The sequence below is a fragment of the Urocitellus parryii genome, chromosome 6, assembly GCF_045843805.1.
Source record: "Urocitellus parryii isolate mUroPar1 chromosome 6, mUroPar1.hap1, whole genome shotgun sequence".
Lineage (NCBI taxonomy): Eukaryota > Metazoa > Chordata > Mammalia > Rodentia > Sciuridae > Urocitellus > Urocitellus parryii.
Genome location: NC_135536.1, coordinates 20,933,054 through 21,005,142, shown reverse-complemented (window position 1 = coordinate 21,005,142; position 72,089 = coordinate 20,933,054). Strand labels below are relative to the sequence as shown.

At 34.0% G+C, this 72,089-nt stretch overlaps 1 pseudogene; it reads left to right on the top strand.

Annotated features, from left to right (window-relative positions):
* The first annotated feature begins 26,858 nt into the window (after positions 1 to 26,858).
* On the top strand, positions 26,859 to 35,993 carry LOC113192444 (endosome-associated-trafficking regulator 1 pseudogene; annotated as a pseudogene).
* Positions 35,994 to 72,089: the final 36,096 nt, after the last annotated feature.

Below are 72,089 nucleotides of genomic sequence, written 5' to 3'. Positions count from 1 at the left end.
ATCTTTTTTTCCACATCAGACCTGTCTTTCCTGAAGCACAGAGAATTTCACTTCATTGGCTTTGGAGAATATCTATCTGGTTCAGCTATTGGATCCACAAACTACTAGCTTTTCAATTTTGTGCAACACAAACACACACACACACACACACACACACACACATATATAGTCTTTTTCTCATTTTTTCATCGATGAAGCAACAATTAAAATAAAATTCTGAATATATATGAGATAAAGTACTTGACTTGAAAATAGTTAATCTTTCACATAAATAGAAATTATGTACGAGTATTTATTTTCCTTTTGGTATTCAAAGTCATTTTTCAAGTTCTGATGAAATCAGAGAAACTCTCAAATGTATATATTAAAAATCATTTTCTTAATAATTTCAGAAAGTCACAGACTTTCTGAAGCCCAAGTCCGATAAAGACTGAATAAATCTATTACCGGTTTTACATATAATTTAGAACTCTTTATATTCAAAAGAGACTCTTAAATAAGGTAGCTTCATAAACACAATAAAGCTGCTCTTTTGCCAAAGTAGAACTACCATTTCTTAACCTTGGTATCCCCAGTAATTCTTTCTTATAAGGGGCCAAGGAGGTAAACTGGAGCTTAGTTGATGGCACGTTGCTGACTGATGTGTTCTCTAGAGGGCTTCAAATTCACTTACAGCATTTTGCTCATTGGGCACACATTTAATTTTCTTGGCACTGTATTCAATGATCTGTAGCTTTGAACTTAAATAGTAAATTTTTCAGGGACACTTCATCATGTGCTTTATACAGCAGAACACAAACTATAAATAGGGTAACTCTTCAGAAAGTGCTCTTAAAACTTAATTGCATAACCCAGTATGATTTTATATTATGTATTATTTAAATGTACTTTGTCTTATAAAATAATTACAGTTTACTCTCTAAATGTTAAAAAATTCATATAATTTCATTATTTTGTCTATGCTACCACTATACTTGGATAGGAGAAAGGAAAGGATATAGGAAAAAATATAAATGATACATCTATATGCAACCACTGCTACTTACTTGAATGTTACACTAAATTGCACAGGAAGGAAAAAAAATACTGCAAATTAATCTATAAGCCTTTACCTTTAAGATGTCCATAGTCATGAACTAAAGACCAGATCATTCCATACGAATTTTTAAGTCTGGCAATATTCTACATTATAGAGGCCATTGCAGATGGATATGCAGTGTAAGAGGAACATTCTCTAGTTAGCAATAAAATAGCAAAGGAGCACAGCCGCTTTAGCTAGGCACAGATTTTACTTAAGTCACATGGGAGGACTTTCATCCTTATATACTATTATGAGATAACCTTAATGAGCACAAGGAGATTAACCAACTTTTCCAAGTTTACAAGCTGATAAGTTTCAGAGCAGGATTTTAACATAAGCAGACTAAATATTGTAGATGATATGCTGCTGCTGCTGAAAAGTCCTCATTAATTGTACACATACACAGATTGAACTCATAATTTTACCATGTGCTTTTAAAGATAATGTAAGCCCATCTTCATGATATATGATGTGTGGGTTGCCCTTGTTATCTATTTGAACAATTAAAAACTACTGACATTTAGAAAGATGAGAGTAGCACACAGGATATCAGGGATGAATCTAGGATTTGAAATACTACATTCTACCATTTCTAATTTTTTTTCATTTTATCATTTTATTTACTCTTCTTTTTTTTTAAATCTACATCTCTAAAATCAGGATATATTTTATGATCACATTCAGTTAGAACACAAGGGTGACATACTTGTCATTGCCTGTCAGTGATTAAACTTGGTCATAGCCACTCTCAATGTCACCTCTCAACTGAGTTATGTACATTGTTAAAACTACAGATGTTGAGTGTAATTGACATTAAAAATATCTTCAAAGACATTGCATTATCCTGTGGTTCAGCACTAAAACTAAAAGCTATGGGTTAATTATTTACTTTCTTTTTCAATGGTGAACATAAAATAATGATGCTTTTTAAAATTTAGACATTTAGATTTGTCAAAATTGAATAGTTATGTTTGTACCCAAACCACAGAATAAGCATAATAATGTTGTTCATTCTTTAAATTTCTAAGACTTCCCACCAAATTAATATTATATACATGTATATATAATATTAATTAATATATATATATATATATATATATAATGCTGTGCAAGTACCATATATATATAAATGTTGTGCAAGTACATAGAAGTATAGTATTATTTAAAAGCAAACAGATATAATTAAACATAAAAGTGCTATATAAATTGTTAGGAATTATAGAGTAGGTATGCTCTTGATAAATGGATGAAATATTTTCTCTTTAAATATATTGTTTTTCCAGTGGTCATTTTTGGTTACTTATTAAAAATGTTGAGACAGAACCAAGCTGTGAGTGGATTTTGTTAATTATTCAAAGCCCTTCCCTTAACACACTTCAACCATTTCTTTATGTCAACATAATAAAATTAGGAAAAGAAAAGTGAACTGAGAAGAGTATGTTCTTTCTTTTCATGTGCCAGGGCACCTAGACACATAGCTAACATTTTAAGGAGAATAAATTGACCTTAAAAATTAAACTGAATAAGTAAAATCCTTCTCTGGAATTATTTTATGCAGCTTTTCAGCAACAAAAAAATTCCACATGTCATACACACACACGCACAAAACACTCAAAAATAATTACTAAATAGTTGCAGATCAAATGTTGTTTTCCTCTGCTTAGAAAATTTTATTTGCAACATTTCTTATTTTCATATTGCTTTAATGATACTGCCCAGTATTGATAATTAATCTAGATAATGACATTCCCAAATACGATGCCACATCTCTGGACCCTGAAGTGTGTCCAACATGCCATTAAAATCCTATTAAAGCTTTATTTAACAGCCTCAAATTAAAAATAAACATTGGTGGTACATAAGAGAGAATAATGATCACACTGACCTTGGGATGTTCTTTCTTGAAAGCTTCAGTACTGAAATAACGGTTATCTAAGGCTGGAAGATTTGGAGAAGGAAATCTAACTAGCAAAGACCTTCCATATCAGCCATTCCTTATTTATCTTTAGTAAATATAATTTAGGAAGTTCTGAAAGAGATGAGTTATCAGGAAAAAAAAACATATTCTGTTGTTTACATGTTTGTTGTTGTGAAGATGTCATGTGTATAAATGATGTAACACAAACATTACTACATAAAAGTGAATTTTGTGTACTTGCAGCCTTCTGGAATCTAGGTTGAACTGAGAAAAGGAAGAACTGTTTGGTGAAACAGTGAAATAATTTCCAAGATATTTCCATTTTTTGAAACTTAAAGAAACTTTGGAACAATGTTCAAGTTGTGTATAATGTTATAAGTTTATCTTCATCTTAGTGCATTTAACAAACTTCTATGATAGGCCACTAAGATTTTGTTTGTCTCTCTGAGAGGGTTAATCCTATGGAAAGAAGTAACTTCAAGTCATGAATGTCATGTGGAAATGAAATACGGATCCTCAACGGATTGGGATATGAATTCAGAGCACTGACTTCTATCGAATTATGTTTGTTTCCTATGTTCAACGGTGCAAAACCAAGTCTTTGAGATGAGGTGGTTGTCAGTTAGCCTACCAAATACTATTTGATTAAGCTCTGGAATACATCGAAACCCCAGCTTTCATCCTTCATGACTCCTAAGATCATACTGCAACATTAAATAAATGATTGACTCTTCCCAGCGCTGTCATGGAACACCATACAGCTTTGATGATTCAGTGATCATTGGGTACAGTAAAAAAGCTGGAGTAGGTGTTACACTGTGGAGCCAATTAACAGAGCAATAGGTATTCCTGCTGTGACAATCAAAGGTGGCACCCTCCAGGGAACTTCTGCCTATCTGAAGCATCAAGAGAAACTCTGGTTTTCAGGAAAAGAATACTAAAGAATGATAATAGTATCTGACAAAGGAATGTGAGACTCTCCATAACACATACAGGGAATTCAAATAAATACTTCAAAGTGGGTTGAGTTTTGCTAGGGATTATAGGTCCTGGTTAGCAGATGAATATTGCAGACCAGTAGATACAGTTCTCAGGAAACTTAAAAGCTTGCAAAGATGGTTCATGTTCATTTGAGGTATACACTTTTCTGCCTTGGTTGCTTTGTAATATTACAGGAACAAAGAGAAGAACTATAAAATATTCTCATTTGTTCTTTAAAAGTGAAGCCAGAGGTTTTGTTGGTTTTTTCCAAATCCAAAACCCATTCTTTTTTCAATTTTCCACCACCAATAAGGTCTAACAATACAGTGATTTAGATACGTTTTAAATGCCCAGTTCAGCAGCATTGCCCCTACTTTAGATAACAGTTACAAATCCTAACAGCTCAGAGCTCCCTTGCCCTCTTCCATTTATGCAGCCTTCCAAGCACATCAGAATGTTCTTCAGTGCTGACACAACCCAAGAACCATCATTTTGAGGTTCTGAATGGAGTTTCCATTATATACAACAGTTAGTTAAACCACTGGCCATTGATGATTAACCTTAAGGTACAGTCGCTCTCCCTTCCCCAGTAATCAATAGGTGGCATTGTAGGTCCCAATCCTATAACAAATGCTATGCCTTTCTGATGATCAGTTCCCATCTTAAAGTTATTTAGCCTCCTGTCTAGGCATGATCTAAATAGCATATAAAAGAAGATTCAAAAGACTTCAGGAATATTTTTGTTCTATGGACCATGGACAAAGACCAAATATTTAATCTCGTATCATAAAATTGAGGGAAAAGATAATGTCCTACTACAGGATGTTATACAGTAGGCATGACTAACATGGGCCTTCCAGCCACACTCTCTGAGGGCAAAAAGGAACTATTCACTAAGGCCTAAAGTCTTAGGCCTTGAAACTTGACAAGTTTATTTTCAACTTGTGTTAGAAAAGCGTGATTATAAGCAAAACCTAAAGAGAATATTCTGAGCATTGGAAATATGTCTTTCAGGGGAAAAATTTGAAAAGACAACTTTCTTCCTTATGAAATATGGGGATACTGGTCAAAAGAATACAGAGTAGAATCCATAGATACCATTTCAAGAGGATAATCAACAAGTAGTACCCTGGAGAGAGAGAGAGAGAGAGAGAGAGAGAGAGAGAGAGAGGGAGGGAGAAAGGGAGGAAGGAAAAAAGCAAGCAAGCAATTGGGATTATTTAAGAATATAAGGACTGAAAAGTTCTTGTCACATCAGATAAAGATCCTCTGGTAACTTTTTGATTAATTTTTGCTTGCCATTCTCACAGTTGTAGGGTTCAAAGACCGAAATCTGAGTTTCATGTCATAGACCTAATTTTTAATTTAACCGGAATGAACATCAGATAATATTTTATCAAAATTGTTAGATTAATTTTTGCTGATATATTTTGATGGTCAGTAACACAAGACAAACATACATAATGTGATGTAAAGCAAATCTACAAAATATTAGAGTTTATTCCAACAACATATAGATCTATACTCATAACCATATTTCTTTTGATATTTTAAATAGATCAAGGTATTTTTTAATTTTGTATTTTAAAAATCATGTTTATACTTATACCACACATTCCAAAAACTAATTACGAAATTGTCAAAAATTTTACAAATTGAATCATTAGGTTAAGACTGAAAATTGCAAGCTATTATTTAAAAGTATTTTTAAGCCAAATTATAAGAAACTGTAATGTAGAGTCTGAAATGTAACTTATCAAATAATTATTATAAAGTTATTAGGTTAATATTAGGCTTAGGAGAGTTATCTAAGAAGTGAGAATAAAAAATATAAAGTATTTTTTTAGATGTTAAAGGTATTTGAAAAAAATTTGCTTTTGATTTAAATATGTGTTTAATTCCTTACTGTCTAGATAATCTCAGCAATTTCTCTTTCTTATATGTTTATCTCCTTAAAATTTTCATTTTACTGTAAGAAGACAGTAGACAAGTGTAATGTTTCAATACATTCTTGTAAAATACTCCCTGCATAATTCATTGTTATTCTCAGAATCTGTTGGAGCAATTTAAAATGCCAGAAGAAATTTCTTAATGCCTCAGTGACTCCTAGTTATACAATCAAGTTGCACAAAAATAGAATCAAATAATAAAAAGGAAACACCTGCAATTAAGAAAGTTAACTTTTAAAATATCCAAAATATTAATCCCAGAAAAAAATGAGTTGGAGGAAAGTGATTATTATTTTTTTTTATAATTTCCTTTTTAGATACCTCAAGGTAATTTTGCCTTCTCTGAAAACACTTTGGTATGTATGACTCTTTGCTGTGAAGTGAAGCATTTAAAAAAAAAAGTAAAAAATTAAATTATTATTATTTATGACTTAATTAGATTTGTTTGTATCATGATCATAGAATTAAAAATAAAACTGAATTTTAATTTTCTATAGGTTTCATTACCTAATTTAATTCTTTTTTTAGTCACACGTGATAGGGAAATTGGGCCTTTGCTAATACAAACTATTTTCTCTCTGAATGTCATTTTTTATTTTATTCTGTTTTTCCTGTCAAAATTCCCTACTTCAGTAAGACTCAAATAATTCATATTGCATGTAATATAAGCATATAATTAAGGTGCAGGCCTCTCCACATTATTCCACCCACAGACACAGGCTGAACAACCAGAATTAGTAGGTGTTAAGAGGGTCTTTCTCTTTACCATAAGTTTTGGGAAGTCATATACCAAGTAAAGATATGAGAATTTGGGTCAGAATGAATACTCAATTCAGTTGAAAAAATTTAGAAGATATAAGATCCAAGGAACACTTCAATATAGTTTTGCTTAAAAATCCTCAGATTTATAGGGCATAACAAAACGAAAAGAACATAAAATTAAAAAAAAAATGAAAAGTCACCATTTAACAACTGAAGTGAAGGAAGTTAGCTGGAATATATTTTGATATACTTTAAGATAAAAGGAAAGTTTAATTTGAATTCAAATTTCATGGCTGGACTGAATGATATAACTAAAAAAACTATGCTTTTATTTATCTTGCATCATATAATTTAATAATATTTTATATGTGCATAGAAAAATGTGTTCAAAAGTTTTTCAAAATAATTCTCCATCTGTAATTTCACAAATATGTTCTTGGGTTGTGGAAATTTCAGGATTACCACTTTGCCCTTAAAGACTCATTTTAAATCAAGTGGTCAAGAGCTTTTGAAAGCACATGATGCGTTGTGATACATCTGGAATTCTAACAGAGGTCTTCTGAATCTTAGACCCAGACTCTTTTTGCAATAAAATAATAGAAGTAACATTCTGCACATTTATATTATTTAACAAAGAAATCAGAAAAAAAAGTAAAGTCTTTTCAGGATCCTTAGAGAATATTTTGTTCAGATTGTTTCAGGATGCAAATTAGTAGGTACATAAATAAATAAACAACCATGCCTAATGCTTTTTACCCTAGTTTTGGAAACCCAGCTTTGAATTCACTTTTGAAAATGTTTCTGCAATGGAAAGCTGTGGAGTTTTCTCTTTCATTTATTAGGAGCTGATTAGACAGATGTTAGGTGTTGTCAGGAAACTGACATGAAGTAGTGAATATTAATTGCCTGATATGTTCATGGAACTTTGGGCAGTTGATATTTGATGGCAATTATAATTTTAATTATTTCAGTTCATTAAAAATATAAATGCTTCCTTGCTAGGAAAAAGTGTAACTTTTATTAGCGTCAAATGTAGTCTTTTGAATACCTAAAATGCTGTCTTCCAACATGTTACTCATAGACACCTAGAAAAGAACATATATCCCCAGAGTTTCCGTCTTAAAAAACATGCTTAGGCCACATACTGCTGGACAGGGGGCAACATGGCTGCTCTTTGGCAGAGATATTTGCAGTGTCTGTAACATTCTTCATCCATAGAGAAACGAGGGCAGGTGCTAGTTGGTGCATGGTAGCAAGGGCATCTACTGAACCTTGGGAATGGCTAGTTATAAACAAAGAACCCTGTCAGTGGTTTTATTTTAATTATTTTATTTATGTATTCATTTATTTTTGATCAGTTCTAGGAAACACAAAGAAATAAACTTCAGAGAACATCACTTTTTGTCTCTCATTGGGTAGTTAACACATAGGGCAATTTTGTTTCATGTTTTTCAACTTATTAAAAAGAAAGTATATTTGTTGTGAATCATAGAGAACAAATCTCATGATCTCAATTGGTCAACTTCAAATAAACAGAGTGGTGTGCCCCTACATCAGGATATCAGGGGCATGGAGTTTGGAGGTTGGAAGATCTAATACTGAATATCTATCAGTTTCCATCTTATAAACCACTCCTATTAAGGTTGATTTCAAATTAACAACAGATCACCAAATGTGCCTTGGAATAAAATGTGTTCACTGAGTGAACACATGATATGTCATCAAAAGTTGTACAGTTTTTCTATCTCAAGGGCACTATTAATATTCAGTCTGGGACAGCAAATATAAATTATAATATACTCAAGGAAATGAGAATATAAATGCCACTACTCTAATAGAAGATAAGCATCTAGAAGTTAATTAAGAAACATTCCTTTAAAAACAAGACATTGGGATTCACTGTCATATTGAAGTAGAAACACTGCACCAGAATGTTTCTGAAAAGATCTTTTTATTTATTAAGGGAAAAGAGGTTCACAGCAAAACTGAGAGGAAAGCACAGAGATTTTCCATATATTACCTGCCAGCATATGGTGGTCTCCCCTATTATCAACATTTTCCACCAGTGGGGTACTTGTGTTAAAATTGATGGAAATTACAGACACATATTATTATCACCTTTTATATAAAAGTTCACTCTTGGTATTCTACATTCCATAGGTTTGGGAAAATTTAAAATGGCCTATACTCACTGTTACAGGACCATACCAGGTAATTCTGTGGCACTAAATTTCATCTGTGCTCCCTCTGCTTTCCTTTTTATCTATTCTCCTTCTGGCAACCACTGATGTTTTTAATGACTCTGTAGTTTTGTCTTTTGAATCATATAGCACACAAACCTCCAGATCGGCTTTTTTCACTTAATAATATGTCTTTAAGTCCCCAATGTCTTTTCATGGCTTGGTATCTGGCACTGAATCATACTCCATTGCCCAGATTTACCAGAGTTTTTTTTTTTTTCATGATTCTACTGAAAGGCATCTTGTTATCTTCCAACTTTTGTTAATTATAAATAAACTTGCTATAAACATCCACGTGCAGGTTTTTGAAGACACAGATATTTCAAGGTCTTTGGGTAAATATCAAGGAAAACAATTATTGGATCATAAGGTAAAAACTATGCTTACTTTGAAAGAAACTACCAAATCATCTTTCACAGTAGGGTGTACCATTTTATCCCATCGCCAAAGATAGGTTCTTGTTATTATATATTGCCTTCCATATTCTGCATTATCAGAGTTCTGGAATTTGAACATTCTAATAGATGTATAGTGACAATTTATTGTTGTAATAATTCACAGTTCACTGATGAGATAGGATGTAGAGCTTCTTACCATATACTTAACTGCCAACTGCATGTTTTCTTTTATGAGGTGTCTGTTAAGGTCCTTGTCTGTTTTTTTAATGAGGATTTATTTTCTTATTGTTGATTTTTAAGAGTTATTTGTATATTTTTGATAACATTCCTATATCAGATAAAGCTTTTGCAAGTATCCTCTCAGTTGGCAACCTGCTTGTCTTTTCCTTCTCCTGACACTATCTTTCACAGAGAAGAAAATTTTAATGAAATCCGGTTATTCTTTCTTTCATGGATTACATCTTTGGTGTTGTATCTAACAAATTATTAACAAACATAAGGCTATCCAGACTTTTTGTGGTATAATCTAAGAATTTGTATTTTACATTTTAGTCCGTGATTCATTGTGAGTTAACTTTTTGTGAAAGATGAAAGGTCTATGTTTAGCTTTATTTATTTATTTTTTGCATGTAGATACTCAGTTGTTCCAGTATCCTATGTTTTAAGGTTACTTTGCCCACTACGTTGTCTTTGCTTCTTTTTCAAATATCAGTTGACCCTTCTTACAAAGATCTATTTCTGGCCTTTTCCAATGACCTATCTATTATTTCACCATTTCCAGACATTTTTTTAAGATGGACACAATATATTAACATTATTTATTTTATTTATTTTATGTGGTGCTCGGGATTGACCCCAGTGCCTCCTATGTGTGAGGCAAGCACTCTACTGCTGAGCTATAACCCCAGCCCCTCCACACATTCTAGCTCATTGAAATTTTATAATAATTTTCATAATGAATAATGTCAGTCCTCCAATTTTGTTCTTCTTCATCATGGTGTTGGATCCTGGAACCTTTCTATAATCACTTATTTGTTCCAGCAGGGTTTTTTGTTTGTAGGTTTTTATTCTTTTGGATTTCCTACATGCATATATGATAATCATTTCATGTGTAAGCAGAGACTATTTTAGTTCTTCACTCCTAAGTGAGCACTTCAGCAAGGTGAATAGCAGAGGTGAGAGAGAACATCCTTGGCTTGTTATTAATGTGAGTGGGGAAGGTATGAGTTAGTTTCTCACCAGTATGTGTAGGATTTTTATAGACATCTTTTATCAAATTAAGTGAGTTCCCCCTCTATCTTTAGTTTATTGAGAATTTTAATATGAATGAATGTTAGGTTTCATCGCATTATTTTTATGTTTTTATTGAAATGATCATTTTACTCTTTATGCTGTTGATGTGATGAATTGCATTATTTGATTTTTAAATATCGAACCAGCCTTGTGCACCTGGATAAATCACACCTGAATATGCTGTAAAATTATTTATACATCATTGGATATAAATTACTAATATTTTACTGAGTATTTTTCATCTTTGTTCATCAGAGGAATTGGTCTGTAGTTTTCTTATAATGTCTTTGTCTGTTTTTAGCATTAGGGTAATGTGGATCTTATAAAATGAGTTGGGAAGAAGTCTCTCTGCTTCTATCTTTTGAATTGATATAATTTATTATCAAACATTTGGTAGCGTTCACCTGTGAATCCATTTGGGTTAGGCATATTCTGTTGTGGAAAACTATTAATTCTTGGCTTGATTTCCTTAACAGATACAGGTCTATTGAAGTTGCCAAGTTTTATGTGTGTGAGTTTTGACAGATTGTGTCCTTCAAGGATTAATCCATTACATCTAGATTATCAAATTTGTGAGTATAGAATTTTCAGAAAATTCCGTTGTTATTTTAACATCCACGAAATCTCTCATGATGCTCTATTTCAATTGTGATATCAGTAATTTGTACTTTTTCTCATATTCTCTTAGTCTGATTATAATATTATTGATTTTATTGATCTTAAAAAAAGAAAACACCTTTGGTTTCATTGATTGTTTCTTTTTTAATTTTCTGTTTTGGGCATCACTGATTTCTACTCTAACGTTTATTATTCATTTCCTTGTATTTATTTGTATTAATTTGTTCTTCTTTACCTGGTTTCCTAAGATATAATGTTGGTTGCTTTATTTTAGTTTTTTTCTGCACATGAAGTGTGTTTTATTTCCCTCTAACAATGGCTTTCACTGTACTCCATAAAGTTTGATGATATTTTTGTTTTCTTTAAGTTCAAAATACTTTTTAATTTTTTTTGAGATTTTCTCCTTTGATTTACAACACCATTTGGAAGTTTGTTTATGTTCAAATATTTGGAAATTTTCTAAATAACTTTCTATATTGATTAACTCCATTGTGTTTTGAGAGTAGAAAAACACATGCACATGTACACACACACACACACACACACACACACACATATATATATATATATATGATTTTTTTCTTAAAGTGTGTTTTATAGCCAAGCATGTGGTCTATATTGGTGAGTACTCCAAGTGAGATTGAGAAGACAAGTGTATTTTGCTACCATTGGATGAAGTAGTTTATTGATGTCCCTTTTATCTAGTTGATTGATGATACTGCCCCGCAACTATGTGCTAACTCAATTTCTGCCTCCTGCATCTATCCATTTTTGATAGAAGGATGTTGCAGTCTCTACTATAACAGTAGATTCATGCTTATATCCTTGAAGTCCTATCAGGATTGGGCTCACACATTTTAACACTCCATTGTCAGGTACATGAGGTTAAGGGTTATTCTTGCAGAATTGACCCCTTTTATCGTTATGTGGTGACTCTTGGTCATCCCTGACAACTTTCCTGACTTTGAAGTCTGCTCTGTATAAAATTAATAAAGCTAATTCCACTTTCCTTTGATTAACATATCCTTTTAGAACTTGATAATCATGCACCAACTAGTTTTATTTTTTGATTTTAAAACTTTAGTGGAGTTTCTCAGGATGAAAAAATCCAAACTTCCCTTGAAGTAGCTTTCCTTTAACTTCTGATACTTATAATCTTTGAAGCTGCCCCAAACCCAGTAATTCCTACAATCTGATGGTTCACTTCTTTATTTCATTGGTATCACACCATGAAACGCCATCTATAAATTTCCAATATTAGTAATCAATTCCTCTTTTTATTTTCTTTCCTTGAATTGGCTAGAGTGTTTCTATTGCTTGCAACCACCATCACAGTGGTTGTTGAGATGTTATATAATAAAAGAAAGTTTACATATAAGTCTTTTGATACACTCTCACACACACTTAAGGCAGGAAATGCAGCTTGAAATAATTCTTCCAGAACTCCAAGAAACTTTAGGAAAGAAATGTGAATAGGAGTTCTGTAAAGAAAATATTGGTGTTCATTTGTATAATCCATGCTTCATGGACAAAAACAAAAATCCTAGATAATGACAAAAGTAAGATTCACACTCAGTTACTGTCCTGTATTTCTTCCCCTGTGGAGAATGCATGCACCTGATTACACCTCTTTAAAGTGTTCAGGTTGGGCCTGCAAATGATTCTGTCAAGCTGATAAGTTTATGTCTCACAGAATTAATAACCAAACTAAACTATGTTCCATCTGGTTTATTTATTGTTTCAAATTCTCTTTTCCGAGAATATATGAAAGGAAATTTTATGACTTTTTTTTTCTCCACAGTATTTCATATAAAATTCAGTGTAAACATATTCAGGAAAGGAAATAAGTTTTCTTCAACACTCACTCATCTATTCTTTATTTATTATCATTATTATTTTACTAGTTTGTGTCCTAAGAACTTGAACAAATCTATGAATCAGTCCTAACTAGATTATATCAGGACATATTCCTGTTTCTCCTAGTAAGAAGGAAAGTAGCTGACCTTTGATTTTTATTTTAAAATTACATCTGGAAAGCTTACTGGAGATTGGCTCAAGTTGAGCAGATGAGAATAACTAAGTCATCATTGGGAGGAATGACTCCTTCCCAGGAACTTTTCTATGCTGGGATGGACAGAATAATAGAAGATAGAGCTCAGTACTTGCTCCTCTGTTCTCTGGGAGGAGGGAAGTTTTCCTCGTTACCCCATCATCATTTCTTTGATGCCTTATTTTGTGGAGGTAAAGAGAGTTATATGGTTGTGGTTGGCAGCAGTGGTGACCATTTCTGGACTGGGTTGAATTAATTATTAAGCATCCTTAGCATAAGAAATCAGGTGTTTGTCTCTTTTTTCTTCCTTGCTGAACCAGAAAAAAAAAAAAGCAGCAATTTCAGCAACTGTGAGTTGTGTCTCCTCCACAGAATCAAACTTTCTCATAAGTGAACTTTTAAATGGCCATAAAAGAGAGGAAGATGTGGAGAATTTAGAAACCCATTTTCACTCTCAAATGAGCTACCTTCCCAAATAGCCTTTTAATAATACAGGTGTTATTTTCTCTCCCTGATGATTCCTTTGAGGCATTTCTAAAGTTCAGGATTGTAGTGAGGAACTCGATTATTTTTTTTTCACATCTTAAGAATGCTCATTTCCAATTGCAGTGTAGTTGTTGGATAAAGTTAAATGTATTAAACGAGCAGTGTCAAGTTTAGAAGCAGTCAAATTTCTGTATTGATTACATGAGGACTTAGGTTGAAGTCTGTACTTTAGGCCACCTGGGCAGTATTTGTGCTGCTGTTTTGAAAAGAATCACTATGAAAGCCTAACTTCTAATTCACAACATTCTGCTGATCTTTTCAGAAATAAAAATCAAAGTGAAAAATAGACTGGAATCAGATGTTACACAAAAAGGAAAAAAAGCAGGCATCAGCAATATTATCTCATAAAGAAAGTGCATTGAAAGTAAATTAGCTGGATTCCTTATATTATTTTTAATATATTTCCCCGGTATTAAAGTTGAAATTGTCAATGAAGCTTTAGCATAGCTGATAAAAATGAGGTAGACAGTAATTGAAGAAACAAAAGAATCTGATGACCTCTGTTACTTAAGTCCATACAAATCAAAAATAATCCATAGCAATTTGCTGTTTAGTTGTTTCCTCCATGATCATTAGTTTCCAAAGATTATAAGAGCAAAACACACTTTCAGATGTAAGTAGCATTCAAAATAACAGGGGGAGAGGCTGCATTCAAAATGGAATCTCAGTGGGCTGAGCTTGTGGCTCAGTGGGTAGAGTGCTTGCCTAGTGAATATAATGCACTGGGTTTGATTTTCAGCACTGCATATAAATAAAGAAAATAAAGGTCTATAAAAACTAAAAAAAAAACAAAAAAAAAAACAAATAAAAACACACAATACTTAAAAACAGTAGTGGAACCTCAATGCTATTTATGTCCTTTTCCACATTAACAGGACTCTTTCTTAGTATCATATGAAAATATGTCTCCATACCCCACTCATCAAAATTAAAATGATTTTTCATGATAAAAATTATATTCTCAGTCTAGTTTAACATATTAAATGGAAATAGTTTTGAGTTCAGTTTAATAATGCCAATATTCTTGTTTTTATAACACCTTTAAGTTCCTTATAACCATTTAAAAAGATATGAAAATATAGAAATGATCATTACAATTTAACTGAGCTTTTACTCATGTATTTATATTTGTGATCACAGTTTATACTCAGAAATAAGATCTCCAATGTTGGTGCAAATATCCTGAGTTGGCTATCAAAAACCCAAACCTTACAGAAGTTAAGTAACTTTTCTAATTTTATAAACCTTGAAAGAGTCACATCTGGGATGAATTTAATGATATTCTCATCACGCAAACAAAATTTCTATTTGGATTGTAACATGCTTCTGTTTTTGTATGTATATACATATCCCAAATTGTGATAAAAATATGTAAATTTATAACAAACATTGCTTACTTCAGTAGATAAATATATTTAGTAAACATTATTTTTAGAATCCTATTAAAATTTCAATTTTTTGTACCAGGAATGAACTCAGGGCACTCGACCACTGAGCCACATCCCCAGCCCTATTTTCTATTCTATTTAGGGACAGGGTCTCTCTGAGAAGCTTAGCACCTCACTTTTGCTGAGGCTGGCTTTGAACTCATGACCCTCCTGCCTCAGCCTCCCGAGCTGCTGGGATTACAGGTATGAGCCACTTTACCTGGCAAACTTCATTATTTTTGAGTCATCATTATTTAAAAAGTTTATCTACGTTTTAACTTTTTTAATAAATAAGACTGATGTGAACATCTTTGCATTTTAATGGTTTTTCAATTCTTTATATCAAAGTGAATTATGGATTAATTAGGAAAGAATGTTTTCCAGGTTATTTATTTTGGGCCACATGGAAAATAATAAGCTGTCTTTCTATATCCTGTGGAGGATACCTGAAATGAGCATAACTGAGCCACAAAGAAAGCAAGAGAAAGCCCAGGCACCACAGTAGAGGTCCTGAAACCAGGGCCATCAGTAGGGCCCACTGTGAGTGACCGTCAGGAAGCACTTCCAGCTGCTGGTGGCCAATGGCAATCATTTTTTGAGGAATCTCCATACTGATTTTTATATTGGCTGCACCCATTTGCAGTTCTGCCAGCAAAGTACGAGTGCACCTTTTCCCCAACATTGTTGCCAACACTTATTGTTGCCTGAATTCTTGATGGTTGCCATTCTGACAGGAGTGAGGTAAAATCTTAGAATAGTTTTGATTTGCATTTCATTTCTCTAATTGCTAGAGATGTTGAACACTTTTTCATATATTTGTTGATCAATTGTATTTCTTCTTCTGTGAAGTGTCTGTTCAGTTCCTTAGCCCATTTATTATTTGGGTTATTTGTTTTTTGTGTTGTTATTTGAGTTCTTTATATATCCTAGAGATTAATGCTTTACTGGAGGTGCATGTGGTAAAGATTTTCTCCCAATCTGTAGGCTCTCTCCTCACATTATTGTTACAGAATAACCGACCTTAAACTATACTACAGAGGTATAGTAACAAAAATGGCATGGTATTGGCACCAAAATAGACTTGTAGACCAATGGTACAGAATACAGGACACAGAGAAAAACCCACATAAATATGGTTATCTCTTACTAGACAAGGACACCAAAAATGTTCACTGGAGAAAAGTTAGCCTATTCAACAAATGGTGCTAGCAAAACTGGAAATCCATGTGTAGCAAAATGAAATTACACCTCTAGCTCTCATCCTGCATAAAAATCAACTCAAAGTGGATTAAAGACACTATAATAGAGACTCTGGTCCTAACAGAAGAAAAAATAGTCCCAAATCTGCAGCATGTCAGCATTTTTTTTAATGAACTCAAATGAGCTAATGCACCTGCTATGAATATTCCCAAATAATGCAGTTCAAAATATCATCATGATTGACCTAATTGTCGATAAATGGATAATGGATAAAGAAACTGGTACTTATAAATAATGGAATATTATTCAGTTTTTTAAAAGAAGAAAATCCTGCCATTTTCAAGAATATGGATGAATATGGAAGACATCATATTAAATGAAATAAACCAGTTATAGAAAAAAATCTCACTTATATTTGGAATCTAAAATGTTAAACAGAGAAGCAAGAGCAGAATGACTGTCACCAGGGCCATGTAGGGAGGGCCATGTTCCCTACATGGCCCTGGTGACAGTCATTGTTGGTCAAAGTGTATAAGATTTAAGATACACAAGAAGAAATAGTTCAAGAGATAAATTGTAGAACATGATGATTATAGTTAATAACATATTTATATTTAAAGATCAATAAGATATGTAAACATTTCTACATATTAAATAACCATGTTAATGAGTATTGTGTAGCTTTTCTACAATGTGTGTATATACATATTTGAAAACATCATGTTGTAGATCACAAATTTTTATTTGCTAATGAAAATGTTTTATAAATACGACTATAATATAAGCCTCCCTGAGACATGTACTGCATTAGGAAGATAATTTGAGACATAAAGATAAACACTGGTTGCTCCAAAGTAGTTTCCAATCTTGACATTTACCAGCATCACCCACGTTAGGGCTTGTTTTATAATTGGTGAGTGCAAGCATAAACCTGCACTCTCAGGGTTCCTTCATTCTTCACTCCAGTTATAAATCACCAAAATTAATGTTCTTTGTTCATTTTTCATATTTGGAATTCATATATTCTATTTTATTTTTCCAGTCCTGGGGATTGAGCCCAGGTGTACTCCACCATTGTGTTACATCCCAGTATTTTTTTTTAATGAGACAGGGTCTTCCTAAATGGCTGAGGGTCTCACTCATTATATTTTATTTACTTATTTATTTTGGTACCAGGGATTGAATCCAGGGGAGCTTAATCCCTGAGCCACATCCCCAGCCCTTTTCACTTTTTATTTTGAGACAGTCTTACTAAGTTGCGTAGGGCCTTGCTAAGTTGCTGAGGCTGGCCTCAAACTTGCAATTCTCCTGCCTTAGCCTCTGACTCATTGAAATTACAGGTGTGCACCACTGCACCAGGCCATTTATTGATATTTTCTAAAAAAAAAAAGAGAGAGAGAGATTTTTAATATTTTCAATTTATAGTTCAGCCACTTTCTAAACAAATGATAAAAAATAATTAGGATATTGACATTGGATTGATACAATGTATATTTATTAGCATTGCCCTATTTGAGGACAAATATGTCAGAAAGTTAGCAATCAAGTCAACACAATAGTTCCTAATTTGAGATCATAAGCATTACAATACATGTGAAAAAATAAACACACTTCACATTAGATATTTGTATACATTCACAATGGCAGACATCAAAGTTTACCTTTATTGACACATTAAAAAGTTATTGTAGATTGTTATGACACATTACTTCTTGCTGCTTTTTTTTTTAATGACTTTCCTAAGACAATGTGATATAAATTGCTACTACCATAAAACACATTTCCAGCAATAGATAAAAGCATTTTCTTGGTTTCAAGCAACAGATATTTCAACACCTGCTTCAGGCAGAACACATTGAATGTTTTTTTACTTCTATTATTATTTGAGTAATGTAACTCTTGTTGTTTCTCTATGGGGAACAAAAATACTAATATCTTAATTTTTGAAACTTCAATATTACTTTAATGAGTGAGGCATAATTGTAAAACTTGCTAATATAGTAAAAACTGAGATGTCTTTAATAAATTAGCAATATCAGCAAATTAAGGCTTAAAGGAATCATCAAACTGTACCCTAAGATCAATCATCCACTCTCTTTAGAATTGTAGTCACTATAAAGAGTTCTTTCCTCTTTTTAATTCAGTTGATTTTCTATAATGTTATGGCCTATAGCTTCTATGTTAAAAATATTTGTATAAAATAAAATAACATTTAAAGCTACATTTTATTAATTAAAATATTAAGAAATAATGCTAAGTTCTAGCTATGAAGCCTGTGTCTGAAACTGTAGAGAGGAATAATTCAACATCGTAGAACTTGAAGGCAATATTAAAGGATTCAGGGGAGTGCAAGAACTGTTGAGAATAGGCATTGTGAATGGGGTGCTGGGGATTCAGAAAAAAACTTCTCAGCATGGCTAAAAAATACCCAAACAGGCTGAGCACCAGTTATAGCAATGGTGTTAGAGAAGCAAAACTACAGCAGCTCAGGGCTGAGAGAAAACCTGACAGACCCCAGGAATGTGTAATCCTGTGTGGTTTGAGTGTGCATGTGAAGGGGAGAAGACAGTTGAGGCCCATCACAGACACACCGTGTAACCATACTAAAAAATAAATTGGATTTATCCTAAAAGTTACAGAGAGTTAATAGAGAAAGGCTCTAATGTAGGACACTGATGTGTTCTGATTTGCTACTCACTTTGGTAATATTATCAAGAGTAGATCAAGGAGTGTGACAGATGTCACATTAATTCTGGTAGCAGATGACAAGGGCCTGAAATGAAATAAATGTAACATGTGAGTAGGGGTGGCATTTTCCTATTTAATATAATTCTGTTTCTTAATCATGCTTAATAAATTTATTATATATCTAGTAATTTTTAGGCAATAGAATGGGCATTGAGTAGGTAAACTGTGGAAGATACAGATCAATTATGCCGATATAGATAAAAATATATTTCCCTCAGTCCATTTAGCCAAAATCTTTTACTATAAGAAGGCAAAGCTCTTTTCTGTTGGTGCACAATTACTGAGCAAGTGCGTGACTCACATTTAATCCTTAGGCAATACCTTCTTTCATTCTGACTAATACCTGTGAGGTAGGGACTAATTTCTTTGACAGTGATGGAGGAACTAAGGTATACAGACATGTGCTAGTTTCCAAGGCTTCATTTCAGAGCAGGTCCTGGAATGAAAATCCTATCTGTCTGTCTTCAAAGATAACGGGTTTAAGCATTATGGAATATGACCTTCTCCTAATTCATGTATTTTGAGTTTTCTCTAGTCAATCCCACACTGAAGTTGAAATCACTAACAGTAGGTAAGGCTTCCAGGCTAAGTGATTGAATTCTGGCTTGTGTAAAGTCTTTAGGTAACAGAGAGACTAGCCTGCAGGTGCTATGGCTGCACATTTGCAGCTTAATGACTAAGGAGGGCTGATGAGCAGCCATGGTGACAAGTGTTGCTACCAGAGAACGGGAGGGAAATGAGGACAGACTGCTGTGAGGTGAGAGCAGAGGCTGGAAGCACTAATACAATCAATATTAATGCTGGTTGTAATGTGAGCTCAGTGCCAAGGAGGCTGGGGAAGTGGGCGCCCAGGAGAGGCTAATAGCCACATCCGATCATCAAAGGGCAGATGTTAAATGTGATTCCGATGAAAAGTGAGAGGCACTGCTGACAGGGGCAGAGCTGAAGAGACAGGCAGACACACGTGGTGGTGGAAATTGTCAAACACAAGTGTGTTCTTGGGAGAAAAGCAGAGACAGGGAGAGGGAGGAGACTCAAACCTCAAAATCCGCCATATTGTTTTTAGACCAAGTTATTAAAGAGCAGAACAAACTAACAGGTATTTAACCATTCACCACACCTAACGGTTAAAGAGAAAATCAAATCAAGTGGTTTCTTCCCAAGGAAATCTGTGGCATTATAATGGGAGTGAGTTTCCACACACACAAAAAGATCTTTTACTGACTAAAGGGAAGAATAAAAAAATAAAAGCAACTAAAAAACTTAATGTTCCAATGCTCTATTTCTTTTGTTTTTTACCCATATAGCTACAGATTTGTTTTACAGGGCACCTGCTCCTGTCTCCTGGGAGCATTTGCATTTATTGCTAAGGAATTCTGCTGAGACTAGCAGGAATTTCTCATGGGTGGTTGCTAGAACAGGATTTAGTAGGAGTTGTTATTCTGTGGATTGTAGAACTCTTCCTGCAGCACTTTAATCAGTTTACCCATTAAGATGAAAGATCCCTATTTCAAAGAATGCAAAAGAGTACATCATACTGTTCCTGAGAGCATGCAAGTATACTCAACATTGACCTCCTGCATCACCTAGCAGAGTGAAGAATCTTTCACTGATGCTAACATCACTACACAGTAAAACTGCAGAAACTAGAACAAATCACACTTCCAGGCAAAGAAATGCCCTTAAAAGTCTGATCTGTAGTCATAGCTGTTAGTGAATTTCTACCCAAGGCAAGTAGTTTAGAAGGAAATGTGAAATGACTATCTCCGTTATTTGCAATATAATAGCCAATAGAAAAAGTCACCCTCCATATTGGAGGGGAACGGCAGTGAGACTGAAAATAAAAAGTTATGAAGGCATGGATTATACGATGTTTAGCATTAGAGCAGTGATACTTGCTTTCTATAGCTGAGCACACATCACGCTCACTTGACATAAATAAGAATAGAGGAGACATGCGAGGCATAGAAGTGCAGAACTGAACAAATATAAGATGAGGAAATACAAAGACCCCAAAGTGCATTAATACTGAGTATTATATAATTACTGAGTATTCACAGTATAGATAGGGTTCCTTCATACATATCTGGTTGATAAAACAAGAAAGAAATTGTGAGGCAGGGGGAGGAAGCACAGACTTCATTAGCTTTAGAGCTTCACATTGCCCTTGTTCCGTCTTTTCAATTCCTGCTTTATTTAAATATCACTAATTTAGTCAAGTTGCCCACCTCACCCAGAGACTGTCTACGTCCCCATCTAGAACAGTGACCAACGTATCCTGAGAAGGCAATAGCCATTGGTTGAGTTAAAGAATAAGTGTAACACTAAACAGGCTTTTCTACTCTTATACTTACATTTTTGTTTGACTTTTCATCTTTTTGGATGTGGTGGCACATGTCTGTAATCCCAGTGGATAGGAGGCTGAGGCAGGAGGATCACAAATTCAAAGCCACCCTCAGTAAAAGCAAGGTGCTAAGCAACTCAGTGAGACCCTGTCTCTAAATAAAAAATACAAAAAATAGGGCTGGGGATGTGGCTCAGTGGATGAGTGTCTCTGAGGTCACTACCCACCCCCCCAAAAAAAAATGCTTCTCACCGTTTTTTAGTCTTATTTTGGGCAGATTTTAGACTTGTTTTAAATCAATATATTCTCTCTCGTAAGACTAAAATATTTATTTTTGTTTCTATTAAAGTAACAAAGTGCATTCTGTGTGTAAACATTTTTATAGTTATTTTGCAGTACATCTTTTATTTTCTGTCTATGTGTATGTGTGCTGTGGTCCAAAAGTGTATGTCCCCATTCATATGCTAGAACTTAGGATAATACTATGAAAGGTGATACTAATTTGGGGGATGATCAGGTCATGCTGATGAAGTCCTCACAAACGAGATTAGAGATCCTTAGAGAGCTACCTTAGCTTACCTCATCCATATGAGGACACGGTGAAAAGTTTCCATACATGAACAAAAAAAGCATATCTGATGGATACAGAAGCTATTCTTGCCTTGATCTTGGATTTCACAACTTCCAGAACAGAGAAAATAACTTTCTGTTGTTTGTGAGTTACCAAATCTATGGTATTTTGTTGTAGCAGCTTCACTGGACTAAGAAAATGCTCTTATATTGGCATAATGCCACATAAGTTTCCCAATAATTAGGAGCTCATTGTTATATATTTTGCTTAACTGTTCATCCCTAGAATAATATTATGTCACAGTGTGGGCTCATAATCATTGAAGGAAATGGAAGAATCATCGAACCAATGGCAGAATTACAGTAAAAGAATTGAGTGAAGCTAAATCCTGCATCCTTTTTTTATCTACTTCTCTGGGAGATGAAAAAAGTAATTGTTGAATATTGTTTTTTCTTCAAATTAAGTTACAAGAGGAAAACTGAATGAATGATTTCACTACATTTTTTTTTCTCAGTAATGGAGCTACAATGGCCCAAAGACTCAGCCATACAAAAACATTTCTATCAAGGCAAATATTCCAATGGCTGAGGATTTATTTTCCAGGAACCAGACAAGGTTGAGTCTTGAATATAGACCTATCACGAGAATGTGCAAGGTTTGAGCAAACTAGGCCTTCTCAGTTCACCCTTTGTCTCATAGAGATGATAATGGAATTTTAGTAATATTAAAAATGAATTTTATATTTGAGAATTTGTATCAAAGTATGTAAGTATAAAATAATATAGTGCCTGGATTTTGCTTCTATAATAAATGATGGGGAAAGGAGTTATCTTGGGCTATAGATAAGACAAAATTTATCTTGTTTTTGATACTAAAGCCTTAATATAAATACTTGGGTTTATTATGTTGAGCTATAGTTTTATATATTATAGATTTGTAACTTTTTGTACTAGTGTTAAAATATACATTAAAAAAAAAACAGTTAACCTTACACAACTCCTCTTTATATGAATGGGTGCCACATTCTTCTCCAAACAAGATAGAATACTGGAGGTGTATTCTTTGATGGTGTAGATAAAAGGAACCCACAACTGGAGAACAGTACTCCAGGATGGAGAAGCACCATTTAAGACAGGAAAACCAATTAAATTTTAATAAAATTGGAATATGACATCTAATTATTACTTACATTTAAATAATTACATAAATGAACAAGAAAGAAAATTATCAAGAAAAAAAAATTTTTTTTTCCTCCAGATTTGAAGGTACATGTGACATATGCCTCAAAATTGAAGTCTGGGTCTTTTTTTAGATGATTGTTTGTACAAGATGCAGCAACCTATTTTTCACTTTAGTGGGAATAGGTCAATGTATTCCACACAGACTTGAAGAAAATATTATAGCAAAGTATTGGAGTTTATAAATTCCTGCAAACAGATTCTTTGAGATACAGTAAATAATTTACTTTGCTATTGCATGTACTGATTTAGTATTCATTGATGATTCTTGTTTGAATAAAATATTACTATGAGAGTTGATCAATGATGATATTCTAATGCCTAATAAAAAGCTATTAGTTAGCTTTTTATTGTAAGTCAGAGACTTCCTTCCCCCCCATACATTAGTCATTTTACTGATTTATGAAATTAAAAACTATGTTAGTAATCTATGTCTATCAGTATTGGTTTTGATATTCATCAAAGATTGACCAGTAGGAGTAAAAATCTTTTTCGTTCTTTTGAAACCTCCTCATCATTATTTGAGCAATTATGTATCACAAGATAAATTATCCATTATGCCAAGGAGTTCTGATTGCCTTTAGTAGGAAGAGTATTTGCTAATCTGAGGTTGGATTTTTTTTTCCTTTTGACTCTTTCGATTGCCAAAGCTGAGAAATATATGTATGTGCAAGCAAAAATCTTCCCGCAGATACATAAAATAACTAATCTGTTTCCCATCTAGCTCCAATTAGAAATCATCACTTTACATCAATATTGCCTAAACCAATATAAGCTTACTGAATTTTTGTCTTCTTACATTTCTACATCATTTCTCCAAGAATGACAAAGCATCCTGACTATCCGTGATGCTTTCACTGATTTTATGAAATTTTCTCAAATTCTCTCAAATTATCTTCTAAGATCTGCTCCCCGCAAGCCTTGTTCATGTACTTTCTTTTCTGGCTCTGAGGTCACCACATTCGCTGGCTGAACCTTCTGAATTCACTCTGGCCCAGAATTGCCACCAGTCAGTGTGTCCCTACTGGGAGTGCAACAGCATAGCTTTCACCCGGAGAACGTATAAGTGAATGGATTTACTGAATTCTATGCTTAACATCACCTAGATGCCACAATATAATAAGTGTTTAACTGAAATAAGTTAATCTAAAATTTATACCTACTGTTTTGTATGCTTTATAAAAATGTAATATTTAAAGAGAAAAACGTTTTGAATGAAAAAGTAGTTTACAAAGATTTTTTCTCTTATCTTTTGAAGAGGAAAAATGAGGAGAAAGTAAAGTGGGAAGAGGAAGAGTTGGAGGAGAGAACTCAATTATTTTCAACGTAGCTCTACTACAAAAACTTAACACAACATGCACATGAATTTCCACAAGTTCAGCTACATGTTTACAACAATGTCGGAGTCAAGAATAAAAATCCAACCTGTCTTATTTTATTGGTGGTAAAGATTCTTGTCTTTATTTTTACTTTTTTTTCTATTATTATTTACCTTCAGGCTTTTTTTTTTTTTTTTGGTTCTCTGAAATGACATTTTTACTCCTCCCTCCAAAAAAGATTACAATAACTTCAGGGTAATCCCTGTTACTACCACTATCAGACTCTGTTGTGATGCACTTAGAGCAGGACCTTTGGGCAACTTAGGACATGCACACCTTTCCAAGATTGAATTATGAAGACAAGGGGTAATAGGAGCAGACCAATATCCAGTTATGAGACTGAATCAGTTAAAAAAAGTCTCACATCTAAGAAAAGTTGGGACTGGATGCCTGCACTGTTGAGTTCTGCTCAACACTTTAAGAGTAACTGATACCATTTTTTCTTTCTTAAATTATTCCAAAATTTGAAGAAAAAGAAATTCTTCCAAACATGTTATATGAGTTCAGCATCATCCTGAAACTGAAACCAAACACAAACAAGATGAACAAAGATAGCTACAGGCTAATAATCTTGATGAAGATAGATGCAAAAATCCTTTGACAAAATACTAGAAAACTGAATCCAACAGAACATTTAAAAGATTATTCACCATGATCAAGTGTTGTTAATCCCAGGGATGCAAGTATGCCTTCACATATGCAGATCAATAAATGTGATGTACCACATCAATACACTAAAGGATAAACACCATAAGATCATCTCAATAAATGCAGAGAAAACACTTAATAATATCCAACATCACTTCATGACAATAATCCTGAACAAATTAGGGATAGAAGGCTCAAACCTCAACATAATAAAGACCATGTATAATAAGCCAACAACTAACTTTATGCTGAAGGTTAATAATCATAATAATGAATATATAATGTCTAAGATCTGGAATAAGACAAAAATGCCTACTTTCACCACCTCTATTCAATATAGTTTTGAAAGTCCTAGTTAGAGAATTCAAGCAAGAGAGAGAAATAAAGGACATTCAAACTGGAATAGATGGAGTGAACTATTCACTAGTTCCTGATGACATATTATATGTAGAAAATCTCAAAGATGCCACTCAAAAACTATTAGCGGTGATAAACAAATACAGCAAACTTACATGACATAAATGAACATATAAAATTAGTGCTGTACCTCATTAGCAAACTATTTGAGTTGGATATCAAGAAAGCATTCCCATTTAAATAGCTATTGAGAAAAAATAAAATGCCTAGGAATAAATTTATCCAGGATAAAAGATTTCTGCCATGAAATCCATAAAACATTGAGAAAAAGCATTAAATAGGATACACACACACACACACACACACACACACATACACATACACACGCCCATAACATATACACAAACATGGAAAAACATGTAGTGTTCATGGTATGGAAGAATCAATATTGTTAAAATGTCCATACTATCCAATGTACAAATTCAATGTAATCATGATCAAAATAACTGTGGTATCCATAACAAAACTAGAAAATTTGTATGGAAGCACACACACACTCACATAGCCATGATGTCTTCAGCAATAAAGAACAAAACAGGAGGCATTATACTACCTGACTTCAACATGTTAAAAAGCTGTAGCACTCAACAAATATATGAAAAGATACTCAGTTTCAGTAATCATCAGAGAAATGTAAATCAAAACAACAATGAGATATCCCCTCACTCCAGTAAGAATGGGTATTCAAAAAACACAAGACAATAAATGGTGGCAAGAAAATGGACAAAGATAAATTATGCACACTATTGATGGGAATATATATTAGTGCTGCATTGTTGAAAACAATATGAAATTTCCTTAAGAAACTAAAAATAGAATTACTATATGATACACCAATCCGATTCTTTGATATTTATATAGAAAAAGAGATTAGTATGCCAAAGAGACTTCTGCACTTCCACATTTATTACAACATTATTTACAATGGCCAAGAATTGCTGCAAACCTAAGTATTCAGCAACTCATAAAAGGATAAAAAGATGCAGTAGTAAATATATACCTTGGAATATCATTCAGCCATTAAAATGTAATCCTTTTATTTCCGCCAACATGGATGAAAGTGGAGACCATGGTATTAAGTACAATAAACCTGGCACAGAAATACAAGTACCATGTAATCCATGTGTTCTTACCCATACATGGAGAATATAATCTATGATCACATAGAAGCTGAGAATAGAACTAGAGGCTAGAGAGGGAGGAGGATGGAGGAATGGAGTATATGGCAGAGTAGGGTGACTACAGATAAGGATTCTGTACTGTCTACTCAAAAATCTAAGGAAAGGACTTAGGATGTTTTTGTGATAAAGTACTGGTGAATATCTGAGGAAACAGTTATGATTATACAATGTATATGTTACATGGTATCCTATAAATATGAATAACATTTTTATGTATCAGTTAAAAAGCAAATGTAATATAAATTTAAAAATTAATAAGAATTTTAATCGAAATAATCTGAGTATCTGAAAGCCTTATAGATATAAATCACTTTTGCTCTTTCCCATTTTTTGCCTTCATTCATGCTTTACTTTATTCATTCCCTCCCATGCTTTAAGTTCGTATCCTAAATGTGCATGTGTTGAAAATTTCATCCACAAATCCAGATGCTTTTGGTATCTGCAGTGAAATCTTTGGGTGGTAAAGATGATTAGATGAGGTCAGAGGGTGGAGCTGGGATGATGTCATTTGTGGTTTTGAAAGGAGAGAGTGGAGCTGGCGTTCTTACAATAGGGAGCCCTCCCCCAGGTTATGACTCAGCAGCACAACCCTCACCAGAGCTTAGCACCATGCTCTTTTTCTAACCTTTAGAGCCATAAGCTAAATAAACCTCTATTGTTTTTTAATTATACAGTCTGCAGTATTCAGAAGGCATTCCCTCACCAAATATATTAGAATACCATTTTGTCAATAGAAGTGCACTTCAATTTCCAAAGAAGTAAAGACAAGGTCATTCTAGATATTAGTTCAACTTTGACCTTTGGATTTTAAACCTAGCAAGATGAACATTCTAATTCTATCAAAAGGATGTTAAAATATCCTCAACAGATGTTCTTAAATGCAGACTTTTCTCTCTGCCAAAATTTTATTTGCCCTCCCCACTTCCTTTCCCTTCTCAGTGAAGTATATTCTTAGCTTGAAAAGCACATATAAAATAAATATATTTTTACTTTAAAGTGAAATTAAAACTAGCGAAGCATGTTATCATAGTCCAAAGAATCTATTATACCTTTAAAATTTTTATTGCGAAGCAGATAATTTTTATATCTAGATCTGAACCTAGTTCATCATATTGAATTTTATCAAGTCTTACACATTTTTTTTACATGTAAGGTGTCATCTCTACACTGGCAAAAGTATGAAATGATTCAAGATGAAACCTGCTGACTCTCGGTAAAGGTGTCAGAATAAAGTAATTGTTCAAACCTGCCCTTAGATAATAATTATAAAAACTGTGTTAACTTTAAAACCCAAGTACTTAAACTGGAAGATATTTAAAAGATGAAAAAAAGTCAGAGTAAGTTTACTCTTTAAAACTTTCCAATAAGAAGAAAACTATGAAGGTTAGAAGATTAACACATTGTTGTCAAATGAGTGAAAGAAAAACAATATTAACTGAGAAGTCTATATCTGAATTTTTTTTTTTTTTTTTTTTTTTTTGGTACTAGGGATTCATCCCAGGGGCACTCAACCACTGATACAGGGTCATTTCGATACAGGGTCTCACTAAGTTACTTAGGGTCTCACTAAGTTGCTGAGGCTGGTTTTGAGCTCTGGATCCTCCTGCCTCAGCCTGCAGAGCCTCTGGGATTACAGGCATGCATCAGGACACCTGACCTTGACAAGTTTTAAATAAACAAAACTGAGACACTCTGGAGCCAGCAGACAGGTTATATAAAGAATGCTAAAAGTAGAGTGTGATGCCACAAAGTGACTTGGATTCTGTAAAGCAATGGCAAGCATGGAGTGATAAGTATACGTGGATAATTACAGAACTTTGATATTCAAAGTTTACCATTTATTTTCTGAATTTCTTTTAAAATTTGAGAGGAAGAATTTTAATACACTACTAAGAGGTTGATAGCATACACATAACAATAGTGATACAAATTACATAGCAATGTATTGCTTTAAAGTTTATCTATTTTTTTCAGATGTAATTTGATGCTAACCCCAAGTAGACTGTAATAAAGTAAGGATACATACTTTAATTCTAGTTCTTAATACCAATACAAGGAAATATAGCTGGAAAGCAAAAATAGAAAATAGAATTGAATACTGCAGATATCACATTAATAGAGAAAAGGCAGGAAATGAAGAATAGATAAAAATGAGAAAGAATGTGGAAAACACCTAGCAAAATGGCCTATCAAACTATACCTGTATTAATTATGAACAGCCTAAATACCCATTCAAAAAGCAGTAATTTTCAGACTGGTTACAAAAGCAAGAGTCTACTGTGTATTGTCCAAGAGAGACACACTTTAAATACAAAATAAAAATAGCTTGCAAGTAGCAACATGAATTATCCAGTATGTAGGCAGTAAGCTGAAGAACGTTGTCAGGGTCATATGTATTCTGACAAAGCAGAGTGCCAGGCAAGAGAATCACTACAGATAAAGTGGAACACTCAATAGTGACAACAGTGCCAATAAATCAGAAAAAAAAAGTCTTTATTTATACCCAACAGCATAAATTCAGAACTAATGGGAGAAATTAACAACTTTATCATCCTATTTAGACATGCTAATATACCTAACTCAGATTTTCTAGAAAAACTGACCAACATAAGAATAGTAAGGAAGCTAATTCTGAATGACATTATTTATCATCTTTTATACTACTGACATGTGAAAATGACTACATATCCAAACTGTCAGAGAGAAGGTGGAGCAATTAGAACTCACACACAGGTAAATATCAAAAATATCATACTGAGAAAAAAAAATAAAGACACCAGATAGATGCCATATAATTCTTCTTATATGAAATTTTATAAAATGCACATGTTTGTAGTGACAAAAAGGATATCAGTGATTTTTCTTGAGGTTAGAGATTAGAATTGGCTACCAGGGGTCATTCTTGCATTCTTGGAAGTGACTGCATCTGAGGGTTTGCAGGTGTGCCTGCCTATCAAACTCATTGAATTGTGCACTTTGGTGAAGTTTATATGCATCAATGGTATTTCAACACAGTATTTTTTAAATAAATGAGCAACAAAAAAAAATAAAAAAGAAGATATTGGTACAATTATTCTGAGGTCCAGTCCCTGGTAGACGTGCATGTGTTACTGGTGAGGAGGGTTTCCAAGGACAGAGAGAGGAGGGACCTCTATGTCTTTAGTGCCTTCTGTGGAGCAGTAAGTTACCATGGTCTTGGTTTTCACAGCAGTTCTCTAAAGTGGGTACTCTCCCCCTCTAGAAAATGGAAAACCTATATTTCAATGTACCTTATTATGATTCCAAAGAATAGTAAACTTTTCTAGGTTTCTTGAATTTAAAGGGATTGTTCTTGGTCAAACTACCTGTTGCTCACCACAGAGCAGTTTGTGAAAGTATTAATGTTTTTCATAAACTATTTTCCTCCTAAAAGGTCTAGAGTAATGCAAATAAATGAGAGTAGTTATGTTAGAAAGCAGAGTGAATGTAGCACTTTTTATTTTTATGGTTTTTTTTTTTTCCTTTTCTTTTGGTATCAGGGATTAAATGCAGGGGTATTTAAACACTAACCACTGAGCAACTTCTCCAGCCCTTTTATTTATTTGTTCACTTATTTTCCATTTGTTTGTTTGTTTATTATTTTAAGGCCAGGTCTGGCTAACTTGCCTAGACCTCATTAACTTGCTGAGGCTGGCTTTGAACTTGTGATCCTCCTGCCTCAAATTCTCAAGGTGCTTAGATTACAGGTATGTTCCACTGTGCCTGGTTAGGTTAATCTTAATTCAATATTAAAATCTATTGTTTTTGATGTTACTATCAGGGTTGTGCTGGTAAATGTTTAACAACTGGTACCCTGGAAAGGCAAAAACACAAAATGTTTGTCTATTACATTTGATGATTTCAGTGTTGTGAATACTCACAGTCATGCCAATTTTAAGCTATACAATAATGTCATTAAACACTCATCTAGGACAAAATCTGCACAGTTGTTTTTATTTCTGCTGATGCAAGCCAGTTCCAGTTCACCCCTGATTTTAACCTATTTCACAAACAGGATGGATTAAAACTTTTAGAGTTTATTTTATTTCACAGCTTTTTTGTTAATAGCACATTTCTTTGGCGGGCATTAGAGTACATTTAGTTTCATGACACTCATTAATTGAATTTGAAACCCATTAACAGGCTCGTGTTACTTACAGGATGAAATTGTCCTGATAACAAGTTGAGTTTAGTGCATCAACAACAGTGACTTCTGTCTTCAGTATATCCTTTTATGTAATAGAAGATTTGGAAAAAGAACTTCAGGATTCCCTTTCCTCATTCTCTTTTGCAGCTCATTTTCACTTCTTCAGAAAATTCTGATGACTGCTTTTAACTCTACTTCTCACTGTCTTCAATTCTACATTGCTCTGGCATGAACCACTTCTGGGATTATTGCAATAGCCTGCTAATCTGACTCTTCTCCTCTACCATTGCCCTGCTCCAAATGCAACATTATCACTAAATTTCTAAAATCTAAATCTGATCTTAATGCTGCTCAGTTCAAATCCCCTTTGATGCTTCTGCATCCCATTCATGGTTCAATGCTAAATTCTAACCTTGACCTACATTGATGCCCTACATCATATATTATCACCCCCATCCTCCTAACTATACCTCTAGTTGCTCTTCTCCCTCACTTACTTTTCCAGCCAGGTTGACCTGAAAATATCTTGAAACTGCCTTAGATCATTCCCTCTGCTTACATTCTATTCTGAAAGATTTCCGTGTATTTTACAGCTTCATTTCCTTCATGGCTCTGCTCAAATATCACCTTCTCAGTGAAGCCTTACATTTTACTCATTCAATCCTTGTTAAAATACATGCTAGCACCCTATTCCTACCCTGGCCCTGAGTCTTGTGCATCCTGTTTGACTTATATTCCTTATTTTTCCCCACAACACTTATACCATTCCAATATCTACAACATTGAGTTCGTCATTTTATTATGCATACTGTTTCTTCACTACAATGTGACCTCTATAACGTCAGGAATTTTTGCCTATATATAATACCTAATACCTTTATTAAATTTTATTCTTAATTCACATATAATTGTGCATGTTTATGGGTACAGTGTGTTGTTTTAATACATGTATATATTTTGCAGTGATCAAATTAGTGCTAGCTATTTATGTTATCGATCACTTCTTCCAACAATTATTATTTCTTTTTCGTGAGAATGTTCAAAATTCTTTTATTTATTTTGAAATATACAACAACTTATCAAATAGTCACTTGTTTTGCTACAAATACAAGTTTTTTTGTTTGTTTTTGACAATGGCTATGATAATTTCCATTTCTACCAAGAGGGTGTCAGAATGACTCCTTATTTTATTCCTTGCCAATGCTTGTGCTTTTTTCTTTTTTTTCTGTTTTTTAATAGTAGCCATTTTAATGGGAAAGAGGTGATATCTCATCATGTTTCTGGTTTGCATTTTCATGGTGATCAGTCATGTTGAACAGTTTTTTTTTCATGTATTCATTTGCCATCATTATACATATATTTTTTGAGAAACATCTATTTAGGACTTTATTCTGTCTTTCAAAAAATCAGATTATTTATTTTTTGCTATTGAGTTGTTTTAATTCATTGTATATTCTTTGTATTAACCTCTTGACAGATGCATAGTTTGCCAATATTTTCTCCCAATTTGTAGGTTGTCTTTTTACTCCATTGATCTTTTCCTTTGCTGTGCAGAATCTTTCAGTTTTATGTAATCCCACTTGTCAACTTATGTTTCTATTGCCTATCTTATTCACAAAACCATGGCCCATACAAATGTCACAAAACATTTCTCATGTTTTCTTCCAATGGTTGCATAGTTCAGGTGGTAATCTAAGCCTTGCATCCATTGTGTGTTAATTTTTGTATGTGATGAGAGATGGATTCTATTTTCATTCTTCTACATGAGGATTTCCAGTTCCCCATACTCCACTTACTGAAGAGATTGTCATTTACTCATAGTGCCTTTGTCAAAATTTGGTTGATTGTAGGGGATATGGGTATGTCTCATTAATTATCTACCATGCATGAGGCTCCGAATCCAATCTCGCACTTTAAAAACAAAGAAAGAGAGAGAGAGAGAGAGAGAGAGAGAGAGAGAGAGAGAGAGAGAGAGAGAAAGACCATAAATGTGCAGTCTTTGTTCTAGTTCTCTATTCAGTTCAATTGGTCTACTTATCTGTTTTTATTTCAGTACCATGGTGTTCTGTTTTTACTAGAAATTTGTATAATGTCATTTGTATCTTATATATCTTGAAGTCAGGAAATGTGATATCTTTAGTTTTATTTTACTCAAAATTAATTTGACTATTTAGAGTCCTCTGGGTTTCATAAAAATTTTAGAATTTTTTTTCTGTTTCTATACATAATGTCATTGATATTTTGATATTAATTGCATTTAAACTTTGTGTAGCTTGAAAAGTTTTTCCATATTCTTTGTTTGTTCCTTATAGTTGTACATGATGGTGTTGTCCATTGTTATATATGTATACATGCACACATGTAACAATATAATTTGGTCAGTATTATTCCTTAGTATTTTCCCTTTCTCTCTCATCCTCCCTTCCCTAGTCATTTTTCTCTACTCTAGTGATTTCCTTTTGATTTTTGTGAGATCCTCCTCAGTCTTTCTTTTTTCTCTAGCTTTTATATATGAGAAAACATATGACCCTTGACATTTCAATAGTACTCATTCTTCTAATGCATAAACAAATACACATTTTCTTTCTTTTTTTTATTGATTGTTCCAAACATTACAGAGCTCTTGATAAATCATCTTTCATACATTTGACTCCATTGGGTTTTGAACTCCCATTTCTACCCCAAACAAATACATATTTTCATTTATTTGTCTTCAATTTTTATTAATGTTTTATGATTTTTCATTGTAGAGATATTTCACCTTCAAATTTACTAAAAACAGTACTAGTTTTCTTTATTTCTTTTCCAGATAGCTTTCTATTACTATGAATAAATTTTATTGATAAAACAATAAAAAGAAGCACAAAACAAATAATTGGTTGTTTTGAAAAAATAAGGGAAATTGACAAATATTTAGTTAAATTTAGAGAGAAAAAAGATGGCTAAATCAAATAAAATGAGAAATAAAAAAGAGACATTACAATGGACATCATAGAAATAGAAAGGATCACAAAAATATCATGAATAACTATACACTAACAAATTGGAAAACCTACCTAGATGAAATGGATTAATTCACCTGGACACATGTAATCTCACAAATTGAATTAAGCAGAAATAGAAAATCTGTACTGATCAACAATGTAGAAAAATATTTCATTTACAAATAGCTTCCACATTGAATTTTATCAATTAAAAAAACTAGTACTGATTCCCAAGCTATTCTAAAATATATTTAAAAAGGTAATGTAAACAGGTCTGGGGGTGTGGTTCAGCAGTAGAGTGCTCACCTAGCACCTGGGAGGCCCTGGGGTTGATCCTCAGCATCACATAAAAATAAATAAATAAAGTAAAGGTATTGTGTCCAACTACAACCAAAATAAATAAATAAATGTTTTTTTAAAATGGGAATGTAAACAAATTCACACAAGGACAATCTTCTGCATAAGGGATGCTCAATACTATATAGTAAATAAATAATATATTGTAATACTCATAGTAAATTTACAATACATTTTGAAAAACAACTGATTAAAGCCCTTACACATTTTCATGTTATAGGACTAATTTATGTCTAAGAAATTTTTTCTGAATAAAAATATTTAATAAAAACTGTCCAGTAAATAAATAAATAAATAAATAAATGTCTGCCCAAAGCTCTATTTCTGGAGATATAACAGGAAAGAAATTATAAAAGACCAAGCCACGACAGGAGGGGAGGGCAGCGGCGACCTGAGAGTGGGCAGTGGGGCTGTGGCCAGATTAGGTGGCCTAGGCGATGTTGGGCCAAGGGTGCCGCCCAGAACCTTGTCATTCTCGATGACAATAAACTGGAAGAGCTTGAAGAGGCTAATCCATTCTCCTTTAAAGAGTTTCTGAAAACCAAGGACCTCAGTCTGCAGAAAGAGGATACAACTAATAGCAGAGTTTATCCATAGGAAGCCTTGAGGCACTCGTTGGGACTGGACCACAGCTTTCCCACTCCCCAGACTGAGGGTTATGGCCTGGAATATCAGCAGCCATTTTTTGAAGACACTACAGGGGCTCGTGACATCCGGGATGAGGACGAGGATGATAAAGACAGTGGGTGGAATGGAGCCATTTTGCTCTGGAGAAGGGTCAGTCCTCTAGGGCCAAGGCCAGCACATCACCCTGTGGCACATGCCTTTCCTTCTTCTCCACCTGGTCAGAGCTGGTGGGGCCTGAGTCTCAGTGCCACTGGACACGGAGTGGCACAGATTCATGCATCTCGCTGGCCTCTCCAGCAGGGAGTCCTAGTGCCCAGTTTACAACTCATGGGGAGGCTCTGGGAGACAGCCACCTGCGGACACTGCAATAAGTTAGGAAGCACTGAAGCATGAAAATTTTAAGCTCAGAAGAAAGCTGAATGAGGTTCACAGCTTCTCTGAAACGCAAACAGAAATGGTAAGGACGCTTGAGCGGGAGCTAGAAGCCAAGATGATCAGGGAGGAGAGTGACTGCCATGACCTGGAGTCCGTGGTGCAGCAGGTGGAGCAGAATCTGGAGCTGATGACGAAACAGGTTGGAAAGGCAGAAAATCACGTCCTGAAGCTGAAACAGGAAATAAACTTGCTCCAGGCACAGTTCTCCAACTTCAAGCACCAGAATGAAGCCCTGAGTTCGGGCCAGGATGCCAGCCTAACGGTGGTAAAGCTGAACAGTGAGGTGGCCTTTCAGAATCTCTGTGCTGTCATGAACAGTGCACACGCCTCCATAAAGCAGCTGGTTTCTGGAGTGGAAACACTGAATTTTGTTGCTGAAATCCTTGAATCTATAGACAGGATTTCCGAGGTTAAAGATGAGGAGGAGAAGTTTTAAGGACCTCTGGATGCTTCTATGTGCCCTGATCAGTAGTGCTTTATCTGAATGTGCAATTGTGCCCCAAAGTGTGCAGTCTTCACTTGAATAGTTATCATGAGATAGTAATTTCATGACCTAAAACAGTGTTATTGGCCACCTGCAATAGGAGTAGCTCTTGTCCATGAATTGCTTTTGTGGTTTATGTGTAGTCTTTCTTGGTGAAATTCTCACTGTTTTGTAGATTCAGTAATTTGTTGGAAATTTTTTTTTTATAAAATCCAGTGAGTTTTTAAATTCCTAAACATAAAAACATCACTTCTGTATTCAGTGCTCTTCCATTTTCATCCCAGAACATTGATAAGTTCAGTTGATTCTCTTGATTACGTAAGCACAAAAAACACTAAGAGCCACCCAGCAATGACCAGCTTGAAAAGGGACACGTGCCTTTTTACTGTCACTCAGTGCCTGTCATAGCCTTCCTGGGGTGGATTCTGTCATCAGTAGCCCAAGTGCAGAGGCACCACGTGGTGGACACTGCTATCCTCCCACAAGAAGACAAGGTTGTAGACATTCCACAATACTAAGTTGTCCAAACTTGGGCTTTGAGCCTTCAGCTTTGAAAAGCTGTTTTGGCTGGTGATTTTGATACACATTTCAAGTGTGTTTTTGTGCAATGAAGCTTAGAGATTCAGTAGTCTAAAATGCATGCAGAGCATCCCGGAGTTGACATGAGGTCTTTGGTCTCCTCATACATGCTCTACTATTTGGGAGGGCACAACAGGCACCCTATGCCTTTTGGTCTGTTTTCCTGGAGATGTTATTTTTTTTAACTTACTTTTCTCCTTTTGTTCAAGTCTACAAGTTTCTTGTTTTAATAAATTCTGAAGTTAAAAAAAAAAGACCAAGCCACTTTCAAAGGATTTCATATGTTATAAATAATTATTAAGATCCTTCTGTATATCTAGAAATACTCTGATAAATTTAAAAGGATTATATTACATATATAATTTATTTAATGATATCAAATATTTAAATGTAAATATAATTTCATTAAAAATATTTCTTGAAAATGAATGCAGAAAAAATTTTTTTAAAAAAGAATGCATAGAGTTTTCTGCTTAATATATATATGATGGGGTGTTGCACATAACTGATGGGCTTAAGAAACTGGAAAGGCACATGCAAGTCACAAAAAAAAGTCAATGATGCACTTAGGAATAATTTTGCCAATGCTTGAAACATAAAAGGGCTATGAAAGGAATACAGAGAGTACATATGAAATACAGAAAGCCTTGGAAATAAAGAGAAGTCTTCCACAGCCCCCTGACTTTGGGGAATGCTCCACTGAGGAGGTAGGGATTGAGACTCTATCATCTTCCTGAGATTGAGACTCTATCATCTTCTTGTCATATATATATATATAATGAATGGACCCCCTCCCCCAGGTTCCCTGCTACTTGGTGTAGTCTTGATGAAAAATGATTTTATTTATTTATTTATTTATTATCAGTGGAAATATTTGTGAGTAAGGCTAATGCATAATCTTACAGTATTCCATTAGTCAGAGTTCATTCAAGAAACAGAACCAGTAAAAGATATATATATATATATTTTAGAGGTTTATTGCAAGATATGGGGTTATGCCATGGTGGGGGCTGACTAGGAAGGGCATTCTTATAGGAAAAGCAGGCTGAAGTTGTAATCTTCAAGAGAATTTGTTGCTTCTCTGGGAAATCTACTTTTACTCTTAAAGCTTTTCATTTGGTTGAACCAGACTCACCCAGATTTTCTTCTTAAAGTCAACTGATGATGAACATGAATCACATCTACAAAATAACTTCATAACAATACCTACATCAGTGTTTGAATAACTAGGAACTGTAGCCCAAACAATTAAGAAAGAATACTGAATATATCACAAAAGAACTGACTGACACTTCAGTCTTTGTCTTTGTTGTTGTTGTTGTTGTTCCTTTGTCTTCTTGCCTGTATTTTTTGTTTTGAAACCCTAGAGTTCAGCATCACATTTTTGGAATTACATCTTTATTTTACTAGGAACACTATTAATAGTCAGGTTCTTTTGCACTTATTAAAATTCACATTGAAATAAGTTCTGAAAAATCATAACAACTATACTTATCAATATAGAGATTCAGTTCTCTTTTTCTTACTTTGTAAGTCAGCAGGTGCAGGTCTTGGTTGTACCTCAGAATCATTCAGAATACTGAAAAAATAAGAATGATTCAAGTCACCACCTCTGAACCCTGAGACTGAAACTTTAGCATTGGTGCCTAGGAATTCACATTTTTCTTAAATCAAAACTTGACAGTTGATATGTAGTCAATGCCAAGAATATAATGTATATACTTTTTTTTTTTGGTACCCAGGATTGAATTCAGGGGCGCTCAACCATTAAGTCACTTCCCCAGCCCTATTTTATATTTTATTTAGAGACAGAGTTGCTGAGTTGCTTAGTGCCTCACCATTGATGAGGCTGGCTTTGAATGTACAATCCTCCTGTCTCAGCCTTCCATCCTCTGGGATCACATGTGTGCGCCACCACGTGCAGCACCTGTTGCTATAATTGTATGTTTATTAAATTTGTTCTCTACTGAATACAGCAAAACAAACTAATTTAAATTATTTCCCTTCATCATTTTTTTTCTTTTCCTGTTTAGTGTGCTTCTTTTTGTAAGTGTAGGATTAAATGTTTACAAGAGCAATACATATCTTGAAATTCAAAGTGAAAATAGGTAATCAATATTTTTCAAAAGAGTCAACATGAAATTGTCTGTGAAATATCAATGAGCATACAATCTGGCTTTCTGTCAGAGCGCAGGGAGGTTGTCTATTTAATACTCAATACATGTATACTGCATAAAATTACAATTGCTCCAGAGCTGTGAATCAATGTTACTGTTTCCCAAGAGAGATAATACCTAAGGAGGAAGACATCAACTTTATTAAGCACTGAGAAATTTCTGCCCTTCCTGAGCTAAACCATGTGGGGAGACCATCCGTTCCTCCTAACTTGTCAATCGCTATCCTGTTTGCAGCAATGTGTAATTGGTCTACATCAGGGGTTTGACTTGACCTTTCAAAACAACCATGTGTTCAGAAAAGTTCAGTGCAGTGCAGAAACATCATGGCATCCATTAGGAGAACAACTGGATCAAAATGTGAATTGTTTTCCTTTGATTTTGGAAATCTGGCTTTGTTTTCATTTACACCTGTGGTTTAAGTCAGCTTTTGCATACCCATTTGTCAAAGATATAGTTGTTCGTTTTCAAACAATAGACTTAAGTGACTAAAAGAAAAGTTATTTATACATTACAGATTTGTTGAGACATAAGTTATCTAACTTACTCCTAAAAAGTGCTGGAAAAATCAGTTTCCTGTTCTTAGACAAAGGACAATGACAATGAGTATAGGTGGTAGAAAAGGCATTTTGGAAAGAAGTGGGAAAATCTTTCAGCTCACACCCACCATTCCATTGTAACCTTAACAAAGCAACATACAAACTGATTTTGCTGATGTCCAACACGGGATGAGACTTTGAATAATTTAAATATTTAGATTTAAAATGATACTCATATTGACTCATTTCCTCATAGACTAGAACTACACAGATGTATTTAATGATCTTTCTAACAGGCACACTTTGTCAGATGGAAGTTGAGGATGAAAGAAAAATATGGAAATCAACAAGATGTACTTGTTTAATCTTCAATGAGACCAGTTCCAAGGTGAAAATTGTGAATTTTTCAAATCTGTTTTTTAGTTCCATTCATTGCACTATTGAAAATCTCAAGCTATTTGTATATGTGAAAATGCAGGTATACAAACTCTGTGGTAAGGAAATTTTCTATGACTTTACCTGAAGAGACTCTTTATCAACTGTGTGTGTGTGTGGGGGGGGGTGGTAGGGGGCGGTTGAGAGGGAACAGCAATGAGGCTGGGTAGAGAATGTAATAATAGATGGTTAGATATGAGTAAGGTGTAGACAACCTTGAATAAGGAAAAAATGCTAAGAATCTGTGAGGCAAAACTTCAAAGAAGTTCATCCATGAGACTTCAGAAGAAAGGAATTCTTGAGAATACTCTTTGTCAAATATCAGTATCCCAAAGTCTGGAGTTGAAATTAAAATTGATGAGCCTCAGAATATGATGATCAGGTCCTAGTTTACAAAGTCAGATTGTCTCAATAGAACTGTTTAAATATCACTGAGGAGTCCACAATCATGAAATATATTGTCATATGTAATGAGGTTATCTCTCCTCCTGAAAAATCAGAAAAACTCCCACTGATGTCCAAATGAAAAGATATAATACATACTTTTTATCTCTGACATGTTTGCATAGATTCTGTCGTGCCCTTTTCTCTAAAGCCTCAATGAGATATTCCTTTTATCAAAACTAATCACAAACATCTTTAATATAAGTAGAGATGAGCTCTCTAAATTTAGTTGTTATGTTCTTACTCCTCCAAATAAAACTAATCCACTTTCACCACAGTGAGCATTTTAGAATTAAACAAAGTCAGCTATCCTGGAGTATGAATTAACATAGTGCTTTCTGTTTTAAAACAGGACTTCACACAGCTACTTTAAGTTCAAGGTAGAATATGCCCTGTGCCTTGCAGTCATTTTCAGAATAGGATGAAAATCTGGAGGATGATTCATTACAGTTGAAAAAGGATGAGATATAAAAGTATCAGCAGTGACTGGACATTTTGGAGAAAAGCTATGATTCTCGTTGTGATCTCAAGATTTGATAGGGATTTAGTGACATGTTTTAATGTCTTGCATGACACAGTACATGAAAAATGAGTCCTGATATAGAGAGGAGGAAGTAAAACAGAAAACCAGTCCTCCCATTAAAGGACAGATTAATACAAACAAGTGAAGAACATTCAGAAGCTTGGAACTTTTAATTTTCATGGGATATTAATTTTCATGACACAATTCAGGGACCTTTTAAAAAGTAAATTAGATTTTATTCAACCTAGACTTTTGCATTTAAATACATTTCTATCTCTCCATAAAAGTTGTCAAGGTAGTTATTTCTCTCCAAAGTATTTGCATTATATTTTAAGAAAAAAAAAAGTTTCAGCCATAGAACCTGGTGAAAAATATTTCATTCCTTTGAATAGATACACTTTGATTTAGATCTCTGTGTGAGCCGACCAATTAGAAGGTATACTACTTCAAGGAATACATATCCTGGGAAGATAAAATACAAACAAGTAGCTATGAAAACAAAAGATCAATTATCATATATGCTAGAGTACTATAGGGAGGACTATAAGAATTCTATAGAACAAAAACATACTGTTTGGGGGAATAATGCATAATATAAAGGCTGACCCAAGTAAATAAGCTTGTAGCTTACACAATCTGGTAGAGCCTTTAAAACTAACATTTTTTTAAAAAATACACATAATTGTGAATATATAATTCCTCTTCCCTCAGGGCCTTGGAAGGGACTGTTCCAGTGAGTGTTCCTAAAACATAATTCACCTGATTACTACTCCCCCAAAACAGCACTGGATATCCTATTAAATTATTTTGATTCATGAGTTCCATTGGATGGAAGGACTAGGGACCTGGAAAGAGAGTCTTCTTTGTTTTATCATAATTGAAATAAATGTTGACTCTTCCAATTACGTGATAAATTCTGAAGGTGGATCCCAAAGGACCATAATAAAAATACAAAAATTTCTCATTTCATTCACTAGGTAGTTGAAAATGACAGAAATACATTTTAAGGACAGAATGCCTCATAGATGTAGATGATTTAGATATACACTTACTTGGGATACTATTGTGATCACATCCCACTTGGGTGAAAATAAGAGCCTTATACATATGTTGACATTGGAATAGCAAAGAAGTTAGAAATCAAGTATTAATTAGAATGCATAATTGAATTGAACAAATCATTAGAGTGTGGAAGGAGATATGAAGTATTATATTTTTTATTTAATACATGTATTTTTCTATATAATATGTATAAAATATTATACATATTATGTTTCATATGCATTGATTGTAATAGGCCTGGATGCCCAGAGAAGAATGGAAAGAAGTGTTGTTCACTATGGTCCTTAAAACATGGTGACTTCAAATCATTAGTGCTGCCATCTTGGTAAAAAGAGCTGTTGAAAGTTTGGAGCTTGGGAAATACAGTATCAGAGAAAAATGAGGTAAAGGTCTTCTTTTAGGAATCATTATCATACCAGTCCTATTCAGGGATATGGTTCTTTCTCCAATGTTACCATCTAAAGGAAGATATGAGCAATGCTGGTTATTTCATGGCTGTTGGTCATCATGAATCTTCTCTATCCTTCCTTATAAAGTAAAATAAATAGATGAGGCCACTTCTTTAACACTTTATTGGTCTTTTGACTAGTAGGATTGGTGTTACCATGGACATTTTAGTCATCATAAGGTCTTTCAAAATTTTATTGGGCACATTATTCTGGGGCCCTACTAATAAATTATTCATTTACTCATTCATCCAGAACTTATTGGCTACTCTGTGCCAGCAACTACCTAGACACTGGAGCAGAGGGATTAATAAAATTCCATCTCCTTTGAGAAACATGTCTTAATGGGAATTCAAATAGAGCAGGTGCTGATCATAATGAAATGTCACAAGTGTTGAGGTAATGAGATAATAATGGATTCTACATACTTAGGTGAAATATGTGACTATAACAGAACAGGTGTGAAAGAGTACTTAAATAATGAGGAGACATGATGGTTATAGTTTTTTAAATATATAACAAATAAAACAGAAGTAAAGTCTTTTGACCGTTTTACCCTGTAGGTAATGTCCCATTTCTTTCTTCTTCACAGCAAAAATCCTCCAAAATATTGTCAATATTTGCTGTTTTCATTATCCCTTTTCCTCTTCTTCACTTTCTCCAAATTGAATTCTTTTTCACCAAACTTCAATGAGAAAACATAAGTTGCTTTTTGCCATATTAATAATTGTTGTTTTATTTCTTCATTTTATTTGTCAGGAAACTTGGAAAATGGGATCATCATCTTATTTAAAAAAAAACAACTTTAATCTCTGGATTCATTGATACCAGATTCTCATGGTGTTTCTTCTTCGTGGAATATTCTTTTCCAGTTTCCTTTGATAACATCTTGTCCTTTGCCCACATCTCTAACATATTTCATAGTCAAACCTATTATTATTTTTTCTAACTTATACTCTTCCCTTAGTTGATTTGATCCAGTTCAATGGCATTAAATGTTATTTAGGTGCAAAGTACTTCCATGTATCATCATTTCTATCCAAATTCTCTCCTTGCTTTCAGACTGACTTTGTTTACCCAAATGCCTATTCAACGTTACTCTTCCATGTATAATGTGCATGCCAAGTTAATATATGTAAAAACAACTTGCTTTCCTTCCATTAACTTTTTCCTCACTTACTTTCTCTTTCAGTAAATGGAACCACTTACCATTTGCTCACATCAAAACATTAAAAAGAATGGATTTTTTTTAAATTTTTCCTATTACAGAGCATATGCAATCTGTAGGAAAGTTGTATCATTTCTGGTTTTATCATAAATCCCAAATCAGAGAGCTTAGCAACATCTTGAGTGTAATATCTTGGAGCATGCCACAATCATCTCTTAAATAGACTATTTCACAGTCTGAGTGTATCCATGCTGCACTCCTACCTCTTTCAGCATGTGCATTCTATTCTTGTCTACATTACCCACAGGTTGTCTTCCCAAACTCCACTCAAGTCATATCACTGCATTGCTTAAAACTTTCTACCAGTTTCCATGCATTTGGAACAAATCCCAAAGCCATCACAATGATGATCTCACATTTTATGTTACCTGGCCCCTCCCATGTGGCTCTGATTTGAGCCCACTCATCCACATCTTATTAGCTTCACGTTCTGTTTTTTTTTTTTCCCCCCTCTGTGCCTTGAACATGATAATTGTATTCATCATAAGACTTTTGAACTTTCTGGGTCTTCTATCTTCAAAAAGCTCTTTTCTGTTGTTCATTTGTCTGGTTATATCTTGGCATGGATGCTTTCTTTTCATAAGATTATAGCTCATGTTTTAACTTTTTAGGAAAAATTTCCACAACCACATTAATGTAGACCTCCATTCACCTATCATCAGTTAGTTACTATTTCACTATTGCAATTTATTTCTTAGTAACTGAAGTTAGAAGTGATTTTGTTCATTTCTGCATTTCCTAGCTTTCCCCACTAGAATATAAAATCCACGGAGGCAAAAACTTATTTTTGTTTTTAACTACTGCATCTGCTGTGCTTTGGATACATAGTAGATGATTGGTAATTATTCGTTCGATAAAAAATTGGATGAATGACATGAATCAGCTTTTTAAGAGTGCCAGAAGACATAACTGTACTCAGCTGGGTCATGTCTATCATCCATCGACTTTAGTCTTCAATGATGCACGTTACTGTGGAAGGCTGGGCTGCCTTTCTAACATCAGACTTACTGACTGACATGTACAGGTTCATATTCTAATTCATTCTAATTTCTTTTAAGCAACATAGTATGAATTTATAATACATTCTGGAAGAATGCCTGACAGTTTTATTTTTTGCATAGAGAATAAGCAGTTCACTAACAAAGAAGTAAGAGCGCATAGTAATCTAAACATGACCCAATATAGTGTCTGAGATTCAAAATACAATACTCTATGTTTTAAAATCTAACCTCTTTCTGACTTCATTTAGCTATATCAGGGATGATCTCAACCAAAATATATTTTACTACATGATGTGAGCTGAATATTTTGAAAATTTGGTATTTATTCAGCAAGATAAAGAGGAAGTACATGCCTAAGGTCAGTCTCTTACCAAATCCTTTGAATTCTGGTTAGGAAAGCCAAAATCCATCATTGCAGGAAAAACTTCAGGACAGATTTCCTTTTCTCATTGCATCTCTAGTCATTATGAAATGGCTGAATTGCAGAGGCATCAGCTTAACCCAGGGATGACAGCCTGTGGACTTCAAATTCTTGCAAAAGCATTTGGCATAGATCGGTTTCATTTTACTTCTCAATTTTTTTCTGTAGTTGTAACGGCCCACAATTTTTCTCTTCCTCTTTTCCATATTCCATTTAACACAGCACTCACCCTCAGAAAGTTTGCAGCAAGGAGCCCAAAGCAATATTTTCTTATAGAAAATGTTCAAATTACCAGCAACTATTTTTCTCATGGTTCTTCGCCCATGTACAGTGTGATGGACTGATGCGGCTAAATTTTAATTCATTAATTTTAGTAAGAAAAGATGTGGAATTGCCATTCAAAATATATCAAAGCAAAATACAATTTAGAATAACATGTCATCAAAATTGTTTAGCTTGTGATTAAATAAGTGTTTCTCAATGACATAAAGAATGGAGTTGCTGAACATATTTTCGATACGAATTTAATTAATTAAGCATAATTTTTATGTTTTGACGTAATTTCATAAATATTGTACACTTGGTTGAAAGAGTAGTAAGAAATCATGATGTCCTGCCATTTCTCTTAAAATAACAATATACAAAAAAAATATAAAATTGACATTTTTGAATAATCTGTTTCTGTCTCTTCTTGGTTTTAATATAAATAAGCCATGGCTTATATTCCTTTAAAGTAATCTTAAATAATTCAAAAAGAATAGAAAATTATCATTTCAATAACAGTAGCAAAGTTAGTCCTCCTACAGAATGAAAGTTTTCAAAATATGCCCACATACCTACACAGACTACTGTTTTCCATTTTCAAAGCTGTTTATTAAAAATCTATGTATACTTTAGAGAAAAGATAAACTAGGAGATACAAATATAAAATATTATCAAATAATCACTGTTTTAATTTTTATATCCCATTTTAAAACATTGTTCAATAGCATTCCTAATTCCACAGTCTAATTTGATGTGTGCCATAGTTCTGATTTTAAAGCCAATATCTGCTACATGCTGTTATTATGTAACCTCATCCTAATCTTAGAAGAAGCTGTTCAGGCTGAGTACCTGGCATATTTTAGGCAAAATTTCCTATTGTTAAATGATGGTACCAATGGACTAGAAAAGGCATTAAAAAAATAAAACTAAAATGAAATAGAATAAAACAAAGCTATGCTGAATGATGTTGCACGAATTGCTATTTAAAAGGGTAGGGAATACTTTTGGCTATTCAGAAAAATAGAAAAGGATATTTTCATTCTAGCCATATTTTCAAAATTGTGAAGATGAAAGGTAATTTATGTCAAGTGGAAAAAGAAAAACCTGATGCTTATCAGAAAGAAGCTACAAAAATGCCTTTTTTATTTTTCTCTGCAATAAAAAAAAAACTTTATATTAGAAACAAATTGATAATATGTCAAGACATTTTGTCCTTAAGGGATAAATAATGGATAAAACACCCCCCAAGAGTCTTTAAAAGACTGCATTTTCTTTCATCTTTGGTTAAAGTGTTTTAGAATCTATAGAAGATAGAAAACCAGGCGTTCCATCAGAATATTCATGAAGAGGATATGAGTAAAATTGAGTAAAAATTAAAGAAAATACTGGACATAATTTAATATAATTTGCTATATACTGCAGCCTAATAATCAAACTTTGAGAACTAGTCAGCTATGTGTTTATGTATGAACACATTTCCCTACATAAATGGTGACATTGGAATTGGAATTTGATAGAAATTATCCAATTGTAGAGACACTCAATAGCTACTTGAGTACCTCTGAATCACTTAAAAATATGATGTTTGATAAATTTTTCATAGTTTTGAGAACCATGACACTTGCCTCATATGAATTTTTATGAGAAAAAATAGTTTGATTATAAGCACCAAATTCAGCAGACTGTCAGATGCAATTTAATTTCTGGGTAGTAATTCTGTTTTCCAAACTAATCCTAATTCTCTTGAAATTGTAGTTAATTGTTATGGATTTATAATACCTTGACTATCTTTGTGTATTATTTTAAATTACCTTAGTACTGTTTATTTCACTCCTAAAGATTGTGAGTATATATTTATATATGCATGTATATATATATATATATATATATATATACAAACACATATTAGATGTATATATATGCATATATATATATATATATATACAAACACATATCATATATATAAAATATGTCAAGAGATTTTGCCATTAAGGGATAAAGAAAGGGTAAAACATCCCCAAGAGACTACAATTTCTTTGATCTTTGGTTAAAGTGTTTTTGAATCTATAGAAAATAAAAAACCAGGCTCTCTATCAGAATATTCACGAAGAGGACATGAGTCAAATCAAGTAAAAATTAATGTCAAAAATCTCTCGATATATATATATATATATATTTGTGTGTGTGTGTGTGTGTGTGTGTTTATATGATTTTAGATGGAATCAGGTTTCTGAGTCAGGTTCTATTTCACCATTTAAGTGAGGAATAACCAGCTGATAGTATCATATATGGAATCTCCAATTAAGACAGATCTAATCCTTTTTGTCTCAAATAAGGTCCGCTGCAATGTGTAAGTTAAATTTCTTTTAATAATATCTAGTAGCTAACCAGAAAGACAGGAGCCAGTGCTGAGAACTTTAGCATCTTATTAATTTTCCAGGCTATCAGATGGTATTTAACATAATGCCCTAATAAATTGGGGTGTTTCATTTTCCTTGAATATATTGGAGAAAACAGAAGCAACACTTTCGTTTCCATGTGCCCTTCTGAAGACCAAGGAGGAAACTGCTGTGGAGTAAAGACAGACACAGTTGATGCTGTTATGTGTGAACATCTTTTCCTGTGCATTAATATATTACAGAATTTTCTCAGAGGACTTTTTGCCACTCACCATGTGTCTTAAGTGTTACTTTCTACAGCCACCCTGTTTGGCTATTGTTAGTAATTGTATATGAGAGCATTTCAGAATGTTAGTGTTGCTCCTAGTCTCATGGGTGACTTCAGTTTCTGCAGTCTTTCCTGCTTTTTGTCTCTCTCTCTTGCTATCAGCTCTGGAGGTTGTATCCCTATTGCCAGTGTTAACTGGTTGTCTTAATTCATGCTCTGCAATTTGACCAGTATTTATATGGCTCATAACTTTTTTGATGGATTTCTCTATATGGTACACATTAAGCTGGTTGATATGTATGTCCTAAGTCTTTTATCTCCCCACAACTCTGTAAGGTTGGTGCTTTTTTTTTTTTTTTTTTTTTTTTTTTAGAGAGAGAGAGAGAGAGAGAGAGAGAATTTTTTTAATATGTATTTTTTAGTTTTTGGCGGATACAACATCTTTGTTTGTATGTGGTGCTGAGGACTGAACCCGGGCCGCACACATGCCAGGCGAGCGCGCTACTGCTTGAGCCACATCCCCAGCCCGAGGTTGGTGCTCTTATGATCTGTATTTCAGAGACAGGGAACTGAACTTCAGAATGTTATATAACTAACTCACCAGAAATAACAGCACTTGTGTAAGAGATAAAATTTGAATGCATGATGTCTGACCCTGGAATCTGCTTTTACTGTTGCCCACTTAGAAAAACATAGCCACTTGTTTCTGGTTATGTGCCTCAGAGTCTAAGAAATGGGAACTGGTATGGCTGAGATATTAGCATCCAGCTAAGCAGCAAGGGGTACAAAAGAATCTACAAGGTCAGGATGATCTGCATGAATTAAAGACAGGCTGAGGTGAGATTCCATAATGTTTATGCATTAATATTGTGATGCAATGTCCCATATAAGCTGAAAAATAACCAAATCTGTTTAATCAACAGTTCTCTTTCTCCCTCCCTCTCTCCCCCCTCTCTCTCCCTCCCTCCCTCTCTCTCTCTCTCTCTCTCTCTCTCTCTGTATGTGTGTGTGTGTTTTTCTGTATATCACAATTTCCAAATATTCTTGGTTACAGTCTGGAAGGTTTTTCAGGGAATGCTTGCTTTGAAAGATTAGAATAAAATCCCTAAATAAATATAACTTTTCTGGTAGTAGAAATGAGCCATTTGTAAATGATAGGTAACTAAGTACTACCTGTGGGCAAATATTTCCAAATATTATTTCCTTCTGTTCTATTTGAGCTATTTTATGAACATTTAAGTAGAAATGACACTGTGTTGAAGCATATTTCTTCTCTAAACTGAGTTGCATATGCTTATATTATAACCCCCAGGGTGAATGAAAATCGTGATTGGAATTTTCATATTTAATATTTACATCAATGAAATTTACAGTAGAGATCATCACATTTTCCCACTTTTTGTGTTGCAAGGATAGCTGAAAATACTGGAGTAGATGTTTGGCATTAGAAAATCAACCATGTCTTTGAAATTTTCATATATTCCAGAAGGAAATAAAAACCCTTCAAAAGCCTAGCAGGTGGCATACTATTTCTGTTTAATTCTGAAGAGCTACACACATAAATACACACACACACATACACACACACACACACACACACACACACACACCACACTCAGGTCTTGCATTTGTAACAAAACTACACTACAAAACCCCTCTGCATTTGTCTTGCTATATCTAAAATGCTGCACTAGAGGGCAGTGCAACTATGATCATTCTGCCTTGCCAGATTTTGATCAAATTTCCTGATGCTGTTACAGAATATAGAAAGCATACATTAATTTAAAATAAACTACACACATTTGTTTTAAAAGCACTTAGCTTATACCTGGTGGTTAATAGATCTGAATTGCTTGGAGCCTGATGCACACAGAAGTAATGAATTTAGCAGATTTTTTTTAGGGGGTGAGAGGGAAAGACGAATATGAACTAAATTCTTTCATTTGCCTCTATACCTTAAGGGAAAAAATCAGAAATAATAAAGAACTGTTATGAACAAGCTGGTAGGTATAAGTATTAGTTTACATTTAAATGAATATAGATTGCAAAAAAAAAGGATATGCTTCAAATAGGTTCCAGCATCTTGTTTGAAATGCAGAAGAGCAATTTGTATTTATATAAATTTAGGGGGATGCCTCATGTTTCCTTAGGCATTTTTGAAGATTTGATTTTATTCACCTTGGCAATGGGCATTTAGAATATGATAGGGAGGCTGTTCAAAGACTTCTTGGATGGGAGACACAGAAGGCTTGTTATCAACTGAGGCTCTGCTATGAGCCTGGATCTCTGAAACACTCTTCAGGAGGGAGAAGTGGGCAGAGTGGAATCAAGCAATATGTTACAGCATCATTCCCCTTCACTGGCAAAAGTTAAAAGAATAAATTTATAAACATAAGGCACCAGAAATAAAAATATCCTTTCCCTCTATTTCCTATAGTGACATGAGATATATTCTAGATTGTAGACAGAGCTGCCTTGGAGATAAATTGTCTGATTTCTGCATCTCAGCGGTGGATAATAGATTCCCCTCAGAACCACATAATTAAAAAATGACATTTCTGCTACTTTGTGCCAACCTAGAACTGCTGCTGCCCCTAGCTTCTGGGCCTGGGAGCCCTGCAGGGTACAACCAAACAAATTTTACATTATTCAGTGGGACACTGTAAGGTCGTGTTAACAAAAAAGTTCCTTCTGGGGGGACCAGAGGACTTTATTACATTCTTCTTTACAAATTGCTCTTTCTGCTTTTCATCTTCTTTTTAAAAATCCTGCCGACAAGGAAGGGATATGAACGATGAGATGAGGACATCTACTTATTACAAGTTAGCCAGATGAAAGAGAGCATATGCCATGAGCAGAATAAATTGAGTCTAATTTTAGCACCTTTTTTTTCCTCAAAGCTGAAATTCAGAATCAGCCGAAGATGAGACAAATGCTATGAGAAAGATATGTAAATCAAAGTGTTATTTAGGTCCACTTCCTTGGATATACTTTGAAAAAGATGGTTAATCCTTCTATGGATTTTCCCCCAGGGAGTTTCCTAAAAGGCAATTGATAGTAGTCTGAATAACAGCTCTTGATGGGTCTCCTAGTTCACTGTATATCTCTAAAATAATGTGCGTGCTAGACAGGACTCCAATTAACAGTTACTAAAACGTAAATGGATTTGCAAATGTCACATAGCTGGTAATTAGTGAAACCAAGACTAGCAATGGACCACTTGATTTCTATTTGAGATATTGAAGAAACAGAATTGTTCAGGTGTCTTTGTTCAAATAATAAGAGCACTCATAGATTTTTTTTTTAAAAATATGTCTCCTTCAAAATATCTATGTATATGTACATATACATAGTACATATATATATGTACATATATTTACTATATATGTATATACTGCAATTGATTTAAATAAATACATATATATTTGCGATTAATTTAGTTAATTTAAATTTGGGGCTTTCAACACTCGGTGTAGGGTTTTTAGTCCTGGGATCACAATATATCATCCTTTGAACATGTGGATTTTACTACATCTTTCTGAGGCTCAGTGTTCACACTGGTAAAAAGCAAAGGCATTTAGTGGGGTTTGAGTGACATTTTCCAGAATTCCGAATGAGAATGTAAAACAAAACACAGTGTGCTTAATCATTTCTCCACAACCACGTTCTAAAAAACCTAAGGGAAGATGATTATAGATTGTAGTCAATGCATAATGCCTTAGAAATTAATCTGTCAGTCCCAGGGTTCAAAGTTTTTGGAAAATGACGGCCCTGGGACCATGCATTTCCATAAGATTTGGGTAATCTGGGTCAGCAGTGAAAATGTTGTGCTCTTTTCATGGAGATTTTGTGAGAATTTTGGGAATTCATAGGTGTAATTCAGGCTCAATAGCCAGTGGTTAGTATGTTTTCAGAGTATACACAAATACACAAAAAATGTCCCTTTTAGTTTAAATTATCAGTGTACATGATTTCTGTTGGTACAGTGTAGATTCAGAAAACAAACTCTCAGGATTCAGATGCAGCTCCACTTACTGTGTGATTTTTTTTTCATCATTATATTAAACTTTCCTCTGCACCTCAGTTTAATTTTTTTATATTTGTGCAATGGGGTTGTTAGAACATTAAATTAAATAATATATTGATTAACATAGTAGAATGTATACAATATTTCTCTATTCAATAGGAGTTATTATTAATAGTGGTGGTAACATTTGCTTTCATATAAGTATTATTATATGCTGGAAAGCATACAGTTATTCTAAGACTTAAAGAATATAATATCCTATTGAAGCATAAGGAATGAAGAAAAAAATGTTGATGTAATTCAATTTACAGAAGATGAAAGTTTTATGTGCCCTTAGGGAGATTATCTTGCTCTAATACTGAATTATTGATAACAATATTGCTAATGTGATAAGAATAAGTATGTTACACAAAACAAAGTACAGTGGAGTGTCTCTTGTATGATACATATAAGAAAATATACTTACATATTCTTATTTGTGGAGAATAGATAAAAAAATGGTAACCAGAAAGTGCCAAGATCAGTTACAAGCAGGGAGAGTGTTAAAACTGGGTGGAGAGAATAAAAGTGGGTTAGTACAGATCTGGGTGGAGTGTCAGTGTTGGAGTATGTTTTTTTATGGCTCTGAAATTAAATTTCATGGTTGTATTAGTTCTTTTCCCATTACTATAAAGAAAAATGCACAACAACTAAATATGAAGGAAAGAGGGTTATTTATCTCACAGTATTGGAGGCTTAAAAATCCAAGATCAGGTGTCCCCATTAGTTCAAGGTCTTGTGAAGAACCAGTACTGGAAAGCATCATGGTAGTGACACATCCTAACATTGCAACACTGAGGACTAAGCTCCAAAACATGAACCCTTGGGAGACAACCTCAACTCAAATCCAAATCTACCAATGATGATGCTTCACTTATGGAAAATATAGAGGAAAAATTAAAGACCCCCAGGATGCGAGGGCAATCCACCTTTCAATAAGTAACAAACTTAACTCAATTATTAATTAACTCCATAAAGAGGGTGAAATGTTAAGAACCAAGTTACTTTGGAAAATAGTGTTATGACAGTGTAGTAAAAGGTTAACTTTAAAAAGAAGCAATATGAATATTATACTCTCTTTGGTAACACTGTGTTTCAGAAATATTTCTTATAAAATATGAAACTAGTTTTTGTGTAAAATGGAATTGAACAAATAGACAAATATATTGTAGATGTGAACGATGTTTCTGCATACCAAAGAAATAATGGTAAAGAAAGGAGAAAAGCCAGAATGAACCTTAGGTGTTGCATTGGAATTGATAGCACATAAAGTTATTGGTTTCAATATGTATAAAAATGAATGACAAAAAATACAGATGTTTGCATGCATTAATTCATGATGCATAATGTAATATATACAATATTGTATATCATGTATAATACATTATGAATACTATATATAATGTGAGTTATATATTATTTATATTGTATATATTACATGCAAATTGTAGTTAGTATAATATATTATATATCATGTTTTATATATTATATGTATAAGTAAGTATATAACATGTATGGCATATATTATACACTTAACTATATAAGATATATATAATATATATGATGTATATTTTTCATATATATAATGTATATTCATTTCCTAGCTTGTTGTACTGGAGTAGTCCAGTAATATTATTGCCCCGGAAGTAATGAACATACCTAGTAACCAATCTTACATGCAAAGTTATATTCTGCAGGTGTTGAGTCTGACTTTTAATGATGGCAACATATGAAAAGGACTCAGGCACCCACTATCTCTAAGGCCCTGTCAACTGAAAAATTTTAAGCAACATTAGGTAACATTAGATTATAACCTATAAAATAAATATTTATAAGCCTATGCTTTTAGGAATAAATTTCACTACTCAATAAATAAATAAATGAGGAAGAAACAATAGCTCTTCCTTGAAAGATGACTATAATTAACTAAAACTAGAATCAGAAATTGACAATTTTATTGGACAAAAACCATGTTATATTAGTTGCAGAAAATAATCATCAATGGTGACTAAAATTAGTGAGCCAAAGTATAAGGATATTTTCATACTCATGAAGCAATTTCCTGCAGATTGCCTAGTAATTACAAAAGGAAAACTGATAACTTTACACTGGAGATGCTTGGCAGATGCAGCATTAACTGACGATCCCATTTAAACATTATTTAAGTTTTAAGATATTGATACAAGATTTCTCCTGATGTCTTACAATAATAATGGTAAAACAATGTTTTGGTGACATTTGAAAAAATTCAATAACTGAATTATAAAATATATGTGTGTGTGTATATATTTATATATATTTGTTTATTTTCTACTTTTTATAATATACTATGGACCTACCAATTGTTAATTTTAGGAGAAACTGTTTACTAGAGCTTTATTATTTTTCAAATTTTCTGTAAGTCTAGAATTATTTCAGAAGAAAAAGTTTAAAAAGAAACAAAAAACATATTCAAAGATCCAGGCATTTTAATATTTAATACTTATTCTAAAAATAAAAAAGGAAAACTATAGGAAAAATGCTTAATGCTGAAGATGACTGACTTTTAACATGTTTGGAAAGGTAATCTAATTTCCAGTAAAACTAATGATTATCTAATTAAATTACTAATTATTCCACCAATATAGTGGAATGAATACATTATCTCAACTTTATGGAGTATTATTGCTATTTTAAAGAGGGGTCAATTAGCAATTAGAGGGATTAAATCATTTTCCCACAGCCCAGAGCCTAAATTTTTTCTCTAAGTAAACTAAAGAAGTGTTTATTTATTGTGTACCTAAGATTTCAGTTTGCAGACATTATGTCTAGGTCTCATAAAATAAATGTGAAAAGTACCAGTGTCCTCATTTAGGGATTAAGAAACCAAATTCAGAAAGGATGTATATTAATAGCAGGTAATTTCCATGAGCATATTCATGGTCTACTTCTGTTCTGCAAACCTTCACTACTAACTTCCCCTGAGGCCATGCAGCTGCTTCAAAGATTCATCTCTCCCATTACACTGAACCTATATTGAAATGAGGCTAATGGAAACTTTATTTTACCATGCTATCTTTATTAAAATTAAGGCATAAATGGTAGATTTCTATGTAGTCACAACTAAATGAAGAACGTTTTAAAAATCCTACAAACTTGGCAGAATTAGAAGTTCTCATTTTCAATATGATTGGCAGACTATACACAACTTATCTAAAACAACTAAACAAACACTGCAAACTCAAAACTTTTACTGGCCATTCCTTTATCTATAAATCATTTTCCATATGTATTTGGCCAGTCATTGTTCTAGTGACAAGGCTGGTGCTGGCCACGAGGCAACAGCTAATTTATATAATGAGGCTGACCTTGAGTCTTGAGCTCGAAGAGTTGGGAGAGTGGATCTACTATCTTCTTTACCGGTGAATCTGTGTCAGTTTGGCTTAATATGTGTTTTAATTAGTCACTGAAAAAAGAATTCTCCCAAGGAAAAACAGGAGAATATAGAAGTATAGATACTTTGGGCCAGTAGCTGAGCCTTAATTATCAGTGTGAAAGGGGATTTTTGAGTAGAGTGTTTGTATTATTCAATGGTTGTGGTTATATCCCCAAAGAAAGGGGCATCTCATTTGAAACCGTTAAGGGGAGGAAACAATGTTAGGAAAAGATTCATGAATTGTTTTTGTTTTTATTCTCAAGTGGAAAAGAAAAGCAAAAAGAGGGAGGTGAGATACCTTGTTGCAAAATGTAGCTTCTGTCAACCACACAGCTGTTCCCTGGAGGCCCAGAACATCCTGGGAATGTTGATATATTTTTCCCAGAGTTTCTGGAACTCTGATGTGCCTAATGGAAGGCCTCAATGCAGGTGCCTCGGGCTGCTGAAAAGAATCTTTCACAGTATGTGGACTGTGGAGGCCTCTCTAAGAAATCTCTACGGTTGTGGTTGTTAGAAGTTGAAGGGAAGGAAACAAATTAACACATGATCAAGACAACAAAAACTTCCCCTGCTTGGGTGCCACAACCTCTGAAGATGCTCAGAAAAAAAAAAAAAATAGTGACAATTTATAGAAGAGTTTCCGTGAGAATCTTTTATGTTACTGAGAGCAAAAAATCCAATAGAAGAGTGTATTGTACTTAATATAGACACTGCAGTTGCAGTCTTACAAAACAAGAGATATCAAAATGTTGAATTGCTACTTTTTTAATACATAAGAAAAAATATTCCTAAAAGTTTTTTTTTTTTTTTCAGGAAATAAACCTAAATCCATTCCTTCAATGAGTTTGGGTATAATAGTGTAGTGAATTAGAGAATTTCCACCAAAAATACATAGTGGCTTGAATCAAGAATGCATTCTAAGAACAGCTCCAAGAGTGCATAGCTTGGCCAAACCGCTCTCCTCCATGTAATCATTCAGGGCTCCAATCTGATGGAGGCTCTGTCATTTTTTAAGTGTAGCTTCTAAAAATGCCCTGGAAGTTGTTCCCATCTTGGTAACAAGAAAAATAGAGCACATGGCTGTACATGGGAAATTTTCATGAGACAAGCCCATAAGTGGTACATATCCCTTCGGCTCACCTTCTTCTGCCAGCAAACTATTCTGGTACTATATCTCACTGCTGGAGAAGTGAGTCTGTGAGCTGAAAAGGAAAAGAATATTGGTCTTGGCAAGCAGTGTGTAGCTTCTGCCATATTCAGTAGGGATGCATTGAATTGGTTTTTAAAACAGATTTTACTAAGAACTCGAGAGATGACCCCTTAGTACTCAGCTTTATAAACAATAGGTATTCAATAAATCCTCATTGAATGAGTAAATGAGTCATCATCTTCCCAAGGAAGCTCAATTTTTAAAGTGTGCTGCAGAATTCCTAAATGAAAGTTGGCCATTTCATTTCACTGTGTAGAAAAAGTATTTAATGTTAGAATTTACTAATTTGGCCATTGAATACATTTATTCAGTGTATGTTTATGGAAAAACCTATTAATTGCCATTATTTTAGGTTTGTGGAACACAGCAGTCAACAAGGTGGTTAACATTTAAACAAAGACTACATTCAAGGTTATAGATGAACAACTGAATGATCATACATATTCATGTACTCAAATTATAATTTTAAAGCTGATTATATTTTTCACCTTGTCCTGGCTTTGGAGTCTGACTAAATGAAAAATAGAAAATATTTTTCCTTAGTAAGTTACAGAAATTTTAAATTTTATATTAAAATTCTTTTGTATATCACTGTACAATTTTATATATCACTGCACAATTATTTATACACTTACTCTGTCCCATATAATGCTTTACAGGGATGTATCTACCCTATTATTTAGGATACTATGGTACACACCTGTAAACCTAGCAGCTCTGGAGGCAGAGGCAGGAGGATCACGAGTTCAAAGCCAGCCTCAGCAAAAGCGAGGTGCTAAGCAACTAATTGAGCTAATTGAGACCCTGTCTCTAAATAAAATATAAAATAAGGCTGGGGATGTTGTGTCTCAGTGGTCCAGTGCCCCTGAGTTTAATTCTCAGTACCAAAAAAAAAGTCTTATTTATTGTTCTATTTCAACATATTACCCAATGCCTAGAATTTGAAAACAGAAGTCAATTTTTTGGAGAATCAACTCAAGACTGCTATATAACATTTAGTCTTTTAACAACCCATTGGAAATTCTATTCATGTCTTTACACAATGATATGTATTTTACTGTTATTGTGTTATATAACTTTGTTTATGTATACTGTTGGACTACAGTAGGTCTTCAGTAAATGAAAATTATTTATTTAGTAAGTGAGGACTATATGGGAAAAATACAGGGAACAAAAACATTATCTATTCAGAAGGAGAATTCACTCTTCTTAGAGAAATGAATGGTTGAACTAGCCCACAAATGAATAAAGAACACATATAGAAAAAAAAATGACTAATGACAGATTGAAACTTCAAAGCCAGGATATTGGGGGGGGGAGCAAAACAGATCTAGAGAAGCAGAACCCAAATGGGTGAAGATCTAACAACAAAATGAAATGAACACTGGACAGGAAATGCCCATAAACCTAAGGAATGCTTCTGATTCAGAGGGAGCAAAAGATCAGCAAGGAAGGAGATAGGTGGTGAGGAATGACAAAGACTATTATTTGATAAAAGTGGCTTAGCTGTCATAATTTCAGAAGTAATACTCTTTTTCAGATAATAAAGGAGACTGATGGAGACAAGATGTGGAGAACACAAGCAATAACCCTCTAAGTGTGAGGAGTTGATGTTGAAAGCTATCGATGTTGGGTCTAGATAAGTGATCAAAAATTAAACATTAACTTATCTTGACTGAACTCTCAAAAACATTTGGAATTTATAAGACATAAAAATGTCTTAGTTAATAGCTCAATAGAGGCTTTCAAAAAATATTCAGATATACAGTTGTTTCTTTTTATATAGGAAGTACTCAGGAATTTATATCAACATGTAAATATATATTTATTTACCTGTGCATATGCATAAATATGTAATGTGAATAATCCAATAGAAATAGAAAAGCAAAAGAATATTTCTAAAAGAATGGCAATTGTGCCCATGCATATTAAACATTTAATTGTAATTGTTGCAGTTATTTAAAAAAGTAAACATGTAGTTGTTATTGCTATAACTCTATTGTAATGTAATTGTCACTCTTATGCAGGATGCAAATAAGGCCTGGATTCCTTGAAAATGGCCCCAGATAGGCCACATTAGAGTGGTTTGAAATCATACATCAATTTTATTTTCATTTCTACCATCTTTATTTTCATTTCCTCCCTGTATCTATAGCTAATAGATACATGCACCTAGATATCAATCACATTGGTGGCTCCAACTCTGAACTCGTCATCTTACCCACTAGACGTGGATTTCTTGTACACATTCTTTCATTTTTTCTAAATTTACTCTGTAAAGTTCTGTCTACCACTTCAATTAAACACACAATGCACACATGCGCACACACACCCATAAACAAAACTTTGATATCTGAGTGATATTAGTTAGTCTGTTATATTCACAGATTTCTGTGCTTTTCACAATATTTATCACTATCTAATTAGGTCCACAGCCAACTAGGTCTCCTCATCTCACATTCCTACTAAAACACAGTTGTATATAGCTCATGAAATCCAGACTACTAATAAATAGTTCTTAAGAAGACACTGGTTACCAGGCCTAATTATTTTCCTGTATTTATTATAATTACTTCCATAAAAATATGCCATTACAATCTTTTTGATCCAAAGTTTATAAATTTAAGTCACTCATCTTCTCCACTTTCAATGTACTGATACATCCTTCATGTATTGAGGAGTCAAATTACATCACCTGAACCACTGTTTAAATTAATTCAGATTAATAATATAAAAACTTCCTTAATTCCACAATTACAAAGGAGTGATGCCCATTTTTTTATACTGATAATGAAAGTCTCAAAATGCATTTAAAAAGTATATCCTGCATTTTCCAGACATCCCCAAAGTGTGCTCATGTAGCTGAGTTCCAACCAATGGCACTTCATCTGGACGGGTGTGCCTCATTTCCAGGACTGGTCAGGGAAAAATCCCAACATTTGCTTCTCTGTGATCTCTTCCTGCCAATGGCTGGATGAAAACACAAAGGATCATCTTGGAAGCCCCATACTAAAGATGGCAGAGTCTCCATCAGAGAAACTTCCTATACCTTTAACATATCTACCAATTAGACATCAATCAGAAATCTATATATGTACTTTAGATTTTCAGGTTTACCTGTTACATAATGTAATATTGCTTAACTAATATCAAATAAAGTCTCTCTCTCTCTCTCTCTCTCTCTCTCTCTCTCTCTCTCTGTCTCTCTCTCTCCCCCCTCCCCACCACCCCTGCCCTCTGATGCTTTTGCATGCCCCCACATATATGTTTGGATACTCTTTTCCTAGTCAAAGTAATTTCATACCTGTTTCCCATTATATCTATATATCTATATCTAGATATGACATATTGTAAAAGACATACTTTGTCCTGTGTATATTGCATATCTCACTGAAACTGGGAATTGTAGACCAGCACAGTACATTATTCCTCCCTAAAATCAAAGCTGATTGAACAAATCAGGGACCAAAAAGAGTCAATTCTATTTTCTCTCCCAAAGTAGGACAGAGACCAGTTGGATATTGACAGTAACCCAAGCTGAAATAAGCCTGGAGACAGCATTTAGAAACAGTCATAATGGACCTGGTAAAAGAGAAGCAGGGAAAACAGATATGTAAAGTGAAAAAAAAAAACCACACATAAAAAATATGACACAAGGACAATCAGAAACAAGCAATCATTTTCCCTCATACAGAGACAGAGGGGAGCCCCACAACTTCTCATCTCAGTGATTTTTCAGTCCTTGTTCCAGGATCCAGGAAGTCCAAAAACAATGTTGGCAGTGGTTTGGATGTGATACCCATGTGTTCTTCCACTTAATTTTCTCTTTCATGGTAAGCCACTTAAATTTGGCTTCTGTAGCATCGCAGTGGCCATTTGCTAAGGAACTACTCCAAGCTTTCCGTCCATGTGTCTGTGTTGGATCTGTGTCCTCCCAGGAAATGTCTACCTATGAACTTCTACAATTTTTCTATCACTCACATTCTTAATGATTTTTTTTAGAACTATGTAAAACTAATATGAAAGGCTCATTCTTTATTATCCTAACTATCAAAACACATTTCTATCAGAAGAGGAATGAGACTTAAATTTTGAGGACATTCTAGGTAAGAATGAAAAGTTGTAAATACTAATATTTCAAAAATCTGAGAAAGGAAGTGTTGCACAATTTAGAAAACTGGTGGAATAAAATTATGATCACGTCTGACAAATTAAAATATAAGCAATATGAAAAAAAAGAATAAAATATTCACACTAATGTATGTCATGTTTCATCATAAGCATGTGTAATGAGTTGAGTTACTTAAAATGCTTCAAATTCAAATCATAAAGGGAATTATCTTTACAGCTTCACAATAGTATTCATGTAGTTTCTTTTTTATTGATTCTTTTTTAGTTACACATGATAGTAGAATCCATTTTGATATAATTATACGAGCATGGAATATATATTATTCTAATTAGAATCACATCCTTGTGGATGTACACAATGTCAGGATTCATGGTGTTGTATTCATATGTCTAGAAAGGAAAGTTATGTCAGATTCTTTCCACTGTCTTTTCTTAGCCCCTCTCCCTTCCTTCCCTTCATCCGCTTTTGTCTAATATACTGAATTTTTATTCCCTCCCTCACTTATTGTGAGTTAGCTTCCTCATATCAGAGAAAACATTCTAATTTTGGCTTTCAGGGACTTGCTTATTTCACTTAGCATAAGAGAAATAAGATCCTTCCAGATCCTTCCATTTACTGGTGAATTTCATAAAATCATTCTTTTTAATGACTGAGTGATACACCATTGTGTATATTTACCGCAGCTTCTTTATACATTCACCTGATGAAGGACCTCAGATTGGCTCCAGAGCTTAGCTATTGTGAATTGAGCTGCTGTAAGCATTAATGTGGCTGTGTATGCTGATTTTTCACTCTCTTGGATAGATATCAAACAGTGAGATAACTGGGTCAAATGGTCATTTCATTCCTAGTTTATTTTTTCATTTCTCAAACATGCTTCTCTTAAAAAAATTATTATGCATAGAAAAAAATCATTGAAAGGAATTTTTGTTCTAAACTTGACACCTCCTGACTTCTAGAGTTGAACTTGTGTATTTTAGCATGGTCCTAGGTCCTGTTCTAGGTATTTCTGCCTGACAGGAAACATACTGATATTGAGAGATCTTTAAATTAATTAGATTTATAATCATGTTTATTATTTCTTGTTATTACCTTCTCCCTCCTTCTCAAATTCACCATCTTCTGTACCATGAACCTGTGCCAATCACCAGTTGATATTTCAACAATACCCTCTCAACCTTTGTAAGCAAGGTTTAGAATGAGGCAAGGGTTTAAGAAGAAATTAAGGCTTGGAGACATTCGTTATCAGATACTGGGTCATATGACAGCCAATAAATAGTTGTAGAAGGGCAACAAACTCCCTAAGTTCAAAACCCTCTTTGTCAGTCTCTACTCTTGTATCCATGAAGATGTAAGGGGCTATTAACTCTGAGGAGCAATGTAGAGGGGTACAGTAAAATGTGTCAGGGACAGATGGTAGTTCTTGTTTGGGAAAGTGTTAATAGGAACATGCTCTGGCCATGCAAAGTGTGAGCCCTGAAAATATCACCTAAATAGGGCAGGGTTTACTATGATCTATCTCATGAACCAATTCCTGAAGACATTATAATGCAAAAGAATTGAGTAGAAAAATTCTGTAAGACACTGTCCATTGTCAGGAGTGTGGAGCAGAATCAGAAGAAAATTGACTGAGCTAGACTTACTATATCATTACCAAAACCTATACATGAATACGGGATATTTTGTGCTAACAACTATTTAAACATAATAGGTCCACAAATGTTTTCATATCTGCCAGGCTAATGTTTGATACCATCTGCTGCTCTCTTCCCTAGAGATATCACGATTAATAATTTGAGTGATGCTCACATGTAAGAAGAATCAAGCAAGCTCAGAGATAGTGGACTTTTCTATTCAAAGCTATTTCAACATTACCATCTGGAATCTTGCTATTTTGGCTTTTGTTCTGTTTCTACTACCTTGTGTCCAAGTCTTAAGAAGCCTTAAATTTCCTCAGCAGATTGGAGCCAAACACAGCATTAATTTAGGACTATAACACATTCACACTGGTTTCGTGTTCTATTCTTTCCAACCATTTCCCCCACACTTTACCAGAGGTAAAGCCCTATAGCGATGACAAAAGGAAATCAATTCCTGAAACCCTGAGGCTAATTTTTGGTTGTAAAGTTTTTATGTCTTGCTTCTGTCTCCATAGCAAGAGAGACTGACCAAATGTACCTTGCAAAGGTTCTCCAAAATGTCTGGGCAGAGAGAAGGTTGATTGCCGCCTGTTTCACAGATATGGAACCCAAGCTTCCAGACCAGGCAAATATTTTTCTCAGAGAGGCTCTGCTGAGGAGTCATTTCTGCAAACCATGGACTTGGCTTCCTTGGAAAGAAACAGAGTCACGGAGAAGCCAGAAAAAAATAAAGGATTTTACATTTCAAATGCAGTGTCTCATATGGAATAAATTGTAAAGAAGTACTCAAGATACCAGAAGTCAAAGATTTAATAAGACTCCATTTGCACCCCACAAACAGCATTAAGAGTAAACTTGATATGCCAAACAAACAAAACAGTGCATGAGTGTTTCCCTTATGTCACTTTTGTTCATCTGTTTACTTTTACAAAGGGGATAAAAATTTGTTCTCTGTACACTTGAACTCTTGTGAACAAATGTGTGTAATAGAGTGAGTGTGATGCAGGAGGAATAACTCTTAAGATTTTCATCCTTTCTGCACTCTTCAACAGTTTGTCAGTCATATGATACAGTAGTTAGAAATTTTGCTTTATCATCAAGAAAATTCATGCCTTCATAGCTCAGTTTAATTTTATCTCTATTTGTAGCATTGGAGCTGAGGACAACTTGTAACATTTGAAAGCTGAGATTTTCCTCTGTGAATTTAATTTAATTTTATATTTTGCTCAGCATGGTGTATATATAGACTGATCCATTTAACTTTCAGCTTCTCAAGCATTTTCCTCCTATTCTTGTGATTGGGTCTCTTAGGTTATTGGCAAAAGCTTAAGGAGAATATTCCCTGAGCTTCTTTTCAATGAAGAAAAGTGGTGGTGGGGATTTTCCATAATAATCCGAATTATGAAACAAAGTATCATTTTTAGAATTTAAAATTATTGGTCTTGTTTTCAATTTTCACAGTTATGCAAAATGAAATGGAATTTAATATAAAATTCAGTACATAAAGAACACCTCTTAACACCTAATAGTTTGTGCTCTGTGCAGTAAAATCTAATGCGCTTTGAAATTAAATTATTTTACTCTCCACTGATGGCAATTACATTAAAGATTGAAACAAATATGTGTTGTTATTGCTAGTGTTCATAATCACTCATTCTCCTTTATCAACTCTGATTGGATTACTTCGGAACTTGTGACATATTTTGTTTCAGTTTGTCAAATAATATTTAAAAATTTATGAATGCAAATAATTCAAGGATGCCTATATACATACTTTTGGTTTAAACTACCTTTATATTTACTCCAAGTATACAACCCTTACTCTTTCAAGGCTAACAACTACCTTCAATATTATGTTTATAATTTTATTGAGATTTTTTAAGTTACAATTTTATCTGACATGTATGCCATATTACCTCATTGCCCTTATTTTAAAGGTTCATACAATAATGTCATTCTGTATCTAGTCTTCTTTTACAGGCTTTATTTTGCCCAATCTTATTCCTGAAATTCATGTTTTTTTTAGTGGCAGATGGTTGAAGTTTGTTTATTTTCATTGCTATAAAATATTGCAATGGATGACTCTACTACAATTTATTTATCCATTCTCCAATGATTAAAATTTATGTTGTTTTCAGCTTTTGTTTTGTTTTAGTTTGGTTATTACAAATAATACTACTATAAACTGCATTTTGCATGTCTCTTGGTTCATATGTGGTAGAGTTCTTTAGTAAAATGTCTTTGATTGAGATGCACAACTAAAACAAAATCACATTGTGGCCAGGACAATATTTTGAAGAACTCTGCAGAGTGTAGAATATTTCCTTCCTTGCAAACTGACAACTTCACATGTTATTATTTCATTGATGCTAACAGAAGCCACAAAACTCCCAAGTCAGAGACAAAGGATTTCAATATTCATGGCAAAAGCAGCAACCAGAGCTTCCCATTCGCTGGTGTCAATTTTTTGTGTCCCTAAATCCCACAGGTATGACACACAGGGCACAGGACAGATGTCTGAACATACAGTGGTGGGTTGTGTTAGAAGAGAAAAACACAGAGCTTAGGAGATATTGTGTTTATACAGTAAGCTTGCACTTTGTCTTGGGGGAGATATTATCTCATCTTTCAAGGTCATTCACTGCAAACACAGCTCTTATAGTGGCCTGGGAAGAGAGTGATCAGGGTTTTAAACTCTTGACACATCCATCAAGTATATGCAGGGAAATCAGGGACCCAGGTGGATGCTTCTCCTGACAAATGATTTTATGATGCCATTACCCTCAATACATTAGATAAATATTGATCTTCTTTATTCTATTTCATTTCCAAAATTCTCTTTATAACATCAAAATTATTTCACAAATTTATATGTAGTATCTTTCAATATAAAAGTAAACAAATTTTTAAAAATAAACAAAAATCACTCTGACTGAAAGCATAATTGCTGGTTCATACTCAGCCTTACCATGCATGTGGCTAATTTTTTTAAGTAATTTATCAGCTATTTATCATTCTCTTTCTGATAGCATTGCTTAAATGATCTCCTTACTATGTATTTTCACCTCCACTTGATTTTGTGAGACATTTTTTGATAATCAAGAAGTACATAATTATATCTAATTTGGTTAAAATTTTCATTTGCTAATGACAAGGTAATTCATCATTGTCACATATATGTAGCTCATTTATGTTTAATTTTCTGTTTAATGCCTGCTTATAACTTTGACACATTTTAAGACTGAGATACTTGTCCCTTTCAATGAACTTTTTATATTAATCATTTGTGAATATTGCTGATACCTTATATTGTTTGGTATCCTATTTTCATTCAATTTCTGGTGTCATTTGATAAATGGAATTCCTTTTATGATTTCAAGTTTTCCATTTTAAGGTACAAGTTAATAATTTTTGGCATGCATAGGAAATCATTCTAGACCCTTAGTCATAAAGCTATTCTCCTAAATTTCCTTTAAAAATGTTAAATACCTTAAACATTTAAATCCTTAATATATCTAAACTGATCAAAATAGCCAAATGAATCAAACATCTAGAGAAAAATGTGAAGACAACCTATTCAAAATAAATTGTGAATATTCTTAAGAAAGAATCAATATGACCTAAATAAAAGGAAAATATTTATGGGTGAAAGACAGTGTATAAAGAAACCAATTATCTCCACCTCTACCTATTCATTCTACTGTAAACCCTAGAAAAATTCCTGCAATAAGAAACCTTTTTGTTCTTATTGTTGATAAAATTATCAAATTGATTATAAAATTCATCTGTATAAACATCAAATAAAAATAGCCAATTAAACTTAAAAGAAAAATACAAATGTTGGAGGCCCCAGATCCAATATGAAGTGATTGATAGTAAAGCCTTAATCTATGAATGAGTTCAACCAATATTCCCTACAATTCTGCCATGCTAACTTATGACATTTATCCTTTGACTCTCAAAACTCATATACAGAAATATCATTCCACTTAATAAGCAATATTTATTTTTAGTTATACTTTTGTTCTATACTTATAGTCACATTTAAAAATTTATAAACACTGTGTGTCAGTTTTATCAATTCAAGAGCAAAGAAATTTATTAAGATTAGAATGATTTATTAAATACATTCAGTAAAAGTCAGCATTAGGCAATCAGGAAACTCTGATTTTAATAAAATTTATTTATTCCATAAATAAAATTTGTGCCTCATACTTACATATGTATCTTAAATATATCTATAGATATTGACAAAAAAAAAGAAAGAAAGAAAGAAAGAAAGAAAGAAAGAAAGAAAGAAAGAAAGAAAGAAAGAAAGAAAGAAAGAAAAGGACAGCCATTGTTGCCTGAAGAAAGGAAGGGAGTATATTTCTTTGTGGGAAATGTTTGTGAGATGAATAACTTAAGATTGTGAAACAAATGAGATTTTTGAAACATTCAGAAAAAGATGTGAATACATTTTTTATTTGCCAAAGGAATGAAAGGTCAACAGAGTGTGGATGGGAATAAAATAGAAGATACTGCTGCAAAACTCAGGTCTCTTTACCCCATACCTTGGGCTCATCTGGTGATTTGCATAACCTTGCTGGCCTGTGCAGACACCCCAGTGTGAGATCCCAGTCCTCTGCCTCACTTCCAAAGAGTTCTGACCTTTCACTACTGACTGATGGGCTGAGTTCATTCTTAGAACATTTCTAAGGTATGCTTCCAACATAATCAACACATCTCCTTTCTTTATACCTGGAGTGCTTTCCCAACCTTGTATCTGGTATAATTTCAAATCCACAATTGCATTTTGGCATCTTTATAAATTCCTCCAGGTTTTATTAGTTCACAGAGCCTATGTATTTGTACTCTATATTCTTCAATATATTTTTCCTGATATTATCTGTACTCTCCCTCTTAAGTGTATGTTCTAATATTTTTTGTGCCTATTTTGCCAAGCCAATGTCATTGGGATTTTCTGTCTCACAGTAACTTGAAGACATTATAAAAAACAAAAACATACCACCCAAATCTAATAAATACATATGTTGAAAATAATTTTTAATAAAAAGTGAGTGAAACTCATTTTCAACCCAGTTAAATGTATCTACTGTGGTGGTCCTGCCATGTTGGATCATTAGACTTCTCAGTTTAGTCGGAGCAATTTTTCTGGAGCACCATGACACCTGCCCTGATTAAGTGTTCCTATGGGTGGTGTCGAAACCATTCCTGGCTTGGTTGATATTGTTTATACAGAGCTACTTCTTAATACTTTCAATGTTGAGAATTTGATATTAGTGGAATTGAGGAAGTGAAATTATTAGGATGTCCTTAAAGTCCTTTTCCACAAACGAATGATTTATTGAGGCAATGAAATAAAGGAATAAGTTTATCTGCTCAATATAGCCCATCATTTTTGATGAATGTGACTCACCTTTCTTTAAGAAGTCCAATTCAGCACTGATACCAATTTTTGAATTTTATAGAGAAAGAAACTGTAAAATATCTTATAAAGGTGACCACAGAAGCAACTAAATGAGGCCAGAAGATTCAAAATCTGAACTGCACTGGATACAATATAAAGCAGATGTTGTCTAATATTTAGACATTCACAGAATGAAATTTGGCTTTTCCCTTTTGGAACAATATTTGCTTGCTGTTGACTAAAGTCAGGTAGCAACACTTCACAACACCTCGTTAGCTACCTACCTTGCAATCAGATTAAGGAGCCTGTTTCATGCCTTGACCTTTTGTGGTGTGCTGGTCTGGCTTGGAAGAGCCTGAGGTGCATAGTGTGTATTTCTTCCTGACTACACATTAAGTGACACCATATTAGAGCCTGAAATTAGCCATGATGAGTAGTTACACCTTGCAAACCAGCACACTCTACAGGTAACAGAGACCAGTTGTTATGCATTCATCACAACACCATAACTTGTGTCCCATCGTTGAGCTGCAAAAACCTCTCTAATTCCACTAAAGTGTCTGTAATAACTTTGTCATCAGAGTGCTATATTCACCTGATCAGTACACAAGGAATGAATTATCATAGGATCATTGTAAGTCACTTAAATTTATGGTGTCCAAATTATACCAAATACACCCTGACACACATACATACATCAAAGAAAATAGATGAATCTATTCAGAGCAGGGTCCACAGGATCCTCATGCCTATTTTGTATTATAGCGTTTAGCATGTTAGTTCCACAAGCCTTGTCCCTGTATGATCTGTTGAGATCCCGTTGGAGAAATAATTCCTTTTCTGGATTCTCAGCTCTGCCACTAGGCAGTTTAAGCAGTTGTGTGAACCTGGGCACAGATCAACTAACAAATACAAGCCTTGGTCATCTTACTTATGAAATAGGAAAAATGGAATTGCCTGTACTTTATGAAAATTAAATAAAATAATGCTTTTGAAGTAATTATCCTAGAGATATTATCTAGCAGTTATTAAATGATGATAGTTTGTTTTATTATTGTAAAATTATCATTATTATCAATATTGTTACTACCACCATTTTTATAACCGTTCATTCATTATATGGCTTAAGTGATTAGTTTTCTCAATATATATATATATATATATATATATATATATATATATATATGAATAGAGGATACAAGAGTAATATATCTTTCCTTTCACAAATGGTGTTTAGCCAAGAGACCTGTGAAAGCAGACCAATCTGGAACTGACAATGACATCATAACATGGTTTGGTGATATTGGGTCACCCAGACCCCCTATCTTTTCATTTCCAAACAAACTGCAGAAAATAAAAACAAAGTTGTCTTTCGACGGGTGCCAAGCCATGAGCCTTGTGAAAGTGAAATGTGATTTAGCTGGAGGTGGTTGGGATGAAGCGGGAATCCTGGAAGCTGAGGTAGAGTGGCACTTGGCTGACTCTTTGTTCATCCTCCACCTGGGCTCTTCCAGTGGCTGAGGCAGGCAACCCAAGCCTTAGGGAAAAGCAATCGACTGAATATGTGTCCCTCCATAATTCAGATATTGAAATCCTAAGTCCCAGGGTGTTGATTGCCCTAGGGGTTTTGAGGGAAGGATCTAGGCCATCAGGGCAGAACTTTCATGAATGGGATCAGTGCTTTTATAAAATAAGTCCCCAGAGAGCTCTCTCCACAATCTTTCCATTATGAAAGGATGTGGTGAGAAAGTTGTAATCTGTAGCCCTAAGAGGGCTCTTATCACAACCCAACCAACCAACCAACCAACCACACTGGAACCCTGATCTTGAACTTGCAGCTTCCAGAGTCATGAAGACAAATTTGGGTTGTTTATAAGCCATGCAATCTACAGCCGTTTGTTAGAGCTGCTGTAACTGATGAAAACAGGAAGGCTGGTTTACAATGAGAGAAGAAGGATACTTGTGTGGCCATGGAGAGATCCTAAAATTTTTCTCCTCATGAACATATACTAATACCTAAAATGATCTCACCATCACGACTGCTTATTAAATTACCTTCTTGTATTGAACAAGATATCTTTCCTCCTTCTTTTTTTATGGCCGAAAGCCTCTGTCTAAGCCCCAGAGTTCCAGCTTTCTTTCCAGGAGTTCCAAAAAATTTTCCCACTATATGCCAGGATCACACCAGATGCATCCTCTACAAAATCTCCCAGTTGCCCTGTATCACAGGATTTATTCTCTCCATTTTTTTTTTTTTCCTGGAGGACAGGTGATGTTACTCACCCACTGTCACCAGTTTTCAATGGCATAGGAGGGATTTTTACAAAGGTTTCTTTGTTTCAAAGCACCTGCGTTTCCCACCACACTTCACAAGCTTCAATAGCCAGGGTGGATCAAAACTGGAAGATCCCAGAAGTCATTCTAAATAATCCAAGTGACTCTCTTAAGGGCTGTAATTAAAGTTTCTCTGTTCAGAAAATTCTTTGTGAAATGTAAGGGGGGAGAAAACTCACCTTCAACATCTGTAGCTGATGAACGGTGTCCCAAGAGAGAAAAACCCAGACAAAGGAGACCCTTGGGAAAGGCAGCATCTGGCAGAGGTAGGGAGGAGTGTGGGTGAAAAGAATATTGTTCCTAAGAAGAAAGAAAGGGATATTTTAGACAGGCCTGGAGCTTATTCGCTGGTGGCTGGTGGCTGGTGGAAGGAGCTTTCTTTTATAGGTGACAGGCAAGGATCCTTTATAATTAGGGAAAAAGTGTGTGTGTTCCAATCTCCCATTTTTTACCTACAACTAATATGTCGATGAATTCCCAAATCCAGAGGTTATGTCAGAGGATTGAGAGGAACTTACAGTGTTATTGGTTGCACAAGATGATTAAAGAAATGGAAGAATTAAAAGGAGAACTTTCCTTTTTCTGGTTGTATTTGTGGGTCATGGTACTTCTGGGGTAATGCCAGCTCTATGCCCTGGTGGGAGCTGCCTGCTTCGTTGGTTGTGAAGTTTGTTTTTCTGATTAAAACTGATGATTATACTATATATATTTAGTTCTCTTTCTTCTTCTTTAAAAAAAAATGAAATCATTCCTTAATGTGACTACAGTAAATTTGGAAGAACGTGACTAGTTTAATTGGTTAGCCAGTTATTCTGCCTCCTGATTTGCTCTGTAGACCACAGATATAAAAAGAGAGTCCACCTAAGAAGCTTCAGTGTGAAAAAAATAAGTAGCTTGTTTTCTGAATTCATTTATACTTGGCTCCCCTTGTGATTTGTCCACCCTGATTTCTGACCTAGAGGGATTAGAATTGAGTTTCTTATTGTACCTAGCTTGTATAAAACAAATTTTATAAAATAAATGTAGATTTTCTTTGGATCCAAAATAGATGATCCTTTTGGCTTAGTATTTCTAAAAGGAGGAGGAACATCTAATAGTAGCTAATCCTGTACACTCAGCAGTCAGATCTGGTTTTGAATCCTCTTATAACTACAACATTGAACAAGTCACAGATCCTGTCTAAGGAACTGGCTTCGTATCGGAAAATGTTGATAATATTAGTCTTCATACTAATCCACAATAACCCCAAATGTATATGAATGAGGCTATGAATTTTGAATATGATTATGTGCACAAAGAACTTGGGAACAGGGCCGTGCATGAATAAGCATTAAATAAATACTACCTTCCTTGTCATTATTTTCCCTCATTTATTTTTTCCTGTTTCCCTTTACTTATTTCTTCCTATCCTTTTGTACTTTATACATCACATGTTCGCTACCTCAATTAAACTGGATTTTTAAATATAAAGCAGAGGAGACCACAAAAAGTCATTTAAAGCATATTTGCCATTGTCCCTAAGACCATTGAACTGAATTTCTAGGACTCATCCCTCCCCACTTCTGGAATTCTGCTTCAGTTACCATTAACCCTTCCTTACAGCAGCCATTGACAACAGAACTATCTTAAGTATAGCTAATTCAGGTGAAGTTTCACTATCTTAAATGCCTCAATTGATAGCTTAATATCATCAGGGACTGACAGATCATCTCTGTGATGTTTGAAATAAAACCGGTTGTTTGAGTCAGCTTTTTTTGTTCCTGTGACTAAAGGATCTGACCAAAACAACTATAAAGGAAAAGTTTATTTGAGGGTTCACAGTTTCCGAGGTCTTAGTCCATAGAAAGCAGATTCCATTTCTCAGGGCCCAAGATGAGACTGAACCTCATGGAGGAGTGTGTGGCAGAGGGAAGCAGCTCATATCATGGTGATCAAAAAGCAGAGAGACTCCACTGTCCAGATACAAAATATATACCTCATAACCACACTCCTAATAAATCACTTGCTCCAATCACACCCCACCTGCCTCCACTTTACCATTCAGTTAATCACGTCAGG